The sequence below is a fragment of the Pleurodeles waltl genome, chromosome 9 (genome assembly GCF_031143425.1).
Source record: "Pleurodeles waltl isolate 20211129_DDA chromosome 9, aPleWal1.hap1.20221129, whole genome shotgun sequence".
NCBI lineage: Eukaryota > Metazoa > Chordata > Amphibia > Caudata > Salamandridae > Pleurodeles > Pleurodeles waltl.
This window is the reverse complement of record NC_090448.1, coordinates 278,860,580-278,932,668: the sequence shown is the minus strand read 5'-3', so window position 1 is coordinate 278,932,668 and position 72,089 is coordinate 278,860,580.

The following is a 72,089-nucleotide window of genomic DNA, read 5'->3' as shown; positions in this document are numbered from 1 at the left end:
GGATTTTGGCACGGTCAAACCTGTAGGTGATGAGTAAATGTCGCTTCTCCATTGTCAACAGGTCCACCAGCGGTCGGTACACCGGAGGATTCCGCCATCTTCTCAAATGTCCAAGCTGACGGTGCCTAGGAAGGACAACAGCGACCACAGAGTCAACAAAATCCCAGGTATGTACCCACAGATACACAGAACACGAGACCAAAGACAAAAATCTTCCTGTATGTGTGTCGAGTGTAGGCCCAGGTATGTGTGACGCAGTTGCAAATTAAGCCATGTGGGCCCCTGAAATGGCGGCTGCCTGACCTCTAAACTGGGACAGTGGGATGTGAGGTAACTGCGCTGGCGTTGTACACCATCGCGGTAGGCGGTCGTAGACCGCGGCGCAATGCTGCATTGGTTAACATTGGACCCTATGGGTCCCAGAAGCCAATGATGAAGTGCGCCGGCGGTGATGATGCGCACCGCCGCGGACGTCACCGCCACGGACGTCACCGCCATTTTCTATCTGTTCAATCACTTGATACCTGATCCTTGACAGGAGAGGATCTACACTGCAAGTGCTGCTGTGACCTTGGTCTGGAAGAGACAATGGCTGCTGCGTCTGGGGAAAGGGCCCCTGCCTTCACTGCTCAGGAGTTGGAGAAGCTCGTGGACGGGGTCCTCCCCCAGTACACGCTACTCTACGGTCCTCCAGACCAACAGGTAAGTACCACGTTGTATGGGCTATGCCTGGGTGGAGAGGGCTGGTTGTAAGAGGGAAGGGGGCAGAGTGCAGTGAAAAGGAAGGACTGTGAATGCATGTGCCACATGGCAAGGGCAGGGATGGGGGCCACTCACTTTGACGGTGCTCTTGCTAATGACTTCTCTTCTTCCCCTGTGCATGTCATGTAGGTCAGCACCCACCAGAAGAAGGACATTTGGCGTGCCATCGCCAAGGACGTCCGGACCCTGGGGGTCCACCAGAGACGGGGCACCCACTGCCGTAAGAGATGGGAGGACATTTGCCGCTGGAGCAAGAAAATGGCGGAGGCTCTGCTGGGGATGGCCTCCCAACGTGGGAGGGGTGCCCCCCCTGATGTTCCGGATCCTGGCGGTGGCCTACCCTGACTTAGATGGGTGCTTGAGGGCATCACAGCAGACACAAGGGGGTGAGTACACAATCATTCTGGGGACTTTGCTCGCTGTTGAGGGGTCTAGGTGTGGGAGGAGGGCTGTGGGTTTCCCTAGGCCAGGGCGACTTCCATAGGCTAGGCCCCTCCGTAATGCCGGCCATGTGGCACGCCACCCCACCGCAGTAGAGTGCCAAGTACAGGTAGACATGCCCCTGTGGCATCCATGTGTGCAGATGTCCACCATAGCGATGTAGGCCATATCCCAGGAATTGCATCTGTAGAGGCCAGGTGCACGGCATAGTGCAGGGGGCTGCTGTGTCTGTATTGTCCGCCAACGGTAGCGGTATGCCATGAACTCAACCTGTCTTTCTTCTGTTGTCCCCCCCCTTTTTCTGCTCTCCATGTTCTTTTGTGCATCAGCATCATCAGGCGGAGGTACAGTGGCACTGGAGCATGAGGGAGCTGCATCCCACATGGCCATGGAGGGCCACACCACGGACTCAGAATGCACCAGTGGGACGGAGGGCGAGGGGAGCTTCACATCGGGCACCGGATCACCAACCAGCGACACGGACTTGTCCGCCGATGGGAGCTCCCTTGTGGTGGTGGCACCATCTGTGCCCCACACTTCTACAGGTACAGCCGCCACCTCCCCTACCAGCACCGCCCTCCCAGCAGCCCCTCAGCATTCGCCCCGTGCCCGCTCACCCAGGAGGGTGGGCATCACCTTCGCCCCAGGCACCTCAGCCCCTGCCCCTGTCCCCCCTGCTGCCCTCAGTGAGGAGGCCATTGACCTCCTCAGGTCACTCACTGTTGGGCAGTCTACCATTGTGAATGCCATCCAGGGTGTAGAAAGGGAGTTGCAACACTGTAATGCATTCCTGGAGGGCATTCATTCTGGTCAGGCTGCCCTTCATCGAACCCTGCAATCTTTGGCCTCAGCACTGATGGCAGCCATTGTCCCTGTGTCTAGCCTCCCCCTCCAACTTCCTCCACCCAGACCCAAGCCCCTGTACCCCAGCCTATCCCAAGCACACCAACAGACAAGCATGCACACACCTCAACACACAAAAGTAGCTCAGGCAAACATAGGCACCACACAACCCACAGGCACTCACGCAAGCATCACCCACATACAGACACAGCAACATCCACTGCCTCCACTGTGTCCCCCTCCTCGTCATCTCCCTCCTCCCTCCCAGTGTCGCCTACACTCTCACCTGCATGCACTACATCTACAGGCACTAGGACTCGCACCAGAACACCCAGCACCACACCCCGCTCACCTGCACTCACCACCCCCACTCCCATTTACACATCCCCTGTGTCCTCTCCCAGTGTGTCTGTGACGCCCCCTCCCAAAGTACACAAACGTGGGCACCCACACACCCAACATCCATCCACCTCACGACAGCCTCCACTACCTGCACCTGCACCCAAAACACCTAAAGTGACACCTCCTACAACCACCTCCTCTTCCTCCTCTCCCAGACCCCCTCCAGCTACCCGTCCCAGTGTTCGTCAGAAACTGTCCCTCAGCAACGTTGACCTCTTTGCCCCCCACCCCCACCCCTCCAATTCATCAGTCCTGTAGTAGCACCTCAGCCAAAAAGGCTCCAGTACCAGTGGTGCGTGTTACAGGTGTGTGGAGTGCACCGGCCACCAGGGCAGGCAGTGTGACACGGAGCCAAGGCACTGCCAGTCCACCCCCTGTAAAGCATCTCAAGTTTGCAAGTGGCCGACGGGACCGGGTGAAGACTCCTGGAGGCAAAACTACTCACAAGTGTCCCAGGGGGATTGCAGAGTCAGCTGTGACTCCTCCAAAGGCGGTGAAGTGCCAGAAGAAGTCTGCACAGCCTCGTGAGAGCAGCACGGCGGAGAAGGGCGGCATCCTCCCCGGCGGCCGGGACGCCACCACCAGCACCATCGTCACTGGTCCGGAGACCACCGCCAGAGTCAGTGCCCAGGAGGGCCCAAGTATCGTCACTGGTCAGGAGACCACCGCCAGAGTCAGTGCCCTGGAGGGCCCAAGTATCGTCACTGGTCAGGAGACCACCGCCAGAGTCAGTGCCCAGGAGGGCCCAAGTATCGTCACTGGTCAGGAGACCACCGCCAGAGTCAGTGTCCTGGAGGGCCCAAGTATTGTCACTGGTCACGAGACCACCGCCAGAGTCAGTGCCCAGGAGGGCCCAAGTATCGTCACTGGTCAGGAGACCACCGCCAGAGTCAGTGCAGGAGGGCCCAAGTATTGTCACTGGTCAGGAGACCACCGCCGGAGTCAGTGCCCAGGAGGGCCCCGGCTGCCACAGCCCCGCTGGGCAATGAGGGACCATCTTGCCACACACCAATGCACAGGTCAGAGACCGCCATGGCAAAGCACCGATGAACAGGGCAAGCACCGCTGAACAGCCCAGAGACCGCCATGGCAAGGCACCGCTGAACAGGGCAAGCACCGCTGAACAGCCCAGAGACCGCCATGGCAAAGCACCGCTGAACAGGGCAAGCACCGCTGCAGAAGGAAAAGACCGCCACATCAAGCATCGTTATCGCATGTACAGCTGGGACAGTGACGGGACAGGAACTGTCACGGGGAGCCTAATCCAGTCTAGGCACCATTCCCCCTCCAGAACCAGTGGAGAGATCCATCCACTACCTCTGTCCTTCACAGGATGAAGCACTCTGGGCACCAGTCCCCCTCCAGAACCAGTGGAGGCTGTTATCGACTTGAGAGACTGTGGCTTTGCACTCCCCAGGATATGTTAGTGGGCAACCCACCCACTGTAGAGACTTGAGAGACTGTGGCTTTGCACTCCCCATGATGGTACAGTGGGCAACCCACCCACTGTAGAGACTTGAGAGACTGTGGCTCTGCACTCCCCAGGATGGTACAGAGTGAAACCCACCCACTGTAGAGACTTGAGAGACTGTGGCTTTGCACTCTCCAGGATATGGCAGTGGGCAACCCACCCACTGTAGAGACTTGAGAGACTGTGGCTTTGCACTCCCTAGGATACGTCAATGGGCATGGAGCCCCGTCGTGGATCTGGCATGGTGCTGTAATCCGGCTGAGGTGCCCCCCCTTCCCTTCCCCTGAGGTGCCTGTTGTATTTCTCTCTGATGCCCCGGCAGTGTTCTCTCCATTTGTGGACAGGTATCTTGTGTGGGCCTCGCCCATGCATTTTTGGCCCAGTGGTGCACGGACATTGAGATGTGCATATCTGCACCACTTCTCGTAATGTATTTACTTTTGAATGTGTTTATATATATCTGTATATATTTGAAACATGTATTTTGATACATTACAATATTTGAAATGATTTCGTTTTGTCTTTGCATTCTTCCGGGGGGGTTGTAGGTTGTTACAGTGATGTTTGGAAATGCATTGGTGTGTGTGTTGTAATGTGCGAGGGTGGGGGTGGGGGTGGGGATGTTGCGTGTGTGTCCCCCTGACTTTTGCCTCCCCTATGTCGTAGGTGCAGTACTCACCGTTGTCTTCGCTGCCGCCGGCGCTGGTGTTCGTAGATGAGTAGGAAGACAAGGGTATGTAGGATTTGTAATTCCGGCTCCATGGTGGCCTCCTTCGTCGTGGAGTGTGTTAAGGTGAGCGTTTTCCCATTGCAAAAGCTGTTTCCGCCGTGTTTTTATCCACGGTGAAACCGCCCCGGAAAAGGTGGCGGATTGCCGGGTTGTGATACTGTGGGCGGTACATTGTCTTCCGCCTGTCTGTTGGCGGTGACCGCCGCGCTGCTTGTCTGTACCGCTGTGGCGGGCGGAGTGTTAAAGTGGCTGTCTTTGTTGGCGGTTTCCGCCACGGTCATAATTCCCTTTTTTTGTCCGCCGGCCTGTTTGCGATATTACCGCACCTTTAACACCGTCCGCCAGTGTTGTAATGACCCCCTTAGTGTCAATATCTAACTACTGTAAAACTTCCTTTTCTGTATAAACTTCATCCTGTAGATTATGAGATAAATCAAACAAACTTTTAAGATCAGTAACTTGATCAATCCTTAATTGAATTTCTTCTGTTTCCTCAATAATCTGACTAATCATAGTAGATGTTACCTTTTTGCTTTGTTGTGCATGAAATGTTAATAATTTCAATTTCCTCACAAATTTATAACTGTCAATCCGAGTGTCCACGTAGTCAAAATGAATTTCAGGGCAGAATGACAAACCTTTGTTGAGGGTATGTAATTCAGTATCCGTTAATTCATAACTAGAAAGATTCTAATTAGGTGTCACTATTGTTTCCTCAGACGTCTGAGGGGATATTGTCTTTTTTCTGTTTCTTTTAGCTCTCCTTGTTTTTCTCTTGTTGGTCCTAACTGGTTTCGCTTGATTCCAGAGCCAAGGCCCCTGTTTCTGCCCCTTCCTCTTGATAACTTTTGGTCCAAATAAAGTACTTGCATTTCCTCTAAAAAAGTATTGCCATCCACAGAGCCTTCTCCCTCACTTAATTCTACTTCCGATTCCATGGAAGTCTCTTCACCATTCTGTTGCATTTTCCTTAGTCTAGACTCTCGTTTCAAATGATCAAATCTTTTTGCAATGTGTGCACTCTGCCAAATTTGTAGTCTCTCTCATCTCTTAAAAATGTATTTCTTTTTCTCTCCTGAATCTCATAGTTATTGAGTCGTTTCTCCATGGTTTGTCGAAAAGCGGCCTGTTCACTTTTATCATCATAGTTATTGAGCCTGTCATATATATATATATATGTAGAAAGATGGAAGGCAGCCAAATACACTTACACGGAATATGCTCTCCTAACACTGGGCAAGCAACATATTTGGAAAAGATATCCTCCATACTGCCAGCAAACCCAGAAAACAAATTCACCTCAGGGAGGGGATGGGAGGAGGATTTTAACTGTGTTGTTTATGTGGCCATTTATAGACTGCATCCTCCTTTAACAAGTGCACCAACACAGAAACATCTGGGTAAAGCCTCAGAATTGGCAGTAAGTTGGAGCTTTACCAAAATCTGGAGAACAGCATAACCCCATGGTAGGGAATACTCACACTATTTGTCCAAACAAAATCTCAGAACTTACGTAGATATGTTCCTCATCGCACCTTTCACATCTAGGAGAAATACCCAGCTCTGAAAACCTAGTCTAAGCACAGTCTGACCACACCCTTTTACTAACAACAACGCAATGAACCATCTCTAACCCCAAACCCCACCAACCAAAATACCCAACATGGGATCTGCAACCCACAGCATCAGAAGGAGCAGTTCATATGAACATAATAGTAAGAAATTACTCATTCTTCCATGAATAGTGTGTCCACAGGTCACAAGTGCAACAAATGAGAAAGCTTTAAAAATGTGTAACCAAGGTTATGTGTGAAAAACACAGCAGAAATCGTAGCAGAATTACATGTTTATCTAAACACACTTGAGGCAGATACATCTGATTTAGTGAGGAGGAACTTAGGGGCAGATTTATTTTCGTCATACATTTTAGCGCTGTCTAGCACCATTTTTTAACGCCACCATGCGTCATATTTATACTATGATGCTGGGTGCGCTAAGACTAGGTTAGAGTCATTTTTCTTGATGCTAGCCATTGCGCCTTGTCATAAGGCATAATGATATTAACGCAGGAATAATTACTCTAATCCGGTTTACGACATGGAAACACATCGCAAAATGGAAATACGCCATTTTTGCCTGCAATAGCGCCAAACAGCGAAGCTAACGGAGCAAACAGTGCAAAGGAGAGGCAAGATGGATCCACAAAGCCCAGACAAACCCCAGGGAGACAACAAGAAACCAGCCAGGAGGACATTGACAAGTCCCAGGGGAGAGACAACAAAAAGAGGAAGTGTCGCTTCAGCGCAGAGGAGTATGAAATACTGGTGAGAGAGGTGACGGAGCACCAACATCAACTCTTCATCACCTCTAAATTGCCCATTGGAAGGAGAGAGGCAATTTGGCAGCAGATTGTGAACAAGATTAACAGTGTGGCAGAGGTCAAGAGAACTGTCACTGAGTGCAAGAAATGCTGACATGACTGGAAGTGGAGGACAAAGGAGAAAATGGCAAGGAACAGAAAGGCAGCACTGCAGACTGGAGGTGGGTGTACAGCATCACAAGAGGACCTAGACGAGATGGATGAGATGGTTGCAGCTGTCATCCTGGAGAAAATTGTCACTGGTATCGCAGGACAGGACAGCGCAGACTACCAGGAAACAACACATATGTAGGGTAAGTTGCATGGAGGACAAAAATGCCAAAATGTCAAGTGCAAGATGGGGGAGGCACACAGCTACTACATAATGCATGCTAGTCCTGCAAATAAGGCAGTGAAAAGGGCAAAGAGGCTGGGCATGGGACCCCCTGCACTGCCCATGCCAGGTGCATGGGTTGTGCAGGGGCATCCAGGGGCACAACACAACACCAACAACCTAAGCCTGGTGGAAATGCTGAAGCAGACCAGGAGGGTAGGGTAGATCGTAAAACTGGTCTTGTGTTACAGGAAAGCTGGTATTGTCAGAATGTAAACTATAGGAAAATGTTGAGTGTCAGGCCATTGGCTCAAGAGGTATTCCCCATTGATAACAGTTGCCACAGCTACCTGTGCTGTTTGCGCTGGTCAATTACAAAATGGCAGTTAAGTGCCCATAGAACAAACACACTCGAAATGAGGGTTCAGTATGATTACATGATCAATTCCAATCAATCCCTATCCAAGTGCAACTCCTGTCAACTGGTCATGTCCATAGATTCAATAACCACCAAGCTCTGTCACATACATAATGATGTACACAGCAGTAATCTCATACTCATGCTGGCCATCCCTGGGTTTAGCTCTGTGCCTGTGTCACATTAGCTGCAATGCCACCATGCCACATCTCAGGTGTCATAGTGCAAAGACAACTGCATTGAGGGGGCGGACATATGTGTGAAGGAAGGTAAACATACCCACACAGTCACAAGAGGAAACAGAACTCTGCCAAGTCCATCAGTGCAATGCAATGTAGCACACATACGCAAACATCAGCATAAGAAACTACCAATGATAACAAGTGCATTGTCTCCTGGAAACGCCCTGCATGATGTGGTGCTAGGTTTCTGCACCGCATAGGTGTTTGTGAAAAAATGAAAGACTGGGACAGGGCTATATTGTCATGTGTGGTGCTGTTGCATCATCACACCAACATTCATTGAAAAGCTGCACCATGCAAATGGAAACAGAGGGAGGGTTGATGAGGACAAGAAGGTGGTAATCCACAAATTGGACAGAACCCACACCTAGAAGATGTGACACAGACAATTGCCCAAACTGCCCTTCACTACGTGTGACATGCAGGTGGGGCATAAGGCTGTGAGACTGCAAACATTAATGACAGGAACAATGCATGGGGAACAAGATGACTATGTACCACCAATAGGAAGTCAGTGATGTCACATTACAACTGGCACAACACAGACACACTAATTGTACAATATCTCATTGCAGAGAACAATGGCTTTCCTGTGAATCTGCCTGTCCTAGACTACCCTGATGACCTGGATGACCAGCTAGCAACCATGACCAGGAAACCCTCCAAGATGTCCTGGGAACCCTCCAGGCACCATCTCCAGTCGCAAGGAGGAGCATTCATGTAGCAGCCATCCCAGAGGACCCACCCACCACCCCAATAGTACGACCTGCCAGCTCAAACACAGCTGAGGACTCTGATGACACAGGGACCACCTTTGAGAGGTCAGTAGTGGGAGTCCAGCGGGAGCTGGCGAAGGAGGTGCAGGTGGGGATGCAAACTATAGCAGCCAGCCTTGAGGGAATGTGCATGTACATGATAATGGACACTGAACAGACAGCAGCCACACAAGGCACACAATCCCCACTGCATGGAGTCCAACAGTGTGTGAGGGACCTAACCACTGCCATGAGGAAGTTGCCACAACACCTGCCCTCCCAATCTTACTGCTGCATACATGACAACAAGCAGAACTCCATGCAACCGGAACTGGCCTCCTTCAGGGCAGATATGGCTGCCTACCACAGGGATGTTGCTGCCATACCCAATAATCAGCAGCTCTTCCTTGCTGCAGTGATGCCATATGTAGTTCCACAGATGTCAGCTGCCGGAAATTTGGTGTCCACTTCTCCAACCACTGAAGTGTGTGTGGCCCCCTCAGCACCACCTCCACCACCATCAAGGCAGAGGAGACAACACACACATCAGAGGATGAAGATGTGGGAAAGATCATCTTCACTCGTAGGAGTATCTGGTAGGACCAGCCCATGCCACATGGGCAGTGATTTCCCTTTGGCCTGTGCTTGACAACATGCCAATGTTGTTACAGTTGGTGACATGTACTCTTCACTGACACACTGTTAAGCTTTCCACTATGGACTGCAATTGTCTCTCACTACTCCATTGGCAATTCATGTTCCCCTGCACTGAACGGCACTTCACCTCAGCATGTCCAATGACATGTCCCTCAACCCTGCACTTGTGTTGTGTCACAGTAGAATGGTTTACACTAATAGGTCACAGACCTGGGAAATTTAAATATTGCACTACAGCACTTTAAAATAAACAGCATATACTCAACCACTTTGTCTCTGTGAAATCCGACACATCTACTTTGCTGGAGATTTGTGATGCGTGTAACATGTCTATAGTCACCGATGGTTAGTACAAGAGTGCAGAAATACTGTAGGCAGATATCTATGCATAAGGTATCTACATGATGAACGTCAATGCTGGCCACATCCCCTACAAGCAAGTCACTGTGTATGTGACATTTGTTTTAAAACATATATGCCTCACCAACTACATACAGCAGGAATGGCTATGTAAGAGTGCTTAGCCAATAACGTCAGCTGGTAGTACAATTGAAACACATTGGTGTAAAATTGTTATACTTGACCTCATCTGAATTTAGCACTGCTCAGTTTAGCAGTGTTGACATGAACTTCAGGCTGCAGGCAGACGTCCACAGTGCCCAACATCCCGACACAGGATCCAAACAATTACAGCTTAAAAGGCACACCTACCTGTCCAATGCATGGGAACCATAGTCACCTTGAGTAGTGGGTACATTGAATTGCAGATGCATTGAGAAGTAGATTTGTTTTAGCTGCCAATGTTACAGCTCAGTTGGAAGGTGGAATTATCATGTCAAGAGAGAGATCTGGATGCAGGACGGAATCCCCAAGCCAACAGACAATTGGCACTGTACACTCATGCAAAGACCCTGAGCCCCATGCATATGACACATGCAGTAAGGGAGTACCCAAAGTTTGATTATATATGTGTGAAACTGATCTTAAAACTATGTTACACACCTATACTAACCTAATGTATCCTACCTATATATTACCCACAACCGGCCATAACTAACTTATGATAAGCTTACTTAACACATTTAACAACCCACTCTAAACATTGCCCCCCCACTCCCCCTTATATGACAAGACACATGCAGGACAACATATACTAACCTAAACATATACTACCTAATCCTAAACAAATATATATATTTTTTTTTTTTATTAAAAAAAAATATACACAAATGCCCCTTCATTAACCCCCACCCACTGCCCCACAAACTAACATGTAATTATATTAAAAACCACCCCGAAACCTACCTATCTTATCTAAATAACTACCCTACCCTAACCTATCACTAACCCCCTTGAACCCACTACAAAACATGATGAGGAATGAGGAGGGAGGTGACTGACCTAGGGGTAAAGGGAGGCGACAGCTCAGAGGTTGGCCCTCCTGAGTGTCTTCTTGATGGCCTTCAGTCTATTTGTATTGCGGTCCACATCCGTCTGTACGCTGTCCAGCTTTTTGAGGACCTGTTTCATGTCCCTCTGGAGCTCCTTTATTGCTGACATATCCATTGCAGCAGTTGTGGTGGGCTGCGGTGCTGATGTTGATGGTGCTGAAGGTGGGGAAGATGTGACGGTGGCAAATGTGGTCCCCTGTGTAGGTGTGGTGCTCGGTCCCCTCTTTGTGGCCAATGCAGGTCCCCCTTGGCTGAATGCCCGCCATTCCCCAGTGGCTCGCTCTTTTCGATAGCGTTGTGCCATCTTGCGGTACCCAGACTCTACATCCAATATGTGGCGATATCCCACTGCCCTCTTTTGGAATGCCCCGACTTCCGCAACATCCATGTTGGCAGCTATAAAATTGAGACAGGCAACCATCAGTGTCATCATTGTGTGATGTATGTACAGATGATACTCTGATTTGCATATGCAGTCAGAATCACAGTCCAGATAATACAATGTCCCGGATGAATGTAATGGCAACGCTGCCTACCAATAATGTTCTTTACACCAAAGCAAACCACAACAAGAGTTGGACCAAATAAAGTAATCTGTGCATTGATTTAGTGCAATGTGTCACAATGCAAAGGCAGCAACTACTTCACATGGGCCGGGCCCACTAATCTTTATCATGTGAGTCAACTTCAAATCACACAACAGCATTGACTAGTAGATGTAATTCGCAGTATGGTATGCAGTTGCTAATCATAATTGGCCAGTGTTGTTTGGGACACATGCAAGCCTGAATGAGATGACTGTCATCTACACTGTGACCATCACTTCTACCTACATGTATGTTGTTTCCCTACCCCTGTGCCTCAGGGGTGATGGGCATGGAATACTTCATCACAACTGTCGAGGTCAACCACAAAGGCATGTCTACTTATACATGGATTTAGTGAGTGGAACACATGTGAGGAGGGCTGCCACCTAGAAATAAGGTATCCATTGGCCATTCACAGCTACATGCATGTGTCCAGGTGTGGACACCCATCAACATCTGATCTGCCAACACATGGAAAGGCTGGTGAGAAGGGGAGTCGTGGGACCCTGGGGTCCCCTGCACTGCCATGCCAAAGGCATGGCAGTGCGGGGGTCCCCTGGCACAGCCCCACACTGCTTTTCACTGTCTGCACAGCAGACAGTGAAAAGCGCGACGGGTGCAGCTGCACCCGTCGCACAGCCGCAACACGAGCCGGCTCCCATGTTGCGGCCCAGCGGGGATGTCAGAATGGGCAAAGCAGGAGTGCGGCTGCATTGGCGGTTACAACTTGGCGGGTGGCGGTTGCCGCCTGCCAATGTTGTAATGAGGCCCTATGTCACCATCCAGCCTCATAAGATATCTGATCACGTGCCAGCTCATCATATCTTGCAATGAGTGCAACACACAAGTGTCACTCACACAACAGCTGCAATCACTACACAGGACAGACATTATCACACTTATTGGACACGTCTGGGTCCTGAAATCTTTCCATTTCTCCGATGGTATAGGGCAGTGGCGTAGCATGGGTGGTGCAGGGGGGACCGGCCGCACCGGGCGCAACATCTGGGGGGGGGCGCGCTCGCACTCGCGAGTGCTAAAATCCACGGGTTAGGGGGCGCAAATTACTTGCCTTGCCCCGGGTGCTGACAACCCACGCTACGCCACTGGTATAGGGGGCAGGTCCACCTGTAAGACATGGATGGAAATATATGCTCAATGTCATATCACTGTACCTATGAGGGGACAACATATCCCAGTGTGTTATATTTTACATGAGTGAGCTAGTGATCCTGCATGAAGACAGTACAAGAGACATTCCACTGCAAACTCACAATGATACCGACACTCCAGTGAGTGAGAGCCACACATCTGCACACATGCACTAGGCCTAACAATCATGTGGTGCTAAACCCTACAACAACCGTATATGGCTAATCCATTTAAGATGGTACTCCATGGCATGATTTGTATTTGGGGTAAAAAATCCATGGCACTTCTCTGGTGCACTGCAAACCAAGTGACTCAGGTATTATGGCTTGTGCATCAAGGAACACTGAGTTACTGTGTGATAGACATGTGGCTCAATTTTCAGTCTGCATTTATCATGCATTCAGTGGTCCATGACAGATGACGGCACAGTTGTATGTTGTAACACATGCCTCATTGGCAGTGTCCCCTAAGCTGGATATGCCCCTTTGCCAACATATTGGCAGGGATCATGTGTGTGCAATGATGACACTGTAGCACTGAACATGGATTACCCACTTTGATATGAGGATCCAGTGAAATATGGTATGCTGACGGTGTCTTACCTGATCATCATTGTCAAAATGCATGGGCACAGGTGTTGCCATGGCACCTGAAATGTGTGACTAAGGGCACATGTACGAAGATCAGGTTTTGTGTCCCGCAATTTGCGGGTCGGAAATTCTGATGTACAACACTATCAATGACACTGTTTGCAATTCACAATGGGGTAGCAAATTACCTACCTCATGAATATTCATGAGGTACGTCTCAATTTGCAAACCCATTGGGAATGGCGGCACTCACTGGGATGGTGGCCTGCTCGGGTCAGCAGACCACCATGTCTGTGACTGCTTTTAAATAAAGCAGTCTTTTTTTTATGCAGCCTGTTTTCATTAAAGGTAAACAGAATGTATGTCAAAAACAAAAATTGTAACTTTTATTTTCATTTTTTCAGAGCAGGCAGTGGTCCTTTGGACCACTGCCTGCTGCGAACCAATGTTTTTGCATGCATTCACAAAGGGGAAGAGGTCCCATTGGGACCCCTTCCCTTTTGCGAATGGGTTAGCACCAGCTTGAAAATGATGGTAACTGCAATTGTTTTGTGACGGCATTCGCGGTCACAAAACAATCATACATAGGACTGCAACTCGCAAATAGGAAGGGAACGCCCCTTCCTAAATGCAACTCGCAAACCCTGTTTTATGATTTGGTAATGTGTTTGCAGAATGGCAAAATTGGATTTGTGCATTCTTTCTCGTTGCAAACAGCCCAGTTCTGCAAACTGGGCCATTTAAGATGATAAAAAAGAGCTTCGTACATGTGGCCCTAAGTGATAGTCGTACATGACTCATCAAACCTCTGACCTGCATTGTTAACATGTACAGATATGTGGACTCTATCTCAGTGCTGGGACACTAACACTTTGTTCTGGTTCCATTCAACCTGGCCACAAACATTGCATGCAGCACACCAGCCACACAAAGCCCCCAAGCTCGTCCTCCCCCATCCGTGTCAGCCTCGCCCTTCCTGACACGTCCCTCAACCACAATTTCAAACAGTAAATATTGAAAAAAAGAAAAGAAATGAGAATAAAGGAAACTTACTGCCCAAACTTAAGAACCCCAACTAACCCAACTAATCTAACACCCAGACAGACACCCAACAGTACAAGTACAATATGAAAGACACTAAACTACACAAAACCACATACACTGGTACAAGTAACAAACAGATTTCACAATAGACACAACAAGAGAGACACCACAAAATACAATATTCGCAATCAACACATCAGCAACACCGAGACACAGCTACACAGTCAACAATTGCACAGACTGTAAAGTGAAAGTACACCCACTGTACCATGCCTGTAAACAGGATTTCCTATTACATCACTTCATGTCCCCTTGCAACACTTCTTACGTCATGCGTGTATTGTTTTGACGCATACGATGTTTGCATGAATATGTTCGACGCATCACCTACATGTGCGGCAATATACACCGCATTACCTGTATACTTCAATTTCAATGGATATCCACATGAATGTGGTGTGTGGGTGAATTCACACTGAGGGTCCATGTATGGTTAGATTGCGTTTGCGTCAACATTTTTGACTCTATCTGTGATTGCGTGATTTTCGAATATTTAACATGGATGCACCCTGTATAAGCATGAATTTAGGATGGTATGGCCTGCAGTGTATCATATAGTGTATGGCCACAAGGGGTAGAGCATGTTACTTTGTGATTTGGGTGTGAATGGTCTGTAACAACGATGTGTGTGTTTCTAAAGGAATGGCATGCAATAATTTGGACGTCATGCAAATGTATGAATGTGTGCCAAATGTGTATCTACATTTGATGGCAACCAGTGATCTACAACAGTCATGGTATGTGTTTGTAACATGTGTTGACTCATGTGATGTGTGTAGTTGTTTGACGTAAGGGACATTACATTTCAGATGACAAACAAAACTCAGGTATCATTGAGGGTGTTTGATGAGTGCTATGTAGGTTATGTTACCCCACAAATGTCATTAATTGTTGGTTATGAGTTCATGGTGACGTGTGTGGACTACACAAATGTCTGACATGTGTACATGTTTGGAATGTTCTGTGCTTGAAACACTGTGTCTAAATTCTACCCAAAAAAGGTTTGGTACACGTCAGTTTGACTCATTACAATTAGCTATGTTATTTGTGTTGCTGTGGTGGACCTGCTGCCCTAGCTGCATGTGTTCACATATTTTCAGATGTGCATTCCACAGAAGTGTCCAGTCCAAGTGTGTGGGCATGTGTACCCTGTGTCAGGATTGGGCTCCATGACAGTGGCAGAATTGATTTCCAGGGATGGACTGCGCTGGGCATGTGTGTGAACACTGCTTGTCATTCCTGGGACAATCATGCTATCCATTGTCACAAACGATGCCCCCCCTTGTCATACAAGCTCCTTCCAGACATTGAAAGTATCACACTTAGTAATGTCAGGGGTCTGTTCATACAATTCTGTACCTCTGATATTTCACATCCACTGCCTCTTGTATGGGGCCCTTATTTACCTTATGATTGGAGATGTCATAGTTGTGTGTCATGTGCTACAGTTGACCATGTTGGCAATGTGGTTGTGACTCATATGTTGTGGTCCATTAATTGTGTCCTTCATTTGTGACATTCAAGACATCAGTATTTTGTATACGTGTGTGATGTTAGCTGTACAATCATATGCATCACATGTGATGTTGCATCAGAAATAGTCAGATTTGTCTTTGTAACATGCTCCCTGATGTAATACTCACATTCCTAAGGTACATGTGATGGAGAATGAAGACACCAGAGCAGGATTGTGTGATCAAGTAAGGTGTTTATTTACATGTCTTAACAAGGTGTGAAGAGTGACTATTAAGTGAAAAAGTTGTGTACAATTTGCTGTCTGTGGCGCATTCCTGCAGCTGTGTTCTGCTGTTCCCCTTCATTTTCCCTGCCACCATCCTCCTCCTCCTCACGCAGTTTTTGGTCCAGTTCATAAAATGGGATGCTCATCCTCACACAAATGTTGTGCAGGATAGCACAGGTCAGTATTATTTTACACACAATGTGTGGGGCATATAGGAGGCTGCCTCCTGTGATGTCCAGGCACCTGAATTTGGCCTTCAGGATGCCAAAAGTCCTTTCCACAATGGTGAGTGTCTTCCGAAGTGCCTCATTATAGGCAAGCTCTGCTGCTGTGCTTGGGGAATGAGGTCATGATCCATGGCTTGATCCCATAACCCTGATCCGCTGCAAAAGATAATAGGAGTGAGTATTTTGTGCTTGCAACAGGAATGTCATGTAGTACGGCAGTTGATATCTTGTATTGTGCGTGACTCATATGTGTTTGTGGTATTGTGTGAGTTCCTGGGCTTCTGTGAGGTCTTCTCTGCACTGGGTTGCTTGACATGACAACTTGTGTTTAGCTCTTTGACTTGGGATCTATGATTTGGTTCCCAAACTGTTGGTCAGTATGTATGTACCATGTGTTGTGTAGTGTCCCATATGTATCAGTGTGCTTTCACTGGAGGGGACATGATACATCCACACACACAATGGATTCAGGTGTGGTGGTAACATGGCTGCAGTACGTGGCCTGGACATCCCATCCATTTAAACATATGTATAGCAGATTAAATACGACACTGAGGCCTTTTGAATTGGGTAGGTGACAATGCACAACACATCTCCATAAGTTGGCAGCACTGAGCTGTTCAGTATTGACAATGCACAATTGTCCCATGTGTGACTTGTTTCTAGGCAAGTTTTTGTTGTTCCCTCTGCCAGTAGTTCATGTGAAACCATGCACCTACACTACCACCCTTGCTCCAGGGAACCTGGCTAACTGCCTTGTGGAGGTGGATGTATCTGTGCAGGAAGGGCCATCTCCCTGTACATATGCTGGTTTGATGGACAATTGGCTCTTTCAGTGTGTGCAACAGTGTGCAGTTTGCATTGGTGGCACTTCAATATGTGTTCATAGCACAGTCCGCTTCCTTATTGCAACCTTGAAATGGCACCCCAAGAGTGGTGTATGATGTTGGGTCTGCCTCAGTATTTCCTTGCCAGCTACATGTGAGTCTGCATCATCATGTGATGTGTCTCATGGTGTTAGACCTGCTGCAACACACACTGCACACCCCTTCCACACTACATACTGCTTAGGAGGGTGGCCGATTGACTATGTGGCCTATTGTAATTGTAAATGGTTCATCTTCCAAGTTGTACTTACTGTGCAGGCCACGTCATTGTCACTGTGGGCTTTGACATTGATCCCTTGGTGCTCTAGAGTGGCAGCTAATGTTTGTGGCAGCCGTCATTTGACCAGAGGTGTATATCCCCAGGGTGTACAACATAACTCCCAGTGTCACACCTCAGTGTCACCCTGCCCACGTCTCAATGTAGTGGTATATGTCTTGTGTGTCCTACAGGATTGTTGTGCTGTGTGTATATTACTACGTTTATTGACTTATCGACAAGAAGGCCATTGTCATATTGTCCATCCTGGAAGTGCTGATTGATCCTGCTGTGCCGGAATATGAATGAGTCATGGACCCTCCCAGGATACTTGGCCACGATGTTTGTGAACAATCCCTGGTGATCAACTATGGCCTGCACATTGTTAGAAAGCATGTGCTTTCTGTTCCTGAATAGGTGTTCTGTTGCTGCAGGTGGAATTATCCAGGCATGAGTGCAGCCAATTGCACCGAGCACATACTGGAAGCCATGCATTTGATAAAGCCCCTGTTTTATCTCCTGCTGCTTCTGCTGGGTGTTGGGGAAGCTGATGTGTCAGGGTGTGAGGGAGATTATGGCATCTAACACCAAGGCCAGGAAAGCCGAGAATGAAGGCTGTGATACTCCAGCGCCCAGGGCACCCGTTGTCTGGAAGGAGCCACTTGCCAACATATGGAGGACAGCTAGCAGCTTTTTCACCTGTGGGCTCAATATGGCGCAGTAGCTGCTGTATGGCTTGCCAGTTGAGTCGATATCTCCAAATGATGTCCTGTTCCCTGAGACCATGAAGGGTTGTCCTGTTTTTAAAAAGTCTCTCCTACCTTCTGCGTTACCTTTGTGGGCTGCGTTGGGGTGGTGGTGGCTGCCGCTGTTGATCCTGTGCTTGGCGTTCTCTTGCAAGTTGCATCAGTAGCACCTCCATGTTGTCCTGTTGTACTGTAATGTTGCTTGTATGTGTTTTCCTTAAGTAGTGGTGTGTTTGCCTCATTTTAACCCATGCCCTGACCCAGGCGTTAACATTTGTCGCAAATCAGGGTTCGCCTCCCACCCGTGCAGCATTTTTGCCCTGTTGGATAAATAAGGTGCTAGGGTGTTTGAGTCATTTTTTGGATGGTAACGCCTACCTTGCATCTCATTGATGCAAGGTGGTTTCACGCATCCTTAAAATGGCATTAACTCCATATTTTTGATGCTAGACATGTCTAGCGTCAACCTATAGATATGGAGTTAAGTTTGTGCTAGATTTGCATAAAAAAAGACTCAAATCCAGTGCAAACAAAGTAGGATATGGGCCTTAGAGACAGACTCTAGAAAAAGAAAAAATCTCATAAATAAACACTTACACAAATAAGTCCAATGTAGCTCAATCTCCCATGATTACAATGACTATCTAGGTATGTCATTCACCATGAGACATACCGACAATTTACTGGCAAGGCTTACTCGCACTGATGCACAACATCCCCCCAAACCAATAGAGAAGCCTGTAACACCCAACCATAGTTTAATGAGGCATCTGCCTTTATTACCAATACCTGAATATGTTGGCATACAACACTGATACACAATGCCAGGAGTCATATGCATGTAACTGGATTAGCCTCAATACCCAACAAACAGATCCCACGATAAAGATGAACAAATCTCACTCCTTGAAATATATTTGACAAAAGATTAACCAAACACCAGAAATAGTCCTGCTAGTGATGACCTTCCCTTAGAATTGTGAGAATGTTTCTAATCCACCCTCTCTCAAAAACTGAATATGTAAGCTAATGCTTAGGACGATGGTGCTTCTCAGTAAGCAACCTGAAACATGCTCCCAGAAACAGCCCTTCATCCATTAAACAAGACCTTTTATCATTCATTATCCATCTTAAACCTAGCTTGCAAACTCTGAAAATCCTCTCCAAAATGAGACAATCCATCCACTAAGACCAGAGTAGATAGCTCCCTAGTAGAAGGACCTTCACAAGTATTCGCAGACATTTTCACAATGGACAGAATCACAGCTAACAACTGTGTGATAATTGCTTCTGTTGACTTTAAAAAAGTTTGTTACAAGCCATACTGAAGTTATTTATTTCAGATGAAGAAAGAGGCAGCGAGCAGATACTAAAATAGCTCCATATCCTATACCAATCCCACTGCTAGGTCTAAGACAGGAGGGGAGATCTTTCGCTGTATACTAGCCCAAAAGTGGTCCAGAAAGGGTTGCCCCATCACTAATCCTGTTTGCTTTATCTATGGAGCCCTTGTGAGCGACATCTTCCAGGAGAGCACACCTTTGTTGGTAATATCAGTGCAAACACATCATGTCATCATATACAGAAGAAGTTTTGTTGCACACCAGAGATAAAGTCAGGCCTCCCAAAGTTACTAAGTAAACGCAAAGATTTTAGCACTTTACCTTGGCTGAAACTGATCAGCAAATACAGTATCTTACCACAAATTAACAAATTCCTTCAGAAAAGACTCACAGATACCACATTGTTTATCACCCTTATCTAAAAATATTTCAATATTTAAGCATAAATGTGTACAGACATCCTATAGACATAAAAGAGGGAACTCTGACACCAGCCCCTTTGCCCACTGGAGTATCAGTGAATCTTTGGAACAAATTGTCCCTTTTACCATTCAGGCGGGTGGCACAGTTCACAATGGTACTTCTCACACAAATATACCACTTACCTTCACTGCAATTTTTTTAAAGACCTAAATACAATACTAACAGAGCATGGGGTACTGGAAAAGTAACAGTCACCCTACCCAAGCTTTATTTACCTTTGGATGAAGGAGGTCTAGAAGCCCCAGGACTTCGCCACACATTGCTAAGCACTGCAGCTGCAATGGATAGTGGCCAGGCAGGACTCGCTGAGGTCCCCTTAAGATTTGTACATTAAAGCAGCATTAAACAAATTAAAATCTGCAGAATATATCTATGGTAGATAAGCCAGTTCAGGGCCAATACTTGTATTAATAAAAGCTGCTAAACTAAATATTATAGATATACTTGTGAAATGAATAGTATATGCCCCTTAGACTAATTTGTGATGTACGCCCAAATTCAACACTATCAAATAAGTAACCAAATGCACAGCATGGAATGAGTCTAGGATAACCCAAGCCAGTCTCCTTTATAAATAAGGTTCTCTTTTCATCTTTGATAGGCATACAAATTCGAATTACCACCAGATCAGTTTACAGTACATGCTATGTTACACAAAGAGGCCGTAACATGACGAAGCTGAACCAAAAATGGATAAAGTCTTGCTGCCATGAGAGAGAGGCTGCTATATGATAACCCACCAACATAATGTACATGGCAAAAAAACTGAGCCAGGATCTAAGGGCCAGAAGTACCAAAGAATTTTACCCATTCTGTGTCTATGGGAAAAAGCTTTCGTACATATGGCCCTAAGTGCCTTGAAGGATAAGTGGGAACAAGATCAAGATTTTTAAGCACGGAATAGCGCACAGCTCTCAGTCACAAAACGATCCTCTTCATAAACGTTACATTTTAATTGATACAATTTTATTATTTAAACTGTGCAAACCTTACACTACAAAAATTGCACAACATGTTCTCACCATTCCAGAGGCCCTAGATCATGGGTACTCTTAAACATTTTCTCAGGGACTTCAAATTATGGTCAGTGGCATGCATGATGCCAGCATGGTGAGGGTCGGGGTGGTGTAAGGTAGACGCAGGGGTAGTGAAGCATATACACGGTGTTGACAGTGAGTCGTGTCAAATGTTTTATGTTAACAGATGCCCCTCAGTGTAGTGATATAGGCCCTCATTATGACATTGACGGTAAATCCCACTTACTGTCATGCTCACTGCCGCCAACATACCGCCACTGCAGCGGATATCCGATCACCATATTATGACACACACACACCAATCTGTCACTATTCAGCCACGTACACAATTCCGCCACACCAAAGGTCTGTGATAAACTGGCAGTATCAAATCCCACACCATTACGCCAACAGAACAACTCCCATCACGTTATGACCCACAAATCACCACAGCGGACATTCAGTGGTGGTAAACCATTGGCAGTACATACCGCTGCCCTCAAAATACACACACACAAACAAAACAACATCACATTCGACAATTCAAACAACACACACCTGACACCCATACACACACCACACCCACACCACTATAAAACACACACACACATTACCCATAACCCTTTATGACTACAAACCATTGGCACAAGACAGACACCACGACCACAGACAAAACCAGAGCCACACACTACCTACACCTATACACCACCCACGCAGCCCACATCACATACCCCAACACATCACCCTACACACCCTCACTTTCACAACTCACACAACACCCATGGCACCACAAAGACACCCCGATTGTCAGAGGAGGAGCTAAGGGTCATGGTGGAGAAAATCATCAGGATAGAGCCACAGCTATTTGGAACACAGGTGCAGCAGATATCTATAGCTGGCAAGATGGAGCTATAGCAGAGAATCGTGGTCAGGGTCATTGCCGGGGAATAGCACCCAAGAACCAGGGATGACATCAGGAAGAGGTGGAACGACCTACGAGGGAAGGTACGTTCCATTGCAGCAAGACACCAACTCGCTGTACAGAGGACTGGCGGTGGACTCCCACCTCCTCCCCCACAACTTACAACATGGGAGGAGCAAGTCTTGGCAATCATGCATCCTGAGGGCCTGGCTGGAGTAGGAGGAGGACTGGACTCTGGTAAGTCAACTCTATACCACTACTACCCCCCTACCTGCATGCCATCAAATACCTCACCCTCACCCTCACTCCAATCACATCACCACGTCCCACACACCCCACCATCACATCTCACTCATCCCAATGCCAAGCCCTGCATGCCATACCAATGCATGGACACCATTCACAGCCCTGCATGGACACCTATCACTGAAGCATGCACACTAGAGAGAATCAGCTATCCCACCACATACCAACGTACACAAGTGAAAACTGCCAAGGCAAATACAACCAAAGAGGGCAAGATACAGATGCACAATATGTCAGAAACAGAAACAATAACACAGCACTTACATTCCCACAGGTACCCCAGCCAATGTCAGCGGCGGGGAGGTGCCAGCAATATCCAGTCCCCACACAGAAGAGGCCCACAGTGATGACAGAAACTCTGAACTTCCGGATCTGGATGACCAACCTGGCCCATCAGGGACCTCTGGACAGTCGGTTCCCCAGGCCCAGTCACACACCACCACAGAACCTCCCCCATCAGGAAACACCACCACAGCACCCACCCGGCGTACCCATACCTCTGTCCCCAGGACACATCAATCTGCAGTGTGTCCACCTCTACAGGGACCCCAGGGCACCCCTCATACCCAAGACAACCAGGGACTTGGGGTTAGTGGCAGTGGGCACACAGTTCAGGGGACAGAGGCACAGGACAACAGGGAAACTGGGAGGACCGCTGTGCTCCAGGGGGAGGACAGGACCAGGGAACCGACTCTCCAGGAGGCACTTGCAGAGATCCTTGGAGCCTATCAACATTCCCAGGACACGATGGGCTAGATCCTGGACAGTGTGCAGGAGAACAGGCGACTGCAGGAGGGACAGTACCAGGGATTCAGCGGAGGAATTGCAGGCCAACAACACCACCCTGGTCTCCATAGCAGGGGTGCTGGCAGACATGGCCAATATTATGAGGGAGCCAGTATCACAACAGCAGGCCCCTGCCACTAGCCAGACATCTGAAATGCCTTCCACCTCTGCTGCTGCTAATGGACAGGAGGCCCTTCCACAGGACCAACAGGCCACCAGCATCCCTCTCCCTGCAGAAGGAGAACCACCCTCAAACGTTCCCTGCGATCCAGACTGAAGCCAGAGACACTTGCCAAGACCCCACCAGGAAATTAGACTCTCCTGATTGTCACCCTTGTGTCCCACACAGTCACCCTATCCACCTTGAACTGCCATTGCTCCCCTTCCTGCATCTGCGTTACAAATAGACTGGAACAATAACCTGGACTTTCCACCATCATCACCCCATCCCATTGCACGTGTCCCTCTTTTTCTTAGCACTTCAATAAACACCCTTGGAAAAAATAGACGTATGGAGTATGTCATATTTTTTAAATATGTATTCATTTAACCAGGTGCAAACAATGCAATTCAACTGTACAGTAAATTAACATATGTTAATGACCTGTAGTTGGCTACAGTGTCCACATCAGGAACTATTGTGAGGCACCAACATCTGTAAAATTAATTGCAAAAGGGTACAGTAAGTGGGTATAGAGGTGGGAAATAACAGCATGCCAGTGCCACAGATATTAAAAATAATTACAATGAAATGTGAAGTCACACCGTCTTACCTGTGTGTCTTTGGAAGTTCTGTCTGATGACTGCTGTTCTGTTGTCCTCATCTCATTCTCTGCCTCCTCTTCCTCACTGTTCACAGGGTCCACTGCTGCCACAGGGGCATCAGTGCAGAAAAGGCACATGTCATCTGAGGCAAGGTTGTGCAGCATGCAGCATGCCACTATTATTTGGCAGACCTTCTTGGGTGAGTAGCACAGGGATCCACCTGTTAGATGGAGGCACCGGAACCTGGCCTTCAGGAGGTCAAAGGTCCATTCTATAATCCTTCTGGTTCGCCCATGTGCCTCATTGTAATGTTCTTCTGCCCTTGTCCTGGCATTCCTCACTGGGGTCAGCAGCCAAGATAGGTTGGGGTAACCAGAATCACCTGCAAATATTGAGGGACAACATTTAGCCACTCACTATCACATATGGCCCACATCATACCCATACACCAATATATACAGGGCCTCACCTATTAGCCACACCCTGTGCCTCTGTAGTTGGCCCATCACATGTGGAATGCTGCTATTCCTCAGGACAAAGGCATCATGCACCAACCCAGGATACTTAGCATTCACGTGGGAGATGTACTGGTTCTCCAAGCACACCATCTGTACATTCATAGAGTGGAAACTCTCACGATTTCTGTACACCTGTTCATTTTGACGTGGAGGGGACAAATGCAATATGTGTTCCATCAATCACCCCTATTACGTTGGGGATATGTCCCATTACATAGAATTTGGCTTTCACTGTGGCAAAATCTTCCACCTGGGGAAATACAATGTAGCTGCACATGTGTGTTTAATCAGGGCAGAAAACACTCTTGTCAGCACTATTGAGAAAATTGACTGTGGCATTCCTGCTGCCAAGCCCACTGTCACTTGGAAAGAACCAGATGCCAGGAAATGGAACACAGATTGAACTTGCACAAGATGGGAGATCCCACTGGGGTGATGGATAGCAGATATCAGGTTAGGCTTCAATTGGGCACACAGCTCTGTGATTGTGGCCCTGTCCAGTCTATATGTGAGGATAATGTGTCTGTCCTCCATTGTTGCCAAGTCCACCAGGGGTCTGTACACAGGGGTATGTCTCCATCTCCTATTCATCTGCAGTGGTAGCAATCTATGGGGTAAAAGAGTGAGGACCCGGGCACAAACTGAACTATCGGGCTACAACAGAACATTGCATGCTGTTAATTTGTAATGGGTCAGCGTGAATTGTCCAGTATGTCCAAATTTAAACAGTGACGTAACAATTATCCAGGGCTTGCCACCCCCATCCCTGAAATGGTGTCCTCCTGTCCTGTGTGGAGAGACAGGTAGAAGTGATGTAATTCCGCTGACGTTGTGCGCCATTGCGGGAGGCGGTCGGGAACTGCTCATTGGGTAACATTGGCCCCTATGGGTTACAGTGGCCAATGGTGATCTACACCGGCGGTGACGGTATGCACCGCCATGGACGTGACTGCCATTTTCTATCTGATTCCTCACTTGTTACCTGATCTTCAACAGGAGAGGACCTATACTGCATGTGCTGCTGTGACCTGTGTCTGGAACCTACCATGGCCCGTGTGACTGGGTAAAGGGTCACTGCCTTCACTTCGGCAGAGTTGGAGAGACTGGTGGATGGGGTCCTACCCCAGTACAAGCTGCTGTATGGGCCTCCAGACCAACAGGTGAGATGACTGTGGGCACGATGCATGTGGCATGAATGCATGGGGTGGTGTGTGTGAAGGCCTCGTGTAAAGGGGGTGGGTGGGTGTCCTCTGGGTGGCATATTGATTGTGTGCTGGGTTATGTGTGTGCAAATGGTGATGTGAAGGGGTATGCGGGCCATAAGTGTAACAGGCAGGAGTGTCTGACTAGTACTATTTCCCTGTCTGTATTGCCTCTGCCGGTCAGCGCCCATCAAAAGAAAGGTATATGTCGTGCCATCGGCAAGAACGTGCGGACTCTGGGGGTCTATGGAAGGCGGAGCACCCAGTATCAGAAACGCTGGGAGGACCAGAGACGCTGGGCATGGAAGACGGTGGAAGCCCAGCTGGAGATGGCCTCCCAACGAGGAAGGGGTGCCCTTCGAACCCTGACCCCCCAATGGCCCGCATACTGGCAGTGGCCTATCCAGAGCTGGATGGGCGCTTGAGGAGATCACAGCAGCCACAAGGGGGTGAGTACAGTGCCCATCATTACTAGTAATGCCTGGTGGGGTGGTATCCGGGTGGGGTATGTGTGTCAGTGGGTGGCCCTAGGTCAGGCCTAACATTGCAGCTTAGGTCCTCTGGTGGCTAGGGTTTTGAAGGGATAGTCCTACTACCTAGGTCGTAGGCATCCACTACTGGTCAGGGCTGCGTGGATCCCAGGTGTGCTGGATTTGGCAGTGTGTAGGCCTGTTCCCTGTGTGTGATGAGTGCTGTGTACGCCAACGGTGGTGTTGGTGCAGCCATTGACCAAGTGAATCCTTTGTCTCTTCTCCCCCCTCTTGTTTTGTTACTCTGTCATTATGTGCATTAGCATCATCTGGCGGAGGAGCAGAGGCACCGGCGACTGAGGGAGCTACATTCCACAGGACCCAGGAGGCAGAGTCCACCGATGCTTAGGGCACCAGTGGGACGGAGGGCTAGGGGAGCACCATGGCGGAGACTAGAGGGGACAGTTCTGACACAGATACCTCCTCTGATGGAAGCTCCCTGATGGTGTGACCACCCCAGCTACAGGTACAGCTGCCACCCCCTATACCAGTATCGCCCTCCCAGCAGCCCCTCATTGAATTGCTCGTGCCCGCTCACCCAGGAGGGTGGGCATCTCTTTCACCCCAGGCACCTCAGGCCCTGCCCCAGTGAGCCCTGCTTCCCTGAGTGAGGAGGCTATTGACCTCCTGGGATCCATCTCTGTAGGGCAGTCAACCATCGTGAATGCCATCCAGGGACTGGCAGCCCAGATGCAACAGACTAATGCATTCCTGGAGGGCATTCACACTGGCTTGGCGGCCCAACAGAGATCAATCCAGGGTCTGGCCTCCTCTCTGATAGCAGCCATTGTCCCTGTTTCCCCCCTCCCCCCTCCAACGTCCTCATCCCAATCCCAATCTCCTCAACCCCAGCCTAACCCAAGCACACAGGCAGACAAGCATGCACACAAGACAACACACAAGAGTGGTACAGGCAAACACAAGCACCACACTTCATCCCACAGGCACTCACACAAACACCATCCAGATGCAGACATACTAACATCCACTATTTCCACTGTCACCACCTCCGACTCCTCCACCACCTCCCTCCCAGTTCCATCTACACTCACAAAAGGAAAGTCTGCCCCAGCTGCTGCCAGGAAGACTAAGGAGCCTGCCCCAGCTGCTGCCAGGAAGACTAAGGAGCCTACCCCAGCTGCTGCCAGGAAAACTAAGGAGCCTGCCCCAGCTGCTACCAGGAAGACTAAGGAGCCTGCACCATCAGGCAGGAAGGGCAAGGGGCATGGGGCAGGAACTGTGATGGATCCGACACCACCAACCATGTTTGTGCAACTGTCGGAGCCTCCCCCCACCAGCAGCACCACCACCTCCAGTGGGCAACCGTCCGAGGCTGCATGGGATAGACAGAAGCCTCCCCCCACCAGCAGCAGCATCACCATCACCTCCAGTGGGCAGTCGTCTGAGGCTGCAAGGGTTGGTCAGGAGCATCCCTCCACCAGCAGCAGCAGCACCACCACCATCTCCAGTGAGCAGCCATCTGAGGCTGCAGGGGATGGGCAGGAGCCTCCCCCCACCAGCAGCACCACACCACCATTGAGCAGCCATCACCACCGGCGGATTGTATGTAATCCTGCCTCCATGGGCTGCTGTGCAGCCTGCCCCCTGCAAATCCAGTGGGTATGACACCCACCTGGGAGACTGTGACCTTGCACTCCCAAGGACCAGGAGCACAAGGCACGATGCCCCCTCCAGAACCAGTGAGTAAGACATCCAGCTACCCCAGCCTCCCCAGGATCAAGAGCACAGGCCACGATGCCCCCTCCAGAACCAGTGGATAAGACACCCACCTACCCCAGCCTCCCCACAATCAAGAGCACAGGGCATGATGCCCCCTCCAGAACCAGTGGTAAGACAATCACTCGAGAGACTGTGGCCTTGCACTCCTCAGGACCATGCACAGGGCATTTTGCCCCCTCCAGAGCATGTGGGCAAATCACCCACTTGAGAGACTGTGGCCTTGCACTCCCCAGGATCAAGCACAAGGCATGTTGCCCCCTCCAGACCCAGTGGTGTTGTTCCATCTGCCGGCTGAGGTGCCCCCGTCTCCCATCCCCCTGAGGTGCCTGCAGATTTGCCAACTGATGCCCCTTAAGTGTTCTCTCCGTGATGATGCAGGTGACAAGTGGGGCCTTGTACTGTGGCCGGTGGCATGTGGCCCACGCGAACTGAGCACTGTGCAGTGTACCTTGTTCTGTACATTTGTAAATATCTGTTACATTGGCTAAATTATTATTTATACTGTGTTGATATTATTACACTCACTTTAGTACATTTGTTTTGTCATTGTGTTATTCAGTCGATTTAGGGGGATTAACTTGTTTTCTTGTGTATCTGGTTGTGTGTATGGGGTGTGTGTTGGGCGTGTGTCACAGTGCCCTTTCTTTGGGATCTGCACGCTGCTGATCAAAAGGCCCACTTCCCGGTGTCACCAACTCAGAAAGCTATCAGAGCGCAGAGTATTGATGAAGCCAGGCGGGGGGAAGGGAATTAGGGTAGGGAACTGCAGGGAGAGAGATCTGAAAAGAAAATGGTTAGGACAAATATGCATATACTTTTTCATAACAGTATAAACTCACCAATAGACTCTGGAACAAAGGCGTCTCCGTGATATCGGATTCAGACCCTTTGTGAACTGGGCGTAGCCCCTTCTTTGAATCATGGAACAAGAACGAACTGCAATCTCTGTACCTAAAGATGTCAAGAGCTTTGGACTATAATCATTTTCTGAATATTAACCATGTAAAAATTATGCTTTCATAACATAAACGTTTGATCTCAGCCTAGAAATGCACAAAGATTTAAATATGTATCTCGCATATTGTACTTCCCTAAAAACAATGAAACTACAGCTTGCTTTTCTCAAGCGCTTTCACATTTGCAACTGATGCCTGAAAGGTTTTACTAATTGAACTTGAAGCACTTTCATCGTCATGCATGAAGCGCTTTACTCATTATGCCAGGGGCGCTTCTACTTGTTTTGCCTGAAGCGCTTTGCTCGTTGTGTCAAGGGGTACTTTCCTTGTTTTGTCTGAAGCACTTTGATTGTCGTGCCAAGGGCGCTTTACTCGTGTGGCCTGAAGCGCTTTGATTGTCATGCCAAGGGCGCTTTACTCGTGTGGCCTGAAGCAATTTGATTGTCGTGCCAAGGGCGATTTCCTCGTGTGGCCTGAAGCATTTTGATTGTCGTGCCAAGGGCGCTTTACTCGTGTGGCCTGAAGCATTTTGATTATCGTACCAAGGGTGCTTTTCTTGTGTGGCCTGAAGCGCTTTGATTATCGTGCCAAGGGTGCTTTACTCGTTTAGCCTGAAGCGCTTTGATTGTCATGCCAAGGGCTCTTACTCATTTAGCCTGAAGCGCTTTGCTCGTTGTGCTAAGGGGTGCTTTACTCGTGTGGCCTGAAGCGCTTTGATTGTCGTGCCAAGTGCGCTTTACTCATATGGCCTGAAGTGCTTTGATCGTCGTGCCAGGAGCGCTTTACTTTTGGTCTAAAGCGTTTTGCTCGTTTTGCTAAGGGGCGCTTTACTTTTGGGAGTAAACAACCCCCTTCAAGATTGGACTCATCAAGACCTTACCGATACGAATACGACCTACTCGTTTTTTAATTCCCCATGGAAACAAGGATACTCTGACATGCTGCCACTTTGCCATGCAGGAAATCCGCTTTCTTCAGAGGAACTCCCCACGAGTTACAACTGCACCGAAATAGTGAGCAATGTGCTTGGGTGTGGCTGGGCTTTATAGGCCTGCCACACCCCAAGATGGCCTCTGCCTCTAAAAACTTGGGAGCTGTAGTCCATTCATAGAATGGCATTGATAAGCGCATCTTGTCCTGACCCTGTAGCTATGTGAGCTTTACCACAAGGCAGGCGACGCTGATGACCACTTCTGGAGCAAGCAGGGATGACAAGTGGCGCGCATGACGCGCTGCAAAGACGCGAAGCAGAGGTCAGGTGGAGTCCTGGACTGTGCACAGCCTTATTCCTGACAGCATGTGTGTGTGTCAATCTCTTTTTCCTCCCTCCTCCCTTGTGGAGGCGTCTGTACTAACTGTAGTCGTCTTTGCCGTCATTGGTGTTCGTGGTGGAGCAGCACCTAGAAAACCATGGGGAAGACATGCAGCTCCGGCTCCATGGAGGCGTGGTTGTTCCCTTTGTCTCCAATGGTGAGTCCTTTTCCTTCTGTGCAGTATTTCCGCCATGCTTTTAATGGCGTTGGTACCGCCCCGGAAAAGGTGATGGTTTGCAGGGTCTTAGTATGGTGGGCAGAACATTGACTTACGCCTGGCTGTAGGCGGCTACCGCCGTGGTACCTGTTTTTTCCACCCTGTCGGTCAGTGTGGTAAAGTGGCTGTCTATCGGAGATCTTTCTGTAATGGTCATAATTTGGCAGTAATTACCACCAGCCTGTTGGTGGTATTACCACCACGTTTACACCAACCGCCAGGGTTGTAATGAGGGCCATAGTATGGTGTACTAAGGTGAAATGCTCCCGCATGTTAATGAAATAAACTCTTTCAAAATTCAAAGAAGTGTATCATATTATTACATATTTGTTGAACAAGGACTTGAAAAAAGAGCGTGTCCCGAAAGTTAAGTGGTGGAGTACACCTTCTTTACCTTTGATTTAATGAATGTGTACATAAAGGCTTGCACAAGTAACAGCTTTTTTAATGTTAGTGCTCCATTAAGTAATTAGTAGCCCAGTGCTGTTGTCCATCCGGGGGCCACATGTAATGGTCAGGATGATGCAATAACTCTCTCCCCCATACTTTGAATATTCCTTCCCTGGATGCAAAAAACAAATAAGACACTGCTTTCTACTATAGTCTGGTCCTGCCCAGCGATAAGTTATGGGGAAAGATAAGAGTTCAAAGTACTGTGCCTACTTGTCAACATCACCTACTCACAGATAAAATGCATCTCTCTGGTTTATGATCAAGCCCAAACAGAATATAATGGCAATCAGGTTGATGCCTACTACCCCTTGTGGGGAACAGGCCTTCAACCAGGACACCCCAGTCATCTCTGTCCTGATCCTTTCTTTCAGTCTGACTACAGGTGTAACCCACCTCCTTGCAGTCAGCCTTCGAGGCTTTTGGTTCCACTTTTCCTCTTTTGTGAGTAAGTACAGTAGGTCTACCTGTTTTGTCCTTAATTGTTTCTGCAATTGTTCATGATAAATAACTTTGGGGCAATGGGTTAGGGTATGTGTGATCCAATAAACAATGTTGACACACACCTGCTAGGGGTCTACATGAACTGTATACCCATCATATAAAAATATTTTCCAAGAGACTTTGGCATGTACACATATGTGATGGAATCAGGCAATATCCTATAAAGACAGGTAGATCATGTATGAATCAGTAGTGGAAATTATACTACAAAAGTGCAAGGTACACATGCTAACACGTAGGTACAAATACTGATGCAAACAGTGATGTTACCCAAATTATTTAACTGTACATTCCCTACTTACAGGGGGAAAGTATTTCTCAGTGGCTGCACACAAAGGACAATGTATGCTACGTCACATATATGATGGCCACCACCACAAGAGAGCCAGTAGTGAGGCACCAGCACTCTTGACACGCTGAACACAAGTGGCCTGTTGGGTACTAATGCCAATATATTCTCTTGAGCAGACACATGGCTGACTAGAGTGATCCATTACCTCATCTTGTTTGATGTTGGGGCTGGCACACTAAAGACAAGTGGGCTTGTTGTATATCTATTTTAGCCACATTTTATATTTTATACCCATCATTTTATCAATCTAGGCCTGCCGCTGTGCACTTTAGCCCGGTTACATTTTATTTAGCATCACTTTGTTTTTCTAGCATTAGCCACATTTGCGGTGTTGCTTTATTCTCTCTATTTAATTGTTGTTTCACTTAGGAAAGCATCACGCTCTTAGTACTGCATTCATTCCACTTTGTGCTTTTCTCAAGGCTGCAGTCAGATAGGATTGCTGGCAAAAGTAGCACTCTATATCTCCGACATTCACAGAAACATACGCATCCTTACGTGGGGACATTTTCCTAGAACATCAGTTGTTTTATTATGAAATACTTCTCTGTCCCACACATGTTAGAGGGAGATTGCAGCCAATGACCATGACTGTATGCTGATCGTCTTCGCTACAGCTGCTTGCTCAGACTACCGAAACCCTGGCCTATATGGGAATGGTGTCCTTTTAGACAACAGGTTTCCCTGCTCAGGTATGGGGGATGAGGTCTTCCCAGGGGAGAAACCTGAAGGGTGGATTATGGTTTATCACGCTATGCTTTAACATAGCTTTGGTAGGAAAGATATATACCACTCCTAGTGACAGTATGGTGGGACTGGTTTTGAGTTTCACTCTGCTTGTCACAATCTTGCTTCTATTGTGTTTTATCATCCTACTTATTGCAACACATGTCATTTTATCAAAAATGCAGTTACTTCAAAAAACCCTTATTTAACCCTTATTGAACTATATTCTGCCTCTGTCTGACTTTGCCTGTGTGAGACTAATGTAACCACGATTCCCCTGAGGAGTCTTTCTTGTCATGCGGCTGGTTGCCACAATCATCCTGGCTCTAAGGCAGAGATGAGGCGCTGCTAGTTAGCGGGACAACCCAAATTAGGCCGACAGGTGTCACATGGTGTGGGATTGTACTCAGTACCTTACAATTCAGGTGATTCTGCAGCCCAAATCCAGTAGCCTCATTAGAATAATGAGATCCTATGCAACATGGCATCCAACATTTGGTCAGGCACTAACTTTCGCATCGTCCTAAGTATCTCTGTCTCAGTAATGGCTAAAGACACCTAGATACTTTATACAGAGATGTCTATGGTATTGAGGAGTTCCCCCTCAGCTAAGTAGGTAGTGCCGAACTAATGCTGTAGGTTTTTTAAGCTTGAACCTTAAAAGGATTAATCCCCACTTGGTGTCCTTATCTCTGAACAAACACCTTCCCATTACCATGGCGAACCCGTAACAGTTAGTAATCGCAGTAAATATGCGACCACCCCTTACTACACATTTATTAGTAAATGGCCTCACAGGCCGGGGGGGTCCAGTTACAATTGTTTTTAAGGCTCATCCAGCCTGCAGAACAGAAACATTTTATTCTTGGGTCACCTTTCTGGCAGTTAATGGGAACACAAATACATTTCATCACTACACACATGCTAATAAACCAGCACAATACAGAGCCTATTCATATTTAGAAATACCACTATCTTATCAAGACCATAATAGCTGGCTTCATGGTGCCTTTCCACAAATAATATTACATGTTAGGTTAGGTCTTCTGAGCAATGACATCCCAACCTGGCCTGCATTGTTGTGGGATTTGCCGAATTCGGCTACAAATTCAATTAAAAAAATAAAATAAATTGATCTTCTTTAGTGTCCTGTTCTTGGGATACAAATTATCAGATGAAGGCAAGAGCCTTGCACCCCAATTTCTAGAAACATGCACACACTAACAACCTCCAAACACAATCAAAAGCTCCAGTCTTTATTGGGTTTTTTACATTTTGGCAGAACTGATATTCCAGACAATGCTCAATGCATTAAACCTTTTTATGACTTGACACATCCTGACTTTCCCAGCAAATACTGGACAGTCAAACACACATGCATTCTCAGAGCATTACAACAAGACTTGCACGCAGCAAAACACCTCCATACAAGGGACAACAAAAACACCTGATCATCAGAGTAATTGCTGGTGCCATTGGCTTCACCTATGTAGTATTCAATGAGGGTGCGACCGTCCCCCGAGCCTACAAATCACATTTATACTCTACTGCAGAACAATGCTTTGCTCCCACAGAGAAAATTCTCACTCCTGTTCAGATGGCTGTCATCAAAGAGATACCTCTGGCCCTTGAGGCTGTTACCAAAGATAGCATTCCTAACGCTAAAGAATTACATCCACGTTGGATCCAATGGGCAACGTCTCTGACGGCCACTGATGTTGACTATTTTTTTGACTCAAAATTACAAACACAAGAATTTGTACAGTACGAATTTGAATACCCAGTTCCAGCAAATACATTGCCTATTGAACAACGTCAAACAATCATGTATACTGATGGTTCAACCCAACCAGCAATAGGCACTAAACATCAATATTCCACTGCTTGCGCAGTTGTGAGTGGCTTCATGAAGGATGGTGAGTGCCATCCACAACATACTTACATGCAGACCTTAGGGCACTGCACTGCACTGCACAATTAGCAGAGCTCAAGGCTTTGGTGATGGCACTGGAACATGCAGATTCTGAGAATCTGATGCTGGTCTATGTGATTTGTACTATTGTGTCCAATCCTTCAATGAATATCTTGATTACAGGGGCCAGAATGGGTTCAGAAATTCAAAAGGAAACACCATTAAACACAGACTTTTGTGGGGGAAAGTAGAGGATCTGAAGGAAACGCTACCCAATGTCCATGTTGTATATATACTATTACATCTGTGTATCGGAATACATGTTGCAGGCAACACTTTGGCTGATGAAGCAGCCAAATCAGCAGTAGCTATGGCTTCTGTTGCTACAGTAGCTCATTCTAGCATGAAATTGGATGATGAAACACTGGCAGCTGTGAAAGCTGCGGCTGATGGCACGCCATTACCAAAAGCAATTCCTGCCAAATATTCCAACCGCATATCATGCCTCAATACAGCCCTAGCAGTTATACCAGGAGTCAGTAATCGTGTGATTCCCAACACAGACCAAAGACCAGAATTGATCAAAGCAGTGAATGAGGGGGTTGCTTCTGCCCATGCTGGTGTGGCGGCTACAATATCATTGTTACAAGCACTTTACTGGTGGCCAGGTCTCGACAAACAGACCAAGTAGTATGTCCTTTGTTGTGACATCTGCCAGCAAATAAAAGGGTCCACTGTCAAACGCCTACCACAGACACCCCTCCTAATTTCCAATAAACCATCACAATGTGTGTACATGGACCATTGTGGTCCCTTGACACCTGGTGCATAAAAATACATTTTAGTCTCTATTGACTCATGTTTTGGATTTCTATGGGTTTGGCCACAATGCTTTGCTGACGCTCGAACTGCTATTAAAGATTTGCAGGTCTTTATCAGCACATATGCTGCTGCAGGTGTCCACTAGGACCATGGCCCTTCTTTTGCCTCAAGGGATTTCAGGGATGCCATGGCTTCATTAGGGGTCCAACTGCATTATTTGTCTCCATTTCATCCTAAGGGAAACAGTGTAGTGGAGCAAAGAAATTAGGATTTAAAGCAATCCTTACAGCCAGAGTATTAGGCACAGGTCATAGTTTACTTACACACCTGCATGGAGTCCAGAAAGCACTTAATAATCTGCCCAGAAGGTCCCTGGGGGGCATACTTCATACGAATTCCTGTTCCGAACACGGATGTATGTACCTGATCTTGATGGTCCTGGCGCGGAGGCGGCAGATACACATTTTGACCTAAATTAAAATGTAATTGTCTTGGTGGACTTACAGCAGTTCTGTGACAACAACGCCTCTGTCAGTGCTGCCTCTTTGGGAGTAAGGTATGTACCAATAACATCAACCGTCTGGATTCCAAAAGTTGGGGATCTAGTGCATGAAAAGATTGCTGTGAAAAAGGAGTTCAGTCCTTCTTATAGTGCACCAGTTCCAGTCCTGGAATACACAGTACCAGAATTGTTATTTTACCACCTCTGCCTGGTTTTAAAGAAAATCGCTATGTCTCCATCGACAATGTCAAGCTACACCATATGGCTGATCCTGCACAGCAGACCTACGGGACTCCTGTGTAGTATCTGAATCACTCTCACTACAGCCCAGGATGTTTTTCTGCAGGTTTTAAGCAGCAACTCTAACACCTCTCAGAGCTTGGGGGCGGTGGAAAATGATCTTTCATTGGTTCCACTAACTTCTTCTGCTACAAGTAACATCAGCAATATTGTTTTATTCTATTACAATTCTACACAAAAGGTTGGCATAGTCTACTATGAACCACCAAGGGGGACTTCTGCAAGTGCTCTTCTTTCCAACACGACTCCAGTTTATGCACGAACTGCTTCTGAATATTTTGCCGGTATCAATGACACTTTTACTGTCTCATCTGCCTCTACTGCAACAGAACTGTCAAGAGCACGTAAGTTGATAATTTAGTTCAAAATTCACTATTTCATTCTTCCATGGAATTATCTATGACTTTTATTAACTGTGCTTGCCTTCCTGCTTTGGACTGTCATCGTTTTCTTCTTACCGATTGTAGGAGGCTGGCCTGGCTTGTAGTGGGTACCAAGGGGTACTTACACCTTGCACCAGGTCCAGGTATCCCTTATTAGTGTAGAGGGGTGTCTAGCAGCTTAGGCTGATAGAAATGGTAGCTTAGCAGAGCAGCTTAGGCTGAACTAGGAGACGAGTGAAGCTCCTACAGTACCACTAGTGTCATATGCACAATATCATAAGAAAACACAACACACAGATATACTAAAAATATAGATACTTTATTTTTATGACAATATGCCAAAAGTATCTCAGTGAGTACCCTCAGTATAAGGATAGCAAATATACACAAGATATATGTACACAATACCAAAATATGCAGTAATAGCAATAGAAAACAGTGCAAACAATGTATAGTCACAATAGAATGCAATGGGAGCACATAGGGATAGGGGCAACACAAACCATATACTCTAGAAGTGGAATGCGAACCATGAATGGACCCCAAACCTATGTGACCTCGTAGAGGGTCGCTGGGACTGTAAGAAAACAGTGAGGGCTAGAAAAATAGCCCACCCCAAGACCCTGAAAAGTGGGTGCAAAGTGCACCTAAGTTCCCCAAAGAGCACAGAAGTTGTGATAGGGGAATTCTGCAGGAAAGACCAACACCAGCAATGCAACAACGATGGATTTCCAGACGAGAGTACCTGTGGAACAAGGGGACCAAGTCCAAGAGTCACGATCAAGTCGGGAGTGGGCAGATGCCCAGGAAATGCCAGCTGTGGGTGCAAAGAAGCTGCCACCGGATGGTAGAAGCTGAGGATTCTGCAAGAACGACAAGGGCTAGAAACTTCCCCTTTGGAGGATGGATGTCCCACGTCGTGAAAAGTCATTCAGAAGTGTTTTCCCGCAGAAAGACCGCAAACTAGCCTAGCTCAACCTGTTGAGAAATAGAGTACATTGTTATTAGTTGAAGTATCTGATCTACAGCCAAAGGTTTTGTGTCACTGTAATTAGAGACCTTGAATAATCTTAAGTGGTATGTTTGTTGATTGTGCCATGTTACCATGTGTACTGGAGTTGGTGACATGACAAGTGTGAAGCTTGCAGAAAATATTAGACTCAAGCAACTCATTGGATGTGCTGAGAAGTTGCACTTTTGATGAGGGAATGTACATCACATCTTAGAAACAGTTAAGCCAGCACAGTAGAGAGGAAACATCTGTATTTGACAATTCCAAGGCCTAGTTGTGTAAAACTTTGTTTCATATGTAGCTGTAGCCATCATATGAGCAGTGCTGAGTCAATATGTTAACTGTCACTACCAATCCGATGAAGCAGTTTAATGCCTTAGTAATACTTGATGTACAAACTTAGTAAGGTGTCATTCCTGTCCTCAATAGTTTCATTTTGGGATACTATGAGAAGAGCAAGCTAGGTAGACAGACATGTCTCTCAGTTGAGCATGATATGTAGATTGCTCACTCCCATGTGAGTAAACATCATTTGAGAGATGGCACACAGATGTATTTGGGCACGTGCAGAAAGGCCTGGTGGTTTGAGATTCAGAAACGGGGCCTCCTGGTAGTTGTAGTCATGTTACTTTCTATACTTCCCAACACTTAGCAAATGTTTAGTCTTACATATATATGTGTCACCACAATGCAGTTAGGTTTGACCATACATTTACATGGTGATACATACCAGGAGTCCTGGGATGATCTTTTCCAACAAATGGCATTTATTGGGGATTAATACATGTGATATTATGTACAACAATGTAGATTGACCTGCTTACATCTCTGCAACTCTGGGTATTGCATATTGGGAAAGTAGATGAACAAAATAGTGGCAAAAGGTGAGATGTGAGCATTTCAGACATTGAAGATTTGTGACAGTTTTTGTGTTGTAATTTACTAGACTCCACTCTCCCAGCTATTCTGTCAAGCCCTCACAATGCAGGATGGCCCAGACCTTCTCCTCCAAGGGAAAGAGTTGTGATGAGACACTGGGAGGACCACTGCCAGTCTTCAGGGACACCATGTGTTGCCTGGAGGCCAGAAAATGCATCCTCCTCCTCAGGTTGTTCCACCTCTTCCTAATGTCCTCCTTTGTGCACAGGGTGGTACCTACAGCATTCACTCTGTTGTCTATTCCTTGCCACATTTGAGTTTTCCTAACAAAAGGAGTATGTTGTACTTGTGCTACAAACAATTGTGGCTCTACACTTATGATTTCCCCCACAATAACTCTCAACTCATCTTCAGAAAAACACAGATTTTTGGGATGTGACATGGACGTAAATTAAAGTGAGTGACATGGACGTACTTAATCAAAAACATGATGTAGGGAGTAAATGGGCAAAAGTGCGTGAAAGGTATTAAGTGGGATGATGAAAAAAAGGGGTACCTTATCTATCAATGTTGTGAAAATTGGTGGGTTCTGATCTCTTTCTTGGAGTGGAGACGCAAAGGATCATGGTCCGGGAAGGGGTGTGTTTTAGAGTGTGATTTGCAGGTGGCAATGTATGTCAGCTGTGTTGTTTTTTAATCCATCCAATGGGTACTTGTCTGTTGCTTTGCTGAATACGTACCACGGCGGCCGAGCGCCGTCAGATGAGCACTGCTAGGAGACCGCCAATTTGACTGTGTGTTTGTAATGGGCTCGGTGGTACCACAATGCCATGACGGCGATGGAGTGTACACCTCAAAGATTGCAGACAGCAGTGCAACTGGCGGGCAGCCATATGTTTTGGTGGTCGGCGATTCAGGCTGCATACATCGCAATACAATGGTCTGGAGATCACCAGAGTGGCGGTCTTTTTGGGACCGCCGCCTTGGCAGTCTGGCAGTCTGACCACCAAACTCATCATTCCGCTCTTATAGTACTTTCATACCTACTTTTGTCTTCCTCAAAACTTAGCTTAGCCAGCCTGTGATCTTAGAGCCCAGTTCCACTCATTAACACCTACTGGAACAGGCACATTCTATGTTAGTTTAGCAATACACTTGAAAATACTGCCATGAAACAAACATATCTGTATTATAATGGGGCAATCTCAGTAACATATTAATTAGGTATCATATTGATTTCTTGATGGAAGGATCCAGTTGCATAGCATAGCATATTCAACTGAGCATACTTCAAAAACATACCAATATTTTCAAATGACTTCCTTTAGATAACCGGTGAACGAGGGCAGCAATTATTGTCAAGTACATCCATGCTCATCAGGAAACTTCCGAAACAACGCATTGTGAACAACGCAGATGTTTCCCACACAAACATAACCATGCTTGCCGGAACAAGGACTGGCTTTTTCTGTGCCTTAACCACGCATCTCCTGAACTACTTGTATGCATGCTTGAGGCACAGAAAAAGGCAGAGTGGATTGGGAGAGGATTTGGTGAGGTAAGTGGGGCTGGGGCAGGGTTTGGGGTAGTTTTTAGGGGTGGATTAAGGGATTGGGGTGGGTGGAAGAGTTGGGCTATTTTACTTTTAGGGGTGGGGTATTGGGTATTTTTCTTTTAGGGCTAGGGCTTAGTTTGGGGGTGTTGGGCTGGGTTTTTTTAGGGGTGGAGGGCTTTGGATATTTTTTTTTAGGGCTGGGGGTGGGTATTTTATTTTTTAGGGGTGGGTAAGGTTTAGGGAAGGGCAGGAGGACGGAGGAAAGAAGAGGAAGAAGGGTCAGGAGATGATGCGGTGAGGTAAGTGGGGTTTCCACAGGGTTGGTGGGTAGTTTTTAGTGGTGGGGAGGATTTAGGACTTAGGGTGGGGGGAGAATCAGGGTAGTAGTTTACTTATTAGGGGGAAGGTTTTAGGGCTCAGGGCAGGTGGGAGTTTCAGGGTAGTTTTATTTTTTGGGCTCAGGGTGGGTGAGAAGGTCAGGGTAGTTTAGTTTTTGGGGCTGGGTGAGGATGGGATAGTTTTTTTTAGGGCTTAGGGTGATTGGTGGGTTGGGGTAGTTTACTAATGGGGAAGGTTCTAGGACTCAGAGTGGGTGGGGTTATTGGGTAGTTTAATTTATAGGGACAGGGGTGGGGGTTCAGGGTTGTTTTTGTTAGGGCTCAGGGTGGGTGGGGGTTGGAGTAGTTTGGTTTTTAGGGGAGCAGTAGGGGGATCGGGATAGTTTTTTGTAGGGCTTATCAGGGTAGATTAGTTATTAAGGGGAGGGGAGGGTTTTAGGGCTAAGTGCGGGGTAGTTGTGAGGGCAGAGGCAGGGATTTAGGGCTCTGGGCTGGGGGGTTGGGGTAGCTGTAAGGGTTGGGGTAGGGTTTTAGGGTTCAGGGCTGGGGAAGGGGCAGTTTGCAGGTCTGTCAACAGTTAAAGGGCTCAGGGTGGGGGCTGGGGTCAGGGTAGGTTTAATTGGGGGCAAGGTTTTAGGCGTTAGGAGGGGAGTCAGGGTAGTTTCAGGGGCAGAGTGGGATCCGTTTTAGGGTTTAGTGCTGGGGGAGTTTGGGGCCCAGAGTAGGGGAGAAGGGGCAGTTTTAAAGGTGGGGTGGGGTGTTAGGGCTAAGGGCTTGGGGGAATTTACCTTGCATCTTCCTTTGCCATACATGCTTTTACAACAGAATTGATTGTAAAGGCATGCGTGATAAAGGCGTGCGTGGTAAAGACACGGTCGTTCTTAAGACTATGTTGTTCTGGCATGCGTGCTTTAGGCACTCGTGCTTCCATCATACAATCATGCTCATCATACCAGGAGGGTGATTACAGATTATAAGGCAAAACATATTCCCTTTTTTGGGATTCAAACAGGCAACGTGTCATAATACATCATTGTCTCTTCATCTCATGAAGTGCATTCTTCATGATACTGCACATGTATATTACTTAATATACACTCAGAAAGGTTTATATGTAATCAAATAACCACTGTTTTATATCATATCTAGCAGGTTTTAATTTCTAGTTATAGGTGTCTTCCTGACCCAATTCAATGCAAGGGACATCTTGATGATGTAGTCAGCTATTACCACCACACTCTCTCATTTTGTATAATTGCACCATTCGTGCTCCACTTGCCTTTCTCATAGAACACATTTTAAAAATATACAACTTTATAAACATCTTTCTGAAATGATTACTCATTAAGTAGGTTAGGTTTGTACTCCCACTGTGTGTCTATTTTGGCATTATCCTAGGCCACAAACATGCTAAAGTTGTATAGCCTTTCATTGGTCATAACTTATATTCTCGGTGCACAAGGACACTCCAGGCAGGTTGCTGTAGTCTAATTATAGTCCTTTACCAAGCTCCATCCCATTAACAAGTCACTTTCTAATCTAAAAGATTAAAATTCCAGGTTCTCTGAGTAGTTTTGAAGTGAATTATCATCTTAGCCACATGATAATCATCTAAGGTACTCTGGAGCAACTCTAAAGAACACACTCTATTCAGTCAAAAAATATCACAGCCTTTAAAATCTTAGAGCAAAGCATCTCTTGTATTTCAAAATGTGGTGCTCTACATAGGAATAGGTCACTGATACCATCTTACCAGAAGATCTTGAGAGGGCTAAAAATTATATGCGAAACACATTATGTACTTTCTGGTGACCAGTGATTTTAACTTTCATGGTTTGGCATTAATCCTCTTCAAAATCTTAGTTTACAATGCCTTTTCTGTGAGATTTATTAGTATTGTGCTTAGGGCCTGATTTGGAGTTTGGTGAATAGTTTACTCCGTCACAAACGTGACAGATAGCCCATCTGCCTTATCACGATTTCCATAGGATATAATGGAATTGTAATACAGCAGAAGGGATATCTATCACGTTTGTGAAGGAACAACCCCTTCCACCAAACTCTAAATCAGGCCCTTAGTCTCCACAAAATCCTGGGGCCAAAAATGAAAAATTGATTAAGTGATTCACATATGGCTCACTGAATACTGTCATAAAAAACAATAGGAGCACACTCATTCAAAGGTAATTTAGACTGGGTATGGATAGCAGCTGCAATTATCCCCAAATTTCCAGCACAGAGACTATATAGGCCCTAATGAAAAGAACCTGAAAATAATGTCCTAGACCATTGCAAAGATCAGTACATAGTGGAGGATTTTGAATGAGAAATAGTTTGAAATAGAATATCAACAGCAGCACGCTTGAAAACACGGGAAACAATATCAATTACACTTAATGATTATATAAGCTATATGATAGAGCAGTAAAAGGAGAGAGAGGACTTCCCACCGGGTCCTAATGATCTTTATCACAGTATCTTCAAGTATAGAGTAGAAAGAATATCGTAACCGTACTCAATATCACATATTGCTGAAATGTCATAGTACTTGGTTATGACTTAAATACTCACATGATTCTGTCTTGAAAGGTACTGGTAAATTTCTATACCCCACCAGAGAGTCAAATTGATGATTATTTGCAGTCAGTTACAATACTAATAGAAAATATTGAGAATAGCCATAATTCCCTTCCCATGCCACAACTAGTGGAATTCAATTCCAGGATTCCTCCGAAGCCAACTAAGAGAAGGACACATTTGGATAAAATTATTAAATTTTATAATGGAACAGCTATTATTGGAAGATGCTGAAGTGGTCAACCAGATCATTGTACTTTTAGCAACTGTTGTTCAACTTCTATAATAAACAATGCAATGTTTTCTACACTATATTCTTCTCTGGAGACTAAGATGAGAGTGGGGAACCTTTGGTGGAGGTGACCACAGACCCATAAAAAAACTTTTTTTAAATAATGGGAAAGGTGTGAGAAATGAACCATGGTAGATGTCCATTAAAATAAAACACAAATACATGATACATTGATCTACAATAGTGTGGCAACAGCCACTGATAAGATAAAGAAAGTAGATAATGACAAATTTTGAAGCGCAACTCTACATTTATTGCAGAGTTGAAGCATTCCCCATCGGTCAGAACGAAGGCTGTAGCCATGATAAAATATAGGGAAGAAAACAAGGAAAAGAACTAAGCTAGGCTATCACTGAATATACAGATGTGCATGGCCTTCTAGGAGTAGAAGGAAGAAAGAAAGAGAGATGAGGATAAACGTTCATGGACAACACCATTAATTATGTATAATCCAATAAGCATTCATGGACAACACCATTGATGATGTATAGACCAAAGTAAAATGAAAGAAAAGGAAGATACTGGATAGTTTTGATTATGACATTGAAGAACAAGGAGATCACATGTTTTGAGAATCTGAATACACTACACTAAACTTAGAAGTAGAAGAAGGATAAAAGTGCCACTATCGGTGGAAAATGAATGTCTTGGTTATAATAAAACAGGTGCAGTCTTAACAAAAGTGTTTTAGGTAACATTGCCTAGGAGAAGAGGACTTAGACCGAAGAATGATCAGTGAGAAAATGCAGTTTGAATCAGAAAATATCAGCAACAGCCTATCCCCGCAATCCATAAGTCAACTGGAAACATTTATATGATCTACCAATTGATCTTGGTCCCAATGCAATAGCAAATTTTACAAAGTCCATCTCAAACGTTTAGCATCATTTTTGGTACCACTGAATAAGCAAGTCATGATGTATTTTACTGCTGTTCTTGATCCCTGTAGAGGGGATATAAAATCCCTATCTACAACAAAGGGGATAGGAGTAATCCAAGAAAATATGCACCCCGGACAAAGGGCCAGATGTGGGTAGGTAAAATGTTGCCATTCGGAAATAGCGACTCCATGCAAATCGCTATTTCCGACTCGCAAAACCAAATGCAAGAAAGACTCGCAATACCAAATTGCGAGTCGCAGAGATGTCGCACCGCATTTTGCAACCTCCATTTTTATCGATGTCGCAATGTGCGAGCTCGCAATTTGCGCGAAGGGTGTGGTCCGATGTCGCAAATTGCGACTGCCTCGCAAATTGCCTGCAGGTGCAACAGAACAGTTGGGAAACCCACTTCCTGGCTCTTGGTGATAGAACTGGGAGGAGGGAGGACCACACCCATCTGAAACTGCTGAGCCACACCCAGGGGAGAGGAGCTGCAGCAACCATGGAGGTGACATGCAGTGCTGGCAGGAGGAGAAAACTGAAATTCCCAGACAAGGAGTTGGAGGTCCTTACAGAAGAGTGCTGCCTGCACCATGACGAACACTTCGGCAAGGCATCAATGAGTGTCCCTGACACTTAGAAGAAAATAATTTGGCAACAAATACAAGAAAGAATCAATGCCATTGGGGTAAGCCACCGCACCCTAGAGGAAATCCAGAAAAGGTGGAATGACCTGCGCTCCAGGACCAAGGAGAGGGTTGCGGAGCGCATGAGGGAGATGAGGGGCACCGGAGGAGGCCCATCCACCGTACCACCACCCACAGCCCTGGAAACCATGGTGGAGACGACACTGGAGCCAGAGGCTGTACTGGGCATGGGAGAAGTGGACAGTTCAGCGCCTGGGACATCAAAAAGTGAGTACCATATGATATACTTTGACACCCACAAATGCAGTATACACACTATCCCAGTACATAGCAGCAGGCACCACCAGACTAGCTCCATTCCAGTCTAGCAACCTCTAGAATACTGCATTATGGGCAATGTAGTACAGTGGTTCAAATATAGGCAAATGCTTATTATGAGGCATAAAACAGATGTGCGAGACTGACAGTGTATCCCCTATGTCCCACAGGTCTCGCACAAGGCACGCCCAGCAGCGAACACATGCAGGGAGAGGAACATGGGCCAGACCCACAGCAGGAGGATGCCAGTGACACAGCAAGGCCCAGCAGAACACCACCAGAGTCCATGGAAGATCCTACGCAGGACATGGAGGCAGCAGGGGTAGCACCAGGGCCCAGCTCCACGGAGAGGCACACAGAACCAGCAGCTGGAGCAGTGGGCAGATGCCGGCACAGAGTGCAGTCTGTGCCTCGGGATGATGTCGCAGACGTAGAGTTTGCGGGACTGGAGGCATCACTGGTTCAGGGTCAGCGGCTGAAAAACAGACAGTTGCGGTCAATAAATAGGGATCTCAATAGACTGCAGACCACTATGACCCATGGGATGGCAAATGTGGACAGTCAGTTCCAACACATGAACCAACATCTGGGGAACTTGACACAGGTCATTGAACATTTGGTCACTGAACTTGTGGCAGACAGGGCAGAGGCAAGGCGCAGGGAGCACAACACTGCTGCCTAGTTTGACAGACTGGCAGCATCTATTGGGCACCTTGCTACTAACACCACATGCCTGTCAAGACGTACTGTCAGCCTGCAGGTTGAACTAGGTCATTTTGCTGGGGATGTGGCACGGGGACTTGGCCGCATCAGCCATGCGGTAGAACTAATGGAGACCAGACAGGCTGCAAGGGGCACAGGGGATACCCCGCAGGACAGAGAGGAGGGCTCAACCATCAGCAGTGTGTCTGCCACCGATTCCCGTGTGCTGCAGAGTACCTGTGCATGGCAGGGGTCAAGGGACCCACCAGGAATGAGCCATGGTGGCCACAGTAGGAGGAAGGTGTGAGCCACCAAAATGTACTCTTAATAAGGCACATGCAATTAATGTGTCTTATATGACTTTTGACAATTCAAGACAGTGGCATACAGCACAGTTCTAATCTTTTCTTAGTTTAGAAATAAAAAGGTTTTGTTTTTTGTGACTACACAACTGGGCTATGTGTGTCTGACATTAGTGAGTGTGGTCACGGTTGCCAAGTACCTGCCAAAGTAGTGGGTTGCAATGTGGTTCTGTCTCTGTCTGCCCTCATTTGCGATGCTTCTATCCCCAGGCTGTCAGTGTGGTAGCTCTTGCGCCTCATCCTCCGTGTCTGTGTCTTCAGGGTTGAGATGTAGCCCACGTCTGGTGGCAATGTTGTGTAGGATGGCACGGGCGGCCACTATCTTGCATGCTGTTTCTGGGGCATACTGGAGTGCACCTCCACTTTTGTGGAGGCATCTGAATCTTGCCTTTAACAAGCCAAAGGTCCTCTCCACTACAGTTCTGGTCCGCCGATGTGCACTGTTATATCGCCTCTCGTTCTGATTGCCAGGTGTTAGGTACGGGGTGAGTATCCATGGTCTCAGAGCATATGCACTGTCACCTGTTTGACAAAAAAGGAAAATTTATCAGGGCATCAATGGGTTACACAGTGACCTGTATGTATGGCTTCAGGTTGTAGTCAGCAATACCTAATAGATATCCGTCTCCAAACTCCCCACGTTCTAGGTGTTGGTGTATCCCACTGTGCCTGAATATGTTTGAGTCATGTGTACTCCCTGGATATTTAGCTACAATGTCAGTAATGACATTATGGGCGTCACATACCACCTGGATGTTTAGTGAGTGGGTACATTTCCTATTGCGGAACACATATTCCAGATTTGCAGCAGGGCAAATTTGTATATGTGTCCCGTCCACACAATCTATTTCATGGGGGAAGTTGGCAATTCTGTAGAAGTCCAACTTGGTGCTGTTAATTTCTGCCGCATTCCTGGGGAGGTATATATATCTGGACATGTGTGTGAGTATGGCATCTAGGAAACATCTGAAGAATCGTGAGAGTGCACTTTGGGATACCCTACCTACCATAGCAATCCCCCCCCATAGCTACCCGAGGCCAAGAGGTGCAGTGAGCATAGCACTTGCACATGTGTAGGGATGGCGCTGCCGCGCATTGTCTGTCGTTCAAGCTGAGGATTCCGTAGTTCAATTGATTCTAAGATTACAGGACTGCTCAGTCTATATTTGTCATATATCTCCTCCTCAGTTTGTTGAAATAGTGTCTGCCTGGTTCGGTATATCCTCTCCTGTCTCTGCCTCCTCCTCCTCTGCTGGGCGGCCTGGACTCTCCTCCTCCATGCTATCATGTACAGTTCAGCCATTTTGAGTCACCCAGATGCCTTCTGGGTCTCCTTTTATACTTTGGTTTTGGTTACCACCTGCTCTGAATCAGAGGTAATCTGGATGTGCAAAACTGGCTTTTTGCGACTAGTCGCAATTTGCGACTGGCTTTTGCATATGGTTTGCGACTCGCAATTTGCGACTTCCTATTTGCGAGTCGCAAAATCAGGTTGCAATTTTTGCGAATCGGTGCTGTGAGCCATCGCTATTTGCATTTCGGAAATGGGATTTTTGCATCCCATTTCGGATTTTGCGAGGTCGCAAATAGCGATTCGGGCCATTTGTGACTCGCAAAACATTGCTACATCTGGCCCAAATTTTTTTTTAAAAGTATTAATTCTTTTAGGTAACTTGGAGAACGAGGTGAAGAAATCATCCATATTTCCAAAATTTAATATGGGCTTCAGGATGAATCACTGTACGCTAGATGGGTGCTTACGTCAAAACTTCCAGTGAAAAAATATAAAATACAAAAAAGGTACAACTGTATGTTGAATAAAACATTTAGCAAAAGTTTCAGATCTGAGTGATGGGAAAACTTTGTGGAATAAGATGAAGGTATGCAATGTTTCAAATCCATGCCTGTAACTCTTCGACAAGATCCATCTTGGATAGAATGGTCTCTCTCTCAAAAGCTTATGAAACCTACCGGGCTGCATTAAAAATTGGGTTTCTGAATGGCAGAGGTATCTCCCCTGTCCAAGCAGAAACCACAGTCTTAGTCAGGGTTAGTCAAATACACACCATAAATTAGCCTTTGCTAACTCTCTGGCAGCTTGCCACATAGCAGGCAGGCTTGAATTAGGAGGCAATGTGTAAAGTATTTGTGCAACACTGAAAACAGTAAAACACCACACAAAAATAATCCACACCAGGTTAGAAAAGTAGAGCATAACGTAATGAACAAAACAAGACCGAAATGACACATATCTAATAAATAGAAGTCGAGATATGAATTTGTAAAGATTAAGGGCGTCATTACAAGTTCAGTGGTTGCTGCCATGTTGGGGGTCACACAGACCACCGTATTACGATTTACACAGGCAGGAATGACAAAAGTCAGCCAAAAACTCAAGTCCACCAGTTCTCTGGAAGGCTTGAAATAGGTGGGCCTACCGCCAGCACCAACAGCACATCGACCAAACCCTGACCATATTACAAGTCAAAAATCAAAGTGGTGGTTCAGCCATGGCGGTCACCCACTGGCAGTCCGAACCATGGTGGTTCATGGTCACCACAGTACTACACAACACCACATTGGATGAATTTGTATAAAACACAGCTGACGCACAATGTCACACTCAACACACCTACAAAGCACACTATAAAACACACCCCTTCACATACCACAATCCTTTGCATTTACAACGCAACACACTGTAGCCACAGCGCACAATAGAGAAAAAAAGAATTAGAATAGGCACCCTGTAGTTTTCCCATATCACATACCCCACACTTCACACATTATTATTCCAGGCAAATACATTTGCACTTCACAAACTCACCATCACCTGTTAGTTTTAATCCATTCCCTTAGCACCACCATGTCACTCCAGAAGGATCTCTGTTTCACTGATGATGAGTTAAGAGTCATGGTTGATGAAATCATAAGAGTAGAGCCACATTTATTTGGAGCATTAGTCCAGCACACTACTATTGCCAAGAAAATGGAAATCACAAAGGATAGTCGAAAGAATGAATTCAGTAAGCTCAAACCCACGCACAAGGGATGACATTCCATGGCATCCAGGCACCAGCTACATGTCCAGAAGACTGGCGGGGGTCCCCCTTTCCCTCCTCCCTAACAACTCATATCATGGGAGGAGGTCTTGGCCAACCTGCATCCTGAGGAGTTGACAGAAATACCTGGGGGAGTGGAGTTAGGTAAGCCACAGCACTAAAATATCACCAAAATGTATTGTTACACATGCTCACTGCTTACCTATGGCCACCTTCACTGTCACCCAACTCACCAGCTCAGAGTCCACCTGTCCGTAGAACACTGTCTATGTGAACTAGAATCACCTGGGGCAACAATATCTGGGTACTTTTTGTGTAGTACAGGGATTTACAGTGCTACAGTTCCCAGCAGGCACTGTGCTACAATTTAGAAAACCAGAGCAGTGTATCATACTCAAATGTACCTTCTTTGGCAAATCCTTAGTGAAATGTACCCACTTGAGAGGATGTTGTTTGTATAGTGTATAGTGTATGGGTAGTACAGGCAATGACAGGACTGCTAAGACCAAGAGGCACTGTTACTGTCACTCCACACATCCACCACAGTGCCCTCTCCTCAAATGGTCCATGTTCCTGAAATCACCATTAAAGGGTACTCACCTGAGAGGTTGGTATCTGTATAGTGAGTGTGTAGTATAAGCAGTATCAAAACTGCTAAGGCCAGGAGACACTGCTACTGTCACTCCTCTCAGCCAACACGGTGCCCTCTGCTCAAATGACCCTTGTCCATTGTCCATGAACTCACCATTGAAGGGTACTCACCTGAGAGGTTGATATATGTATAGTGTGTGGGTAGTGCAATTACTGACAGGAATGATAAGGCCAGGAGGCACTGCCACTGTCACTACAAACATTAGAACAGTGCTCCCTTCCCTGAAGACAACAGTATGTCAGAGCACATATGTTGCGCACACACTGGGGTAGTTGGAAGATGTCATGTATTGTGAAGCAGTGAGAGTGATAGGACTGCAACTCACAACAGGCACTTCTCCCCCAAATCAAGACCACAAAACTGTGTCCTCCCACAAGATACCCTGGTGTACCACATCATCATGGAAGTGTACTCACCTGGGAGGGAACTATCAGTATAGTTTGTGTAATGCAGGGAGTTACATGGCTGCAACTCATTGGAGGCTCCCTTCCTGTTACTCCAAACACAAGTACAGTGTACGCTTGTCAAAATACCCTTCTTTGTGAATTCATACATGAAGTGCACTCATCTGGGGGGATGACATATAACAAATACATTAAGTACAGCAAGGGACATGACTGCTAAGGTCAGGAGGCTCTGTCTCACAAAATCCAAACACAAGGCCAGTGTGCATCTGTTCCAATATCCTTGTTTGTGAACTCACAATGGAAGTGTACACACCTAGGAGGATAACTTATGTTTCCCATGTGTACTGTGTAGTACTTGGAGTAAGATTATTGTAAATTCCAGGGGCCAGATTTACTAAACAGTGGCGCAACTCGGTGTTGCTCCAAAATTGGCAGCCCCACACTGCATCACTTTAGAAACACAGGGATGTGCAAAATTGAGCTGCTTAGCACCAACACAGGCATCCTTGTACCATCATGCAAGCATGTCTGCATTGAGGGGTTTGATGTTTATATGTGGGAAGGTGTCCCTTCCTGCACATAAACAATCACCAAGGGCCTCATTTCGACCCTGGCGGTACAAGACCGGCAGGGCCGGGGGCAACGGAAGCACCGCCAACAGGCTGGCGGTGCTTCATTGCCCATTCTGACCGCGGCGTTAAAGCCGCGGTCAGAAAAGGGAATCCGGCGGTTTCCCGCCGGATTTCCCCTGCTTGGGCAGAACCTCCATGGCGGTGCTGCAAGCAGCGCCGCCATGGAGATTCCGACCCCCTTCCCTTCATCCTGTTCCTGGCGGTTTTTATCGCCAGGAACAGGATGGCGGGAACGGGTGTCATGGGGCCCCTGGGGGCCACTGCACTGCCCATGCCACTGGCATGGGCAGTGCAGGGGCCCCCTAACAGGGCCCCAGGGAGATTTTCACTGTCTGCATTGCAGACAGTGAAAATCGCGACGGGTGCAACTGCACCCGTCGCACCCCTGCAACACCGCCGGCTCCATTCGGAGCCGGCCTCTGTGTTGCAGGGCCTTTCCCGCTTGGCCGGCGGGCGCTCCCTTGGTGGGCGCCCGCCGGCCCAGCGGGAAAGTCAGAATGGCCTCCGCGGTCTTCTGACCGCGGAGCGGCCATTTGGTGGTTCCCGCCAGGCGGGTGGCGTCCGCCGCCCGCCAGGGTCAGAATGACCCTCCACATCTTTTGGCAACGTCATACCCTATTCTTTGGCCAAGCAACAACAGGCCCTTCTACATTGGTGGCAGCCACTGGAAGGGAAGCCTTGTCACAGGAAGGACCCACCTCATACACCCCTGCCTCTGTAGCTGCAGAACCCCGACCCAAAAGTGGGGACATCCACTGAGGACTCCAGGAGGTGCAGACAGCAAGACACCAACCACTGCCTGCAAGTGACCTCTTCTTCATTTCACTCCTTTGTGTGTCATTTATTTACCCTGTTGACTGTTCTCCAGCCACGTTCCATCTTCCACAGTATTAGGCCACTGGACTTTGGACTCCAAGGCGGTCATTACAACATTGGCGGTAAAAGCTGCGTACCGCCGTGCAGAAGACCACCAACACACCGCCGCGGAAATCCGCCACAGCTATTATGAACCACAGCTAGGAATCCGCCAAACTTCAGACACCCACACAAGTCCGCCACACCAAAGGTCAGTGATAAACTGGCGAAAACAAAACCTCCACCGTCACGCCAACAGAAATACGCCCACACTATCACGACACACGAATCCACGCTGCGGTCTTCATTCCGCGGTATTCCATTGGCGGTACACACCGCTGCGTTCAAAATACACACACATTTACAAAACACATCCACATTGGACAATTCGAAATACACACACCTGGTACACATACACACACCACTCCCACACACCCAATACAATATAAAACACACACCCACATCACCCACAAACCCGTACGACAACAAATCACGAACGAAGGCCAGAGAGAGACACCACCATCAACAACACTAGCATCCACAGGCACACAACACCATCACCCACATAACTTCCACGTACCGCACACTACACACCACTACATATCAGCACACTTATCACCCCACACACCATCCCACACATCACTTACACCACCCCATGGCACGGCAAAGACACCCCAGGTTCTCGGAGGAGGAGCTCAGGATCATGGTGGAGGAAATTGTCCGGGTATAGCCACAGCTATTCGGAGCATACATGCAGCACACCTCAATTGCAAGGAAGATGGAGCTATGGCGAAGAATAGTGGACAGGGACAACGCAGTGGGACAGCACCCAAGAAATCGGGATGACATCAGGAAGAGGTGGAATGACCTACAGGGGAAGGTGCGTTCCGTGGTCTCCAGACACCACCTGGCGGACCCCCACATCCTCCCCCACAACTAACAACATGGGAGGAGCAGATCTTGGCGATTCTGCATCCTGAGGGCCTCGCAGGAGTAGGTGGAGGAATGGACTCTGGTAAGTCAAATCCTAACTATTACTTCCCCCACCCTACCTGCATGCCAGCACATACCCCCACCCTCACCCTCACCCCCATCACTCTAACTCCTCACAAATGTCCCAACATCACAAACCACACATCCTAACACCAAACCCTGCATGCAACAACAAAGCATGGACACCCATCACCAAAGCATGCCCACTGCACATACCCATACACCCCCCTAAACCATCATCACACAAGGTCCCACACAGGAATGCAAGCACTGGGTACACGGTCACCCACCCATTGCACACCATGACACACATAGATGTAATAACCATCCTTTTATACCCCTGCAGGACCCCTACCCAACGTCACCGGACAGGAGGGTTCACACATGTCCACACCACCAACAGAAGAGGCCCACAGTGATGACAGCACCTCTGTCCAACTGGATCTAGATGACCAGCCCGGCCCATCGGGGACCTCGGGACAGTCGGTTCCCCACACCCAGTCACAGGCCACCACAGAGCTTCCCCCCTCTGGAAACACCAGCACAGCACCCACCCAGCGGGCCCATACCTCCATCCCCAGGACACGTCAATCAGCTGTGTGTCCACCACTACAGGGAACCCAGGCTAACCCACCACCCCAACAACAACAGGGACCTGGGGGCAGTGGTAGTGGGCACACGTGCCAGGGGACGGAGGCCCAGGAACACAGGGGAACTGGGAGGGCTGCTGTGCAACACGGAGCGGACAGGCCTAGGGAACCCACTCTCCACGAGGCCCTCTCCTCCATCATGGGAGCCTACCACCACTCCCAGGAGACGATGGCAACGGAACTGGCCAAGTTTCAGGAGACCCAGCGCCTGCAGGAGGAACAGTATATGGGCTTCAGGGAGGAACTCAGAACCATCAATTCCACCCTGGGCACCATCGTAGGGGTGCTGAAGGAAGTCTCAACACCAGGAGGGACACTGTGGCATTACAAGGGGCCCCTGACACTAGCCTGGACGATGAACTGCCCACCACCTCCGCCGTCGCTAGTGGACAGGAGGCAACGCCACAGGACCACCACACCAGCACCCCACCCCCTGCAGAGGGAGAACCACCTCGCAAACAGTCGCTGAGATCAAGGACAAAGACAGAGAACGAAGCCAAGTCCCCCGCCAAGAAATGAGACCACCGTGATTGTCATCCTACTGTCCCATTTTGTCACCCTGTCCATCCTTAAACTGCCCCAGCTCCACGTCCTATGGCCATATGGGCAATGCACCTGTGAGACTAATAGACTGGACTCTGCCATGGACATTCCTCCGCCATCACCCCTCACCATTTTACAACCCCCTCCAATATTGAGCACTTAAATAAACACCCTTAAAGCACAAAACAATCAGGAGTCTGTCTGTGATTTCAGAATACTGTATTAGCAATAACTGTGGCAAAAAGTTTTTTCATTGGTAATGTCAACATACCTATGTCACACAGCTCTAGTCCATGAGGAATCAAAGCAGATGTCACACAGTGGGACCCACATCTGTGAAATCGTAAGGGAAAGTGACAACTCAGTGACCATACACTGGGTGAAAACGACAGACAGTAGAGAGGCAGTAGTGTTTAAGTACATGTAGTAGGCAGGTCTGTATTCTTACCTGTGTGTCACTGGAAATATTGCTGGATCACTGAGTCCCTGTTGTCCATGTCTTCTTCCTCTGCTTCCTCGTCTTCACTGTCCACAGGCTCCACAGCTGCCACAACACCGCCATCTGGACCATCCTCCTGCAGAAAAGGCACTTGTCGTCGCAAAGCCAAGTTGTGAAGCATACAACAGGCCACGATGATGTGGCACACCTTCTTTGGTGAGTAGAATAGGGATCCACCTGTCATATGGAGGCACCTGAACCTGGCCTTTAGGAGGCCGAAGGTCCGCTCGATCACCCTCCTAGTTCGCCCATGGGCCTCATTCTAGCGTTCCTCTGCCCTTGTCCTGGGATTCCTCACTGGGGTCAGTAGCCATGACAGGTTGGGGTAACCAGAGTCACCTGCAAATGGCGAGGGACAACTGTTAGACACACACTAACCTGGAGGGATATCCCCAGACTCACACGACCATTCCCACTGACTAGCTTCCAGGTGCTCACCTAATAGCCATACACGGTGCCTCTGGAGTTGACCCATCACATAAGGGATGCTGCTATTCCGCAGGATATAGGCGTCATGCACTGAACCAGGGAACATGGCATTCACATGGGAGATGTACTGGTTTGCCAAACATACCATCTGTACATTCATCGAATGATAACTCTTCTGGTTTCTGTGCACCTGTTCACTCCTGTGGGGGGGGGGTACCAAAGCCACATGTGTCTCATCAATGGCACCTATGATGTTGGGGTATGTCCCAGGGCATAGAAATCACCTTTCACTGTAGGCAAATCCTCCACCTGAGGGAAACGATGTAGCTCCGCATGTGTTTCAGCAGGGCAGACAACACTCTGGACAACACGTTGGAAAACATAGGCTGGGACATCCCTGATGCTATGGCCACTGTTGTTTGAAATGACCCACTTGCAAGGAAATGGAGCACTGACAACACCTGCACTTGAGGGGGGATTCCTGTGGGATGGCGGATAGCTGACATCAGGTCTGGCTCCAACTGGGTACACAGTTCCTGGATTGTGGCACGGTCAAGCCTGTATGTGATTATCACATGCCTTTCCTCCATTGTCGACAGGTCCACCAACGGTCGGTACACCGGAGGATGCCGCCATCTCCTCACATGTCTCAGCGGACGGTGCCTATGAAGGACAACAGCAAGCCCAGAGTCAAGCAACTCAGAGGTACGTACCCACAGCTTACACAGAACACCATTCATAATCTAAAAAGTGGCCTGTATGTGACCGCGGCGCAATGCTGCATTGGTTAACATTGGACCCTATGGGTCCCAGGAGCCAATGACGATGTACGCCGGCGGTGACGGTATGCACCACCGCGGACGTGACCGCCATTTTCTATCTGTTCAATCACTCGATACCTGATCTTCGACAGGAGAGGACCTACACTGCAAGTGCTGCTGTGACCTCGGTCTGGAAGAGACAATGGCTCGAGTGTCTGGGGAAAGGGCCCCTGCCTTCACATCGGAGGAGTTGGAGAAACTCGTGGATGGGGTCCTCCCCAGTACACGCTACTCTACGGTCCTCCAGACAATCAGGTAAGTACACTGGGAGCATGCTGTATGGGCTATGCCTGTGTGGAGAGGGGTGGATGTGAGAAGGAAGGGGGGAGAGTGCGGCGTGCATGAAACGACGGTGAGTGCATGTGCCACATGGCAAGGGTAGGGATGGGGGCCTTTGGTAATAACTTTCGCTTCCCCCTGTACAAATCATGTAGGTCAGCGCCCACCAGAAAAAAGATATTTGGCGTGCCATCGCCAAGGACGTCCGGACCCTGGGGGTCTACCACAGACAGAGCACCCACTGCCGGAAAAGATGGGAGGACATTCACCGCTGGAGCAAGAAGACGGCGGAGGCTCAGCTGGGGATGGCCTCCCAACGTGGGAGGGGTGCCCTTCGCACCATGACCCCCCTGATGTTCAGGATCTTGGCGGTGGCATACCCGGAGTTGGATGGGCGCTTGAGAGCATCACAGCAGCCACAACGGGGTGAGTACACTCGCATTCTGCTGATTTTGCGCGCAGTGGAGGTGTCTGGGTGGGGGAGGTGGGCTGTGGGTTTCCCTAGACCAGGGCAAGTTCCGTAGGCAAGGTCCCTCCGTAAGGCAGGCCATGTGGCACCCCACCGCACCTCTGTAGAGTGCCAACTACACCTAGTCACGCCCCTGTGTCATCCATGTGTGCAGATGTCGGCCATAGCCTAGAAGGCCATTTCCCAGGAATTGAAAAGTGGAGCCCAAGAGCGCGGCGTAGTGCAGGGGGCTTCTGTGTCTCTCGTGTCCGCCAACGGTAGCGGTAATGCATGCACTCAACATGTCTTTCTTCTGTCGGCCCCCCCCCCCCTTTTTGTGGTATCCCTGTTCTTGTGTGCATTAGCATCATCAGGCGGAGGAGCAGTGGCACCGGAGCACGAGGGGGCTGCATCCCACATCGCCATGGAGGGCCACACTACGGAATCGGACTTCACCAGTGGGACGGAGGGCAAGGGGAGCTCCACGGCGGGGACAGGAGCTGAGACCAGTGACACGGACTCGTCCTCTGATGTGAGCTCCCTTGTGGTGGCGGCAACATCTGTGTCCCCCCCATCTACAGGTACAGCCGCCACCCCACCTTCCAGCACCACCCTCCCAGCAGCCCCTCAGCCTTCGCCCCGTGCCCGCTCACCTGGGAGGGTGGGCATCACCTTCGCCCCAGGCACCTCAGGCCCTGCCCCAGTCACCCCTGCTGCCCTCAGTGAGGAGGCCATTGACCTCCTCAGGTCCCTCACTGTTGGGCAGTCTACAATTTTGAATGCCATCCAGGTGTTGAAAGGCAGTTGCAACAAAAAAATGAATTCCTGGAAGGCATTCACTCTGGTCAGGCGGCCCTTCAGCGAGCTTTTCAGACTCTGGCCTCAGCACTGATGGCAGCCATTGTCCCTGTGTCCAGCCTCCCCCCTCCAACTTCCTTCACCCAGACCCAATCCCCTGTACCTCAGCCTATCCCAAGCACACCTACAGACCAGCATGCACACACGTCAACACACAAGGGAAGCTCAGGCAAACATAAGCACCACACATCCCACAGGCACTCACATAAGCAACACACACAAGCAGACACACCAACATCCACTGCCTCCACTGTCCCCCCCTCCTCCTCGTCTCCCTCCTCCCTCCCTGTCTCGTCTACACTCACACCTGCATGCACTACCTCTACAGCCACTACTACCATCACCAGCACACCCACCACCACACCCCACTCACGTGCTCCCACTACCATTCACACGTCCCATGTGTCCTCTCCCAGTGTGTCTGTGACGCCCCCTCCCAAGATACACAAACGCAGGCACACACCCACCCAACAGCCATCCACCTCACGACAGCCTCTGCGCATGCACCTTCACCCAAAGTCAGCAAACGAGCAGCTCCTACAACCACAACCTCTTCCTCCACTCCCAAACCCCCTCCAGCTACCCGTCCCAGTGTGTCCCAAAAACTTTTCCTGTCCAACCTTGACCTCTTTCCCACACCTCCCCCACCCCGTCCGTCTCCTAGGTCCCAAACTAGCACCTCAGCCACAACATCTCTGGGACCAGTGGTGCCTGTAGTCACCGGAATCTGGAGTGCACCGGCCACCAGGGCAGCCAGTGTGGCACGGAGTCACAGCACAGACAGTCCCCCAACTGTGAAGCATCAGAAGTTGGCCAGTGCCCGGCGGAAGAGGGGGAAGACTCCAGCCACCAAAGCCGCTCCCAGGGGTACAGGTGGGAGTTTGGAGTCAGCTGCAACACCTTCCAAGGTGGTGAAGGGGCACAAGAAAGTCAGCAAGTCTGGGAAGAGCAGCACGGTGGAGAAGACCGCCATCATCCCAGCTGCCCAGGAGGCCGCCGCCAGCACCAGCCCAGCTGCCCAGGAGGCCACTGCCAGCACCAGGCCAGCTGCCCAGGAGGCCACCACCAGCACCAGCCCCGCTGGGCCATGAAGGACTGCCAGCAAAAGCCCCGCTTGGCCAAGAAGGACCGCCAGCAGCTGAGTCACTGCAATGGAGACCGCTGCTCCAAGCACCGCTGAACAGGGCACCGCTGTCTCAAGAACCACTGAACAGGGCACCGCCGCCTCAAGCACCACTGAACAGGGCACCGCCGCCTCAAGAACCGCTGAACAGGGCACCGCCACCTCAAGAACCGCTGAACAGGGCACCGCCGCCTCAAGCACCGGTGGAGAGATCCATCCACTACCTCAGTCCTTAGCAGGATGAAGCACTCCGGGCACCAAGCCCCCTCCAGAACCAGTGGAGAAAGGCATCCACTACCTCAGTCCTTGGCAGGATGAAGCGCTCTGGGCACAAAGCCCCCTCCAGAACCAGTGGAGACTGTTATCCACTTGAGAGACTGTGGCTTTGCACTCCCCAGGATTGAACAGTGGGCAACCCACCCACTGTAGAGACTTGAGAGACTGTGGCTTTGCACTCCCCAGGATTGAACAGTGGGCAAACCACCCACTGTAGAGACTTGAGAGACTGTGGCTTTGCACTCCCCAGGATTGAACAGTGGGTAACCCACCCACTGTATAGACTTGAGAGACTGTGGCTTTGCACTCCCCAGGATTGAACAGTGGGCAACCCAACCACTGTATAGACTTGAGAGACTGTGGCTTTGCACTCCCCAGGATTGAACAGTGGGCAACCCACCCACTGTAGAGACTTGTGAGACTGTGGCTTTGCACTCCCCAGGATTGATCAGTGGGCAACCCACTCACTGTAGAGACTTGTGAGACTGTGGCTTTGTACTCCCCAGGATGTAACAGTGGGCATGTGGCCCTCTCGTGGATTTGACGTCATGCACTCAACCGGCTGAGGTGCCCCCCCTTTCCCTCCCCCTGAGGTGCCTGTTTTGTTGCTCTCTGATGCCACTGCAGTGTTCTCTCCGTCATGGTCGGGGATCTTGTGTGGGCCTCGCCCATACCGTGTGGGCCCAGTGTTTCACGGACTTAATTGGAGCACTACCTGGACTACTATGCTTGGTATATATTTTGTACATGGTGTATATATATTTTTGCCTACTTGATTTTAATATATTACAATGGTTATGCTCATTTTCTATTGTCTTTGCATTCTTCTGGGGGGGGTTGGGGGGCGTAACTGTGATGTATCAATATGCATTAGAGTGTGTGTTGTAGTGGGTGAGGGTGGGGGTGGGGGTGGGGGTGGGGGTGTTGCGTGTGTGTGACCCTGTTTTTTCCCTCCCCCCTCCCCTGTTTTGTAGGTGCGGTACTCACCGTGGTCTTCGCCGCTGGCGTTCGTGCTCCTGGTAGAGGAGCAGGAAGACAATCGCATGGAGAATTTGGAGTTCCGGGTCCATGGTGTCCTCGTTCCTCGTGGGGTGTGTAGAGGTGAGCGTTTTCCCTTCGGAATCCTGTTTCCGCCGTGTTTTTATCCATGGTGAATCCGGAAAAGGTCTTTGTTGGCGGTTTCCGCCACGGTCGTAATTGCAAAAATGTTTACCGCCGGCCTGGTGGCGGTTTTACCGCCACTTTAACACCGTCCGCCAGGGTTGTAATGACCACCCAAATGTTGCCACCATGACTGATTACCTTACATCCATCTTCTGTAGCATCAGTTTTTATGTCCTGCACCAGCATAAATAATGTGCCAGCTTTTCTCATGAAATTCTAGGCTGCCCACCAGCACAAGCCAGCCTTATAAGCGCAGAGCGAAGTCTCTGTAAAAAACTTGCAGTGAGGACAAAAGGTACGTTCACAAACAAATATAAAAAATTTAGGCAAAACGACCATTTTGGCTATGGCAATGCGACCCGTAAGGGAGAGCGGCAGCGAGCACCATGCCTACACCTTGTCCTCTAGCCACGCTATGGCTTTGCCACAATTTGCAGACCAAAGCCTCTCTAAACCTCTGCTCAACCAGATGCCCAAGTAGCACACCAGACCATCAGCCCACCCAGTGGTGTACTTAGAGGAAGACTGCGTCATTCCCGTGGAAAGAGGCGACACCACGGACCTGGACCAGTTGATCGTAATCCCAGAAAAGGCACCAAAAAGTACTATTTCATCCAACATCGTGTCAAGATGATGCCGCGGCTCACGAACATACAAAGCAATGTCATCTGCATACATAGATATTAATATTGGGCGTTGGCGAAACGCCAGCCTTCTGTGAATATGATGCCGTCTCAGGCGCGCCACCAGAGGCTCCATCGCTATTGCAAAAAGCAACTGAGAAAGTGGGCAGCCCTGCCAAGTGCCCAGGGTGACCCGAAAGGGGTCAGATATAATTCCGTTAACTCGCAACCGAGCTGAAGGTTCCGAGTACAGCAAACAAATCAACCGGACAAACCTCGCGCTCATTCCTACCCAAACTAGCAGCGCGAACATGTACTTCCACGCCAAGGAGTCGAAAGCCTTAGTGGCGTCTAAAAACACCACCACCGCATTACCCTCAGCAGCAATTGAGCTCGCTACAGCAAAATACGTACGAAGATTATGCGACATAGATCGGCTCGGTACAAAGCCAGACTGATCCGGCAACACCAGCTTCAGGAGCAAAGGCTGTAATCGAGCCGCTATCATCTTAGCCAAAATTGTATTATCTATATTGATTAAGGAGGGTTGTCGATCTGAGTCGCAACTGCACGGATCCTTTCCAGGCTTCAGAACAGTAACAATCAGAGCCTCACGTAGTGTGGCAGGAAGGACCCCGGTCTCAAGTGATTCTGCGTAAACCTCCAAGAGGTTTGGCACAAGGATATCAGCATATTCCTCATGAAAGGACGGAGTCAGGCCATCCAGTCCCAGTGCCTTATCACCAGGCAGACCACGAATCGCCTGTTTCACTTCATCAACAGAGAAAGGAACATCTAGATAGGACCTGTGCGATTCATCAAACCATAGCAAACTAATCTCAGAGAAGTATTCCTGTGCCGCCGCAGGATCTAACCCAGAAGGCTCCGCATATAAGTCCGCCAAAAAATCAGTAAGGACATGCATGATCCCGGTGGTGCCAGCAACCTGCTCGCCAGACGTGCTAGTCAATTTAACAATATAGTTACTGGCCCACGGCTTACGCAGCATGTTAGCCAGCGTATGACCTGCCCTCTCTCCCTCCCTGTATATCCTTGCCTTGGCATATTTCCCCAGAAAACAGATCTCACGCTGCACCGCCTCCTCATTTTGCATCATAGTGCTTCTCAGAGCTGCCAGTATACCCCTAGACCAGTCCACAACTAGGCGTTTTTCCATTTCAATAAACTTTGCCTCGAGGTCCACCAGATAACGCTGTAGTGTTCTCAACACACCATGCTGTTTAGAGAGGCATATACCACGAATCACCACCTTAAAAGCTTCCCAGAGAGTACAAGCCGAGTTCACCAATCTACAATTCTCCGCAAAGTAGTGAGTAATAGCCTCACGGATTTCCTCTGAGAATGCCTGATCACGTAGTGCACCATGTGGCAGGCGTCACATAAAGGCTCGCCCAGGACCCCCGGGCACGCCAGCTCCAACAGAACAGGCAAGGGATCCGACAAGGTACACACCATATGTTCAAATGACTGTGTCCAAAGCTCCACATCCCTGGTACCGAGCCATCTAATAAATACGGGACCAGCTGTTATCACATGTGCCCTCACTGGCGGTACCATGCTTCAACCTCCATAGGTCTACCAAAGCACCCTCAGACATCACAGATGACAGGGCACTGGCATCCGCAACATGCTGCAGCCTGCCCGAGCATTCACAATCCACCACCGGGTCCAGAATCACATTGAAGTCCCCTCCCCATATCAAGGGCCCTTTCCCCAATGATTCGATCAGCCGCCACACCTCCCTGAAAAACTCAGGGTCATCAGTGTTAGGGCTATAAATTGAGACAAGTCTTCAAGTTCTGTCCAATAAGGTGTCACTCATCATAACATAGCGGCCATTAGGGTCCACTATAACCCTCTGAGTACGCCACTGCAGCCCCTTCGGAAACAGAATTGCCACAACTCTCGCATAGCGCAAAAACACTGCACCATAATATTCTCCAATCCAGCCAGCTTTTAACCGGTTCTTAGTCGCCTCAACTAAATGGGTCTCGTGCAGCATTCAAATATCAATCGTGTGCCGCTTCACGTAAGCAGACAGCAACCGCACCTTACGTCCATCATTCAGTCCGCATACATTCCAAGTGAGACAACTCACCGACGTCACATCTCCATGTGCCATCGCAATAACCAAACAAAGGAACTACCCACCCACAGCATCTCAGTATAGGTGCCTGCCGCATATATGCAGAGAAGCAAGGAAAGAGGAATAAGAATAGGAAAAGTAAACCAGAAACAGCGTGTTACCCCCCCCACCCACACCGACCCCCCCAGATGGGTCAAGGGAGTAATCCCACCCACCCTCAAACCTACAACCCACTACACAACAATGCACATTGTTAGAGGACTCATCCAAGCAGCGCGAGCCAGGCCATGCGAACCACCATCCCAAACGGGACAGGGGGCAAGGGAACCCGCTAACAGAGCATACAGCAGAGAAACCAAAAAAAGTATAACAGTGACATGGTGCCCTCCACACACCCTCCAGAGAAATAGCCCCAACCAGCACCCTCACAAAACTTTAGTCATTGTCATTTAGGGTGTCTTTGTCTGCACCAGTGGCCTTTGGGCTCCCCGGCGACGCCTTCTTGGGAACAGTTTTAGTAAACCTGGCTGCCAATTTCGGATCTGTGAAAAAATTCAATTTTCCCCCATGCTGCACACTCAGCTTTGCAGGGTAAATGAGAAAGTATCTAGCCTCTGTCTGGCTCAGAGTACGCTTAATCGGCAAGAAAGCTCTACGAGCAGCCTGCACCCCTGGAGTATAATCAGGAAATATACTCAGTTCAGTATTCTTATAGATCCACTCCGCTCCTTGCTAGCCTGAGTATAGTATCTCTATCCCGGTAGTTCAACAAGCGCACTATAATAGGGCGTACCATGCGGCGGACGAGGACCCAATGATCTGTGAGTCCTCTCTACCACCAACAACCGGGATAGTTCTCCGGGAAAGAGGTCAGACAGCATGGTTTCTACAAAATCCTCCATCCGCCTCATATCCGTCGACTTCGGGAGGCCAAGTATGCGAATGTTATTGCGTCGAGACCGTGCTTACAAATCCTCGTTTTTGTTAAGAACCACTTCCAGTACGTGCTCCATACGAAGCAGTTGCTCACCATCTCCGCGGCGCTGATCCTCCAGCTCCGACGTCCGCGCCTCCAGTTGCTCAAACCAGACATCATGACCGTCCACCCGAGTCATAATACGAACCATTTGCTCCAACAGGTGGTCAAGCCTAGCATTAATGCCATCGAGGCTCTTCTTAAGGTCCAGAAACATAGCCTTCACCGAGGCAGCGGGGGCCCCTCCTCTGACAGTGTCTCCTACGCCGTGGAGCAAGACACACCACCATTCCTCTTACCCCCTTAAAATGTTAGCTTAGCCCAGGGTTTAGATGGTGTAGATTTCTGAAACATCTTGTTTCTAAATGTGTATATACTAAAAATCTGGCACGGACCCAGCTCTCCAGGACCGACTTTGCAGAACCCTGGCTTAGCCTGTTTCTGATCGGCCTTCCCCATCTCCAGCTCCGCAGAGGAATCGGCGTCCAAAGACCAGCGCTGCACCCAACGCAAGTAGATGCCAAAGAAAGCGAGATCCACCCAGCCAGGCAGAACTCCGATATCACCCCCTCTAATACAATACACCAGCGCGTCACGGCCAGGGAGAAGGGCAGCACAATGATTCCCAAATGCAGTCTCACGTCGGCATCACATGCTCAGAGACCTCCGGGGATAAGCGGTCTCCGCTGGTCAGTGGGGTAACCCGGACTACACCCCTGGCCCAGCCGTTCGGTTACACGTCACCACACTGGTCTCACCGGTATACCATATCCAGTCTCCAGGTAAACCCGGGGCGCCTGTTCACATCCACTAGCAGTGTGTGACAGCTACAGATCCACCAATGAATATGCAGCCTCAGGTAAGTACAGCACTGGGAGCAGCACCCAACCCAGGCCAATCCCCCAACTCACAAGGAGGCCTGCGGTCCGACCCAACACATATATATATTTTTTATTCAACTTGAGCACTTTCCATATTATCGAGCGTGTAGCCACACTCTTTGTCCTTTAGGGATCCCAGACCCTGATGAATGCCCCAGACCTTCCAGCTCTTAGTGCGGGCAGAAACATGTTGGTCCCTTTCTTTTAGACTCCTTGAGTCATCATTCTCAATGGAGTCCCTACCCTGGTTTTATACTTACCCACGAACACCTACATTAAAAATCCCCTGTGAAATAGGTGATTTGTAAGGTAATTTTATTATTATTATTCACCGATTCGTTATTTGGATCCCTTGTATTATCCAGCTGGATCTAATTTCAGCACTACCTCGGCATTTCTTTTAACAACGAGGTTGAGTCCACCCGGGTAGTATCATCTTACTTGGGTGGGGCTAGGTGGTCATATGATGAAGCATGACACTATAATGTGTGTGAGACCACCTAGTCCGTAAAGGGAACTCCCTCCAAGGTACAACCATTCTTCACACCCTTTCCTTGCCCGGAGAATACGAACCCAACTAGCGCTTCCTGAACAGGGCCTAACAGTCCAGTTCCCTTCAGCAACACCCCACACTTTTCATGTGTTTATGGTTTTCTAATTAAAACGGGAGAATGTGTGGGGTTACGTTACTCCCGATACTCTCCTTTTGTGTTTCAAAATGATCCAAAACTCAACAATTTGGGAGGTGTGACACATTTGTTAGAGCCATATAACACATTTCAGGCCTCTAGAAAGGTGGATGCCTGACCTACTACACAGGACATTTGGAACCACCAACCACCTGTGACCTCTGGCGGAAGTCGTCATGAAGATAGGTGGTTGCAACCGTGGCGGGCACAGCCATACGCTAAAGTTGATGCCAGTGGTGTTTGTAGGCCAATGGCTGTATCTGCCGGCGGTCAAGGCCGCGTACGTGGCAGACATGACCACCAGGTTCTACAAAATCCCTCACTTGACTCCTGACACTGCTGCCAGCAAGACCTCCACTATCTGAGCTGCTGTGTAGCACCTCTGGGATCAATCATGCCATGTCCAGCAGGTGATAGGATCCCAGCTTTCTCACCAGAGGAGCTGGAGAAGCTGGTGTCTGAGGTCCTAACCCTGTATGGACAGCTCCATGGTGCACCAGGAGAGCAGGTAAGTGCCTCATGTGCACAGTTTTCTCTGTACTTGTGACATATATTGCCTCCTCATGGGCTAGAGTGTGAACATGTGTGGCATAATTTGAATTCTAAGCCCTATAGTTGCAGTAAGTGTGAATTAATGGTGGAGTCAATGTGCATGTATTTCTGTTCAGTGCCAGGTGTTGACTTCTGATGCATTGTAGTGTGTGTGTATTAAGTGCACCCTGATCCACCTTGTGTTGGGGGCACCTAACTAGGTGAAGTGACATAACAGCCATCCCCAGATATCTCTTACCTTAAGGATGTCATCATTCTGAGGGCACATGTATTTGAATAACAACATGAGCATTGTACACATATTGTATGTCAGTTGTGTGTAATGTGAGCTAAGTGTATGGTGCCACAGACATTTCAAACCACATTTGCCCTTGATAGACTGTTGTTTGGAAGACATATCCTGACTTACACTGCCCCTCAGGATGGCACAAAAACACCAAATGCCAACTAGCTATTGGCTACATGATGTACTGACATGCATGGAAGTATTGGGAATAGAGTTTCATGTAGATGTGTCTCCTCAGCATGCAGAGACTGGGGCCTGTCAAATCTATCTCACTTTATTTGTCCAAGTCTGGGCTAGTGTTGAATCACTTTTGTTATGCAACTGTGGCACTGTGCCCACTCCTTGTATCATAGCGCAACATGTTATGAGACCAAATCTTGCCTCAGTGCTAATATGCAGTGTATTGAGGCTCTATCGTCTGATATGAATGTACATGGTATTAGGGTTGAGTTGATGATCTGTGACTGATGGGCACTTAGCACCTCTGTCAATGTGTGGTTCAGAGCCTTGACATATCCCTTGATCCCACAGCTCTGTTGTCACCTTCTTACAGGCTACATGTGTCCTGGGCAGGCTCATTGCATTTCTGACATTGCCTAAGTGCAACCTGTGTGTTGTTAACTGATAACCCATGATATGTTACTCAGTCATCTGGTCACATTGCAGAATATGTACAATGCATGCCAATGTTATTCTGAAGGTGATTTATGTATTATGGACACATATGTCAAAAAGTATGTTTTGTTTTGATGATGAGACACTCAGAACCCCACATGCTGAAGTGGCATGAGTCTACATCGGTGTTTGCACATATCCACACATGGATAGGCTAGACTCCTTCTGTGCCCACCATGCCAATCCCTCAATTGTTACCCATGTGTGATGTTAGAGCTTGTACCCTGGTAGTACCCTGTAGGGACTGTAGTCAGAGGATCATTCTCAAAGATTGTGAGTGTTTTGATACATTCATGGCTTAGGAATTTACCTTCCAGAAGCCACATAGGTTTGATGTGTCTCATTGTGTTTCTGATCTCTGTCAGATTGCTAGATCATGTCCCACAAGATGCTAGTTGACCTACCTAGTCAGTGTAGGTCCTGAGCTGGTGGTAGGTAGGGCTGCATACTGAGAAGTGTTTGTAGTCATCTCCCTGTATTCAATGACTGCTATGTGCCACCCTTGGGCAGTATGGGCAAGACAGTATGCTCTCATCTTGGTAAACTGACATGTATGTGACTCAGCCATTTTGGATTGGACTTGTTGACATAATTTCTTGTCCTGTCTTTTGCATTCATGTAGGTCAACACCCATCAGAAGAAAGGGATTTGGAGAGCCATTGCAAAGAAGGTGCAGACCCTGGGGGGCCACAGCTGGCTGAACGTCCACTGTCGCAAGAGGTGAGAGGACCTGAGACGCTAGGGCCTGAAGATCGCAGAGGCCCAGCTGGGGCTGTCCTACCAACGTGACCAGGATACCCGTCAGACCATGACACCCCTTAATGGCCCAAATTCTGGTGGTGGCCTACCCGAAGTTGGATGGGTATTTGAGGGCAGCACAGCAGCCACAGGGGGGTGAGCACACGGCAAATTCCTGCCTGTCACATTGCCAGGTGATTGAATGAGGTATTGAATGCTCCCCTTGACAATGAAGGATGATCCATGTCTCACATAGTAGATGGGAGATTCTTTGTGTTGACATGTCATGTATACCAAACTGGTATCCTTTACCTTTTGGACCTGAAACCCAGGACAAAACTGGGGAATCCTCAGACCATTTTCTCAGCAGGGAGCACAAAAGGCTGTGTACAGTGATCATTCATGTACTGATTGTTGTTCTAGTGGGTCTAATTTCTATCCAACAGATCACTCTATCTATATGTTACAAGCCAAAGGTAAGTAGGTTGTGGATTACTGTACTCTCCCATGTGTCTGGGCCTATGTGTATGTAGACATCTCCCACCCAGGAGCTAGTTATCTTCTATGTATGATGGGTGCTGGTGCCTTACTGCAGTCTGTGGTGTGTAGGTGTCCATCATCTGACAAGGTTTACATAGCTACTTGTTTGCAGCTGTAGCAAACTACTTTCCCTTGGTAAGTGGGGAATGTCTATTGACATGAATGATGTGTCATCACTGTTGCCAACATTCCTTGTGCCTACATGTCAGCATATGCCCCTTTCTCTTTAGGAAACATTTCTTTGCTGCATTTTCATGCATATTCCAACTATGTCGATGGGATGATGTCTGTAGTCCCTCACATATATGCACATGGGAAACTGAGTATGGAACCACTTTATGTTTATCTATGGCCTTGATGTAGAATCATGTGTAAAAGTGTAATGCATATGTGTAATAATTGAGGATTGTGTCCTGACTGTTGACATGCATCATGGAGTGAGTTGCAGTGATGTTTACATCACATGTGATTGGGTACAGGCATTCATCCACAGACAGTCACCAGGATTGGGATATCCAAGATGTGGTTAGTGATGGTGTTCATTGGGCAACAGGTTGAGGGTCTTCTAATGTTCTGTGAAAGTTCGGTGTCTAACCAACATGCAAAGGACAGATGTCTACCACTGAAACCCTTAGTTAATGTCATTGTAATGGGTTTAAGACATTAGTGATGGCTATCCTGGGTTTTGCAAAATCATTCTTTTGTTTATCCTGGGGACATCTTTCTCTGACAAATTCAACCTGACATCAACAGTGTTCCTTCAATGCCACATGTGAGGCCTATCCGAGCTACACTGATACTTCCTTCTTGAATCTATTGTGACAGATGTAATTTGTTGAAGTGTACATTGTTGAAATGTTTCCTGTGGGACATGGTTATTTCCATGTCACATACTCTGGATATAGAACTTTTAGGATCCAGATAGCAGGATTTCAGGGACTCATTTTTAAATGTAGTTTCATTAGGTATGTGCCTAATAGATGTTGGCATGTCTTTGTGCGGGATATGTGGGAATGGAATTTACAATGGGATAATGTTATGTGTCATTAGTTGACTGAAGTCTACTGCATGTGGGACAACTTTGTGTATGAAAGGACTCCTAATTGTTGTATGGTTAGTGTGGATCCAAGACATCCCAAATGCAATTGTAGTTGTCTGACGTCCTGATTTTATTGTGGGCCACTGTAATAAATCCATATGGCATGCATGCATATGTCATGGCACATGTATGCACTACTTAGATGAGTAGTTTTGCTGGGGCCTACTAGAATTGATGGTATTGTTAATCAATCTGAGTTGAGGTTCAGGTGTTATCATGGACCTGTGATGACCATATTCCTCTTTGACCTTGCAGCATCAGCACAGGTAAGTGGAGGAGATGGAGCTGAGCCAAGTAGGGACGCATCTGGCCATGGAACCTCGAGTTAAAAGACTACCGAGACGAAGGGACTCAATGGCCTAAAGGGCGAGGGAAGTGCCACGGTGGAGACCTGATCTACATCATCATCATCCTTGGATTCCTCCTCTAGGGTCCACTCCTTAGTGGTGGCGGACCCATAAGGGCATCCCCTAGGACCATGTTTGTCCACCACCCCCCATTCTATCACCGTACTCCATGTTGCTCCCCACCCAGTTGGCTATGCCCACTCACCCAAGAGGGTGGGTGTCTCCTTTGTCTCAGGCACCTCCGTCCGAGCCCCTGTTACCTGTGCTGCCCTTAGTGAGGAGGCTATTGACCTCCTGAAAAGTATCTCTGTGGGTCAGTCAGCTATTGCGAATGCCAACTAGGGACTGGTGACCCAACTGCAACAAATCAACTCATTCCTCAAAGCCATTCATGGTGCAATAGCTGGCCTACAGAGATCTTTTCAGGCTCTAGCCTCCACAGTGACAGCACCCAGCTTCTGTCCCCCCTCCACCTCTCTCTTCCCAGTCCAAATCCCCTCTTCCCCTACCTACCCAAAGCACACAAACAGATCTGTGGACATCCACCACAACAGACAAATGGAGCGCACATAAACACAAGAACCACAAGACACACCAGCACACACCCACCTACAGACATGAAACAGTCACAACATCCCCTGATCACCCCACCACCCACAGCATCACACACATGACATCAAGCATACCTACTGACACCACCACAACAGTCACTGACAGCCACCAGCCCCATCCTACCTGCAGACACCACCCAAGCAGACCTGCAGATATCCACCACAACCACCACACCCGCAGACACCACATCTACAGAAACATATACATCCACCACATCCACCATACCTGCTGTCACTACCCCAACAGATATGCACCCACCCACCACGGCATCCCCCAGCACCTCCACCCCCTTAAGCCCAAGACACCTAAACACCTCACTCACCCACCCAACAGACAACCACCACACACAAGCATACCTTGCATAAGCACACACCCACAACATCCACACCTAGACATCACACATCCACTCCCTCACCTTCCAAATCCAGACCCCCTTCTGATGATCATTCCTGTGTGTCCAAAAAACTGTTGCTCTATGAGTTTGTCCTTACCCTTGTTCTCCGCCCCCCAACCATACCCAGAAGGATCTCACCTAGCTACCAATCCATCCCTTCCACCTCCAAGGCCTCCCACTTCCTCCTGCAAGCACCCATACCCACCTGCCAAGAAGAAGCCAGCCCCTCCGAAGAAGTATCCCACCCCTCCCAAGAAGACCTCCCCTCCAAAGCCCAACCCCTCCTCCCAAATCCGATCCCCCACTGCACCCCCACAGATAGTCCCTGAAGTGCCTGCTCATCCCCTTGATGCCCCTTCCTGCAGAGGTTCCATGACAGTTAAGAGTCAAGGTTATGCAAAACACTGTGCTGTATTTAAAAAAAATTGGACCGGCCAGTGACCTTTGGACTTGTCGACCAGGATGATTTTTTAGTACACATTTGTCTTGCAATTCCTTTAACACCATTATGTTGTTCCTGATTAATTTGTGCTGTATGCCTGCAGTTTTGTGTGTTTGGGCCTCATTGCTGCTCCATGTGCTGTTGTTCGCAGCATGTGAGTTTGTGGGCAGTGCTTGTGTCCCCCAAGCCAAGGGTGTTTATTGTGTGTATAGGTGTGTGTGAATGCAATGTTGGTGTCATGGCATTGTTGTATTTGGTATGGTAAGTATTTATTTTTGTGTTGTGCACTGAAGGCATGTATGGTGTTGGACTTGTCCCCTGATATGGCTTCTCTATGTATCTGATGTGTGCCATCTTGAGTATTCTTTGTGCAGACATGGAGTGTGCTCAGTTGTGCTTGCTGTGTTTGAGTTTGCCTGTGCATGTGTCTATTTAGGTGTGTGTCTCATGCAGCTAGTTCCTGTAGGGGTATGTCCCAGGCAGTAGGAGTTGTATGTTCTTTTTTAACTTGTCCTTCCCCATTGTGCATTTGTGCATGACATTTGGGTTTAGTACTGTTTGTCCATGTGACTCATGCAGGGCCATTTTCTTTGCACATGTTGTTTGAGGGGCCCGTTTGAGGTGATGTATGTCCCAGTGGAGTCCCCTTCCCTGGGTGTCCCAGATGCCCTCATTTGTGCAGGTATAGTTGTCATGTTTTCTTTGTCTATTTGTATCTCTATGTTTAGTGCCTACCATTGCGCATCCATTGTGCTGTGATGTGTGTGTCCATTGCAAGGTTGTTTCATTGTGGTGTTGTTTGTGTTCCATGCCACTTAGAGGCATATGTGTGTTGTATGTGTGAACAGTCCCTGGCCAGTGGTGTGACAATTTTGTGTGGCCTTCAATGTCCCCCTGCCTGAGCTGTGTGGAGGTGTATATTTGTATAGTGTTGAGGTGAAGTGTGTGTGTGCTGCCTTAAGGGGGTGTATAGTGACTGTGTGCATGTCCATGTTGATGTATGTTTGCAGCTGTGTGTGGTTTGAGACATGTATCTGCTACCCGTGGCCTGCCCCCCATGTGTAAGCAGGCACAACATGCTGTTTTTAAGGTTAATGATACAGGTAGATGTGTGTACTTATGGTTGTTGGAGTCCACAACAGAGTTGATTTTGTTGTCTTTGGGTGAGCAGGAGCATTGGTATGACATTTGTGAAGGGCTCCATGGCGGCATTGGGCGTGTAGGTCTGCCTGCGGGTGAATGTCTCCCTTTATACTGTCTGTTTCTGCCTTCTGATTCGTGGTGGTTGGACCTCAGTGGTCACAATGGCGGTGTGCAACCTCGTAATGAGTCTGGCAGTAAAACAGGCTCTGCAGGCCTGTTTGTGCTTACTCGTGAACATGGCAGTCTGTGCTACCTGGCAGTGCTGGCGGACTGCTGGCAATCTTCTGTTAGTGTGACAGCTATGCTCGTAATACAGTGGTCCGACTACCAGATTGACTGCGGTCGGACAGCCACCAAACTCGTAATCAGGCCCTAAATGTGCAAGTAACACTTAGAAGCAAGTAGCGACTGTTGGAATACCTGGTTGTGCTTGACCGGGATAAATCAAGAGTTCAGGTCACCCACAATGGAGCAAAGGGCAGCTACTGGAACCATGCAGGGTCCGCTAAGCAACAGTACCTTTATCTT